Raw genomic sequence first — 72,089 nt, forward strand, 5'->3', positions numbered from 1 at the left:
ACTGATAGGCATGGCTTTGACACTGATAGGCACCGCTTAGAACGGATCTTTGACGTTAATTACCTGTGAAACACCCGTTCGCTTTTCACCACGCGCAATCGAAGTCGCAGAAAAAATGAAAAAAAAAAACCAGCTGCTTTACCCCCCCCCCCCCCCAACTCGCAGTCAAAACAAGCGGCCACGTGACCTGGATCCGATTATATGCCGCTAATGTTGATCATAAGCACGCGCTGGGTTTGGCAAGGCACAGGACAGGCGCTTAGTTCCAGATATTGTTATGGTTCGGCTATTGTCGGTATTGCAGCGATTGGACACGGGCCACTACTTCAATGCTTCTCGTGTTATCGCTTATCACGAACCCAAATTGAGTGCCGGTGCATTGCCCGGGTCCAATCTATGATCTGCATTCAAATAATGTCACTGGGTGGTACTGCGACCGCCCAGCTACGTCATTCCTTTTTGGGAAGGAAATATGGAATGAGACCGCTCGCTTTTGTCCTTGAAATCACATCCCAACAAAGTAGCTTTTCGGCCATTTGCGTTGAGTGCGAGTATCCTTGTATTCAACTATAGTGCCAGTAAGCTGGTGAAAGTGAAAACATTCCAATTGAATATCGCTGCACCGCCCCTTTAAGCCGGAACGAAGTAGAGCAAAATGGGATTTCCAAGTTGTACCGTTCTGCAGTATATATGTCTCGCAACGATTAGCGGCAGCCCGATAAATTGTTAAAGGACGCATAAATGATAACGCACAGAGTTGTAAATTAAGGCCCCAGAAGCGCGCGTAAAATTGAATATAACTTTAGCCTCCCGAGACAGTATTCTGCGAAGTTTCGAGCTTGTGCAAGCCGATGTCCAAATGTGAGAAAAATTAGAAATATATTGTCTCCTCTTCGCGCTATTTAGATGTAAATAGGAACATCACTGTACGCATTTTTATTAGAGAAATGCGGACCATCACCAACCATGTCTAAAACAGTTAGGAGCCCGACGTTTCAAAACCGATTCAGTTTTCCGTTCATCAGGGTCAACTGTTTTTTTCATCAGGGTCAACCTGGAGAGCAGCAGCTTTTTTTTTCCATCTACGGTGTGTCGTTTGCTCCACTCGCTTTCTCTTCTTCAGGTGTCCTACTTTGTTGACATACCCCAGAGCTCAAGTGCCTTTCGACGTATTTAGCCGGACCTATTGAAATGACGCGTAAGCCGTGATGGAGTGCGGGCAGGTTAGTAATGAATCAAAATGGGGGGGAAGGGGGGGGGGGGGGGGGGGCTCTTGAATGTTTAGGATTTGTTTGGTGAAAGTTTGGTGGAGGTTTGTATTCCTCGAATTTTAGGACCAACCAGACGGAGTTCCGTCAAACGTGTTTACGTTTAGAACATGCATTTCAATATATTTATTTTTACAGTCAGGCGTCGTGTATCGGATTATTTAGAAGGAAGCCATTTATTATCACTCTTCCTGCACAATTTGTGTTTTTGCCTTCGGGTCTATAACGTGAGCACACAGTCGTTTCTGGCACGCCCAGCGACCCGGTGTTTCACACTGTCAAACAGCGAAAAAAAAAAAAAAAACATTTCCGCAGACGTAACAGATGATTTATTTTCGAGTATCGACCTTCGGTGTCGGTCTCAAGCGACACGGGAAGACTATAAGCGACACGGGAGGATCTGAACTTGATACAGTAAATTAATAATGACACAAAGAAATAGTCCATTACCGCCTGAAAAGTTGACAACACAAATAAAGGGCCGATCACAATAAAGATATACATCATAAGTAAATACACCCCTAAATTATCCGAAATATGCTTTGCAAATCTTTCCTGGCGTTTTTATCCTCGACAGGCACGTCTATAAGTGAAATGAGAGTTCCTGACCCATATTCAACTTCCCAAACATAAAGAAGTATGTTGCCTCTATTATGTGATGGAAAACAACTTTTAGTGTCTGTGGGCTGGACGAAAACAAAGTACACAGTGGCACGTGGCAAAAATATGACGATTGCGGACGCAGGCCGTCAGAGAGTGACGAGTTAATTTGCTGCGATGTCGAGTAGACTATGATGTAAACTTTGCACTGTCTAACAAAAAAACAACAACAACAACAACAAGACTGACGCTTATTTGCAAATTGAATTAGCCGACATCTTTCCAAGAACAAACTTCAAACGCCAAGCTATGTCGAAAATGTTAATTTCGATACGCTCTACATTAGATCAGATACGATCTGAGCACGAAGGTCACTCTTTTCTGCAGAAGTTTTCGCCTGCATCACGGTGCTGAATGCAAACAATATTGGCCAGAAAAGCAAGCATTGTTATTGCGGCTCAGTGTTTCTATAGAAGGTACACTGAAAGGCTTTGTTCTAAAGCTTTCCTAACACTTCCAAAATATTATTGCTTCTAGCTCAGTTACGTCGTCATCATATGTATTACGAAAGGCATTTTGTAAACCAGATTTCAGAATATATGTGGCGAGGACGTGCCCATTTTATGACCTTATGCATTGTAATTAATTCCTCAGTTCAAGAGCACAACAGGATTCGACCCTTATTAGTGAGACGTAAACTGGAAACAATCACGGGTATTTTAGGCGGCCTAACAGACTAAAAATTTTTCGATTCAGGTAAAATATGTACTACGGTAAAAAAAATAAAACGACTATGTCAAGTCATATACGGTAATCTAGCTTTAATATTACTGTCCATGAAAGTTAAGTACCGCAATTTATTTTTGGTCCTTGAAACTAAAAGTGGATTGTAAGAATGATGAAAAACAATATGGTTACCCGTTTTACTTTAGAAATTGTGCCTATTGCCAAAAAGAACGCAGAAAATATATTCTCAATATAGCGATTCGAACCGGTACAAACCAGTTCAAACCGGTTCGAACCGTCAATTTCACTCCCCGGAATTCAACCGGAGCAGAACCGAAAGCCGTGAACCCCTAACCGGAACCGTACCGAAAAAAATTTCGGTTCGACACTCTGTCCAGTAGTAATGGGCGGGGCCACTGATCTGTGGGCGGGGCTTAGAGCGTGTCATGTGCTCCACCTAAATATCGCCTGACATCAAAAATATTGCGCAATTTTGTTTCTTTTTTTTGTGTGTGAAAAAATTACACAAAAAAAGTATAAATGTCTTATCTAAGTTTTATTCAAGTGTAAGCGCAGCGGATGCTACAAGAGCGAGTTCCGGGCTTTCAGCGTCTCTGCCAAGCTCTCGCGCTCGTGCAGTGCAACCGCTGTTCGGGACAACATGCTCGCGTTTATCTCATCGGCTGCGTCTTGACTTAAGCTGAAAAGCAGTATCGCAAGCCGGCCCCGCTGGAGATGAAAAAAACTAGCCAGTGCGGCACCCGTGCTAGATGAGTTTTTAACGTGCGTCGCGCAGTAGTGGTACGCGGCGGCACGCCGATACGCCGGAAGGTATGGGAATTGAACAAAGCGACGTCAAACCCAACAATACTAAAATTCCTGTGGAATTTTAATATTGTTGGGTTTGACGTCACTTGGGTGCAGCAGCGGAATGCGGACGATGGCGTCGTCAGATTGACGATTCAATAGGCACAACTCCCACTCACTCGATTGTTTGAGTCGTCGCCCAACGTTGGACAATAAAGAGATTGGAGTATCATTTCATAGCACGAAATGCTTTTTAACGAAAACCCCCATTCCCAAATTTGTTTTTTTGCCATCCGTCCATTCTTCCGGACATTTCCCTCTAAATTTAGCGGGAAAGTTCAGTAACGTGGCCAAAACACTAATTCAGTATTCCTGCTAAATTTAGCGGGAAATGTGTTGTTCAAGTGACCTAACGTCAAGAGACCCACAGATCAATTCATTTTCCCCACTAAATTTAGCGGTAAAATTGACGTCACGTTACCTATACACCAATTTAGTTGACCCGCTGAACTCGGCGAGGAAATTGAAAAAAAAAATATTGGTCCCTCTTCATTCTCCGAAATGACGGTTTAATGTGTTCTAAGGAAATATAAATGATCGTCTTTCGAATACCGCATTCCATGCATAATATGACTTTGTAGAAAGAGGTCATTGTCCATTATATTCCAAGCAGAAAGGGAGGTGTGACCTAAACTTTCACAAGAATATGTGGAACGACGATACACCTTTGATAAGATTTCAAGCAAATACCATGTGAGTACTGGCAACTCCCGCGGAGAGCGGGAGAAAAGTGATCGCAGCGCCCCCGGCGAGCTCGGAGTCTCCACTAGAAGACGAATTCTCCACAACGCGTTGGTTTTGCCTAACTCTGTGTGAGGTGACCAATAAAAAAACACTCTCAGCTGTATTCGCTGCTTTCAATTTCAAAAAAATAGGTGCTACCTCATGAGTGAAGGACATTTTCTACGCGTGGGAAAGATGTTAGAGATTTCAGGTTGCAATTTTGGGGCTGTCTTGAAGGAAATTCTTCTTCACAACTTATCTAAGCCAGAAAAAACACGTACCTTCGCGCTGTATATTGAAAATGGGCGATGTTCACAAATTTAAAATTCAGTGTTTGTATCCATCAATTCGTTTGTTTGTTGCAATTCCCATTTCTCATGAATGTCTTCCTTATAACCGTTTTTTCCAATAGGTGAGCTGGCTAACCCCGTTAAGATCGTCTCAGAAAGAAGAAACAAAATGGAATTGCGGACCACGTACGTTACTGCGATGTCAGTATGCTCTAATAGAAGTCAATTGTGCATATGCGAACCTGACGCGATTGCTGAAATTAATAAAAGCGGGGTCACAAGAAAAGCAGACTTCTCCCGCGTGCCAAAGAAAAAACTAGGAGAGCGTCGCAACGCAACTAAAGGTGATTTCAATCACGTTAGTGCCACTAAGTAAGGTACGCTTCTGATTTACGATACTTGGCCAAATTATGGCTTAAAATCATGGTTGCTAGTTATCTGAAGCTTTATCTGAAATCGCCGGAAACAATTTTCTACCCTCCAGGAATGCTTAAACAGTTCGCGACAAAGCAAATCAATATTCCATGAGCTTCCTATCACCGAATGTAATGCTGAGGAAGTCGAACTTTTGAATCATGACGATCGGCAGTTGCGTCTGGTCCGGATACGACCCAAAATGGCGGCACCCACAACAATGTCGGGAAACAGAGTGCCGATACTCTAACCGCAGTTCATTTTTGGCTCTAGGTCACGTTATAGACCGTCTTACTGGAAGAGGGCGAGAGAGAAGAGGGGAAAGGGCTACCACGCTTTCTCCCTTGCTGGCGCGTTAGAAAGAGTGAGAGTACCGGATGAGAGGTTCTGGAAATGCATGCATTTCCAGAACTTCGTTCGCGCTTTCTTCTCTGTTTTAAACTCCCAAACTTAAATGGAACCATGGGCTTCGATGTCGACAGTATCCGGTCATCGAGACACCATTGCTCGGTTATAGGGCGCACAAATAACGAGAGAAAGTGTCGAATACTGTCCGAGGACCTATGCAGCTTGCACGGAATCCGGCTAGGCGAGTGCGGCTGCAATGACTTTAAACTAAATTTTATCGCTTTGCACATGACCCCATCTCCGGCTGCAGTGCGTTGCGTCCGGAAACTGAAAAGACTTTTCCCAAACGCCATCCTCTTGACTGTGCTCGAAACATTTTGTGAATGGAGCGCGCACCCCCCTTAACACTGTACTGTCGATGAACATGGGGTGCGTTTGCAAGGTGCGTGCCTGTTTTATCTTGATAATTGCTCTTTCAGCTTGTAACTTCTTGTAACTGAATTTATCTTAATATCGATATTTTGAAGTGGTGACACTGACTCAATTTTATCATCTACAATACTTAATTGAAGGCTAAGTTCAGCCAACGGCTGTGGCTGGAAATCGTTGATAAGTTAGTTCTATCGGTTTTCCTGAATCGCGATCTCCTTCGCGATACCAGAGAGCCGTGAACCTATGTTGACCCTATCAAAGCAACTAGATTCTTCTTTTTTTAAAAAATGAGTGCATAATGTAGTTGGAACAAAGCCTTAAATTTCTGTTGCTGAAAATTGAAACACGCTAATGGATCAATTTCGAAACGCTGAATTATTGATTGACTCGCTCAGGCAATAGGCCCTTCTCAAGTTTGCTCTTTACAGTTGTCGACAAGAAACACACTCGTCGATGCGGAATCCTGAAATTAAGGGTTTAAAAAGAACCTTCAAGCAGCAAGTGCCCTATTGGATACACTTTATGTTCATACATGTTGTATGGGTTACGGTGCAGAAGCTTTCGGGGAACCGTTAGTGTTAAAGAGCGACAGCAACCAAGACTTCTAGTTGATGAAAAAATGAAAGTTTCGCAATAACGGCCGTAAAATGTTAAAAAAAATTAAAGACGTTTACAATTTTCTTTGACGCCAAATTAGACTGCAGCTCTTAAGGAGCTGCGGTCTGAATCTGTTGTCACGCCGACTACGACGCCCGCGACGCTCTGCTTTCTCTGTTTGCTTTTTGATTTTTGGGCACAAGTTTGCCCAATTAAACGTTTAGTTTCTTTAGTTATTATACCCTCATCACTTGTCATTCATGACATTTTGGTGGAGGTGTGGGGCACTGCATTCTATGCCCGTTAAGCGTACCTCTCCGAAGACATCCCGGCAAAGCGACGTGCTCGGCCCCGGAAGGCTAACCTTCGTCGAAGACGCCGAAGCCCGAAGAACACGTCGTACCAGAGGCCAGTCCCTCGAACACTCTCTCGCCCGTGAAACGGAAGAACAAGATCCCGACATTGACCACCCCGCCCGTCGTCGTCCTGCCCGTCGCTCCGCGTTCACCTGCCCCCTTCCTCGGCGAGATCTACGAACACGTCGAAGATTGGATCAACCAGTACGAACGTGTCACTCGCCACAACGGGTTTAGCGACGAACAGCGCCTGAAAAACCTCTATTTCTCGCTTGAAGGAACTGCCAAGCGCTGGTTCGAAAACCATGAAGCTTCGTTGATCACGTGAGACCTTTGCAAGAACGAGCGCACCCGAACATTCTCCCGTCAACACTGAAGGGAGAGGGCCGAAGACCTGCTGCGATCGAGGACCCAAGGCCCCAATGAAAGCGTCAAGAGCTTTCTGAAAGACGTGCTTCGCCCGGGCTCCCGGCCGACCCTCAGGCCACCGAGGGAAAGAAGCTCCGCATTTTGATGCCTGGCGTGAAGGACGACATTTTTGGTGGACTCGTACGCAACCCACCGACGACCGGTCAAGGATTTGTCACGGACGCGACGAACATCGAGCGTGCTCTGCAGGCCCGAGCCAGCCACTACCAGAAACTTTCCGGCGTCAGCACGGTTCCGCAGTCCCCTTGCCACCCTGCCCACGGCATCCCGGGCATCTGAAAGCTCATTCACGAGGTCGTCCGGGAAGAGCTTAAGAAACTTCTGCCGACTGCTGAGCGCCCGGCCTCAATCTCCATTGCTGAGGTTCTTCGGGACGAGGTTCAGCGATCGTCCCATCCGGATGCTCCTGTCACCGTGGCCGCAGCCGATGAGCCGACGCTGACCTATGCCGCAGTGGCCCGACGACCGCCGCCAACTGCTCAACATTACCCGGTTGAGCCACGACGAGACCCACCAACGCAGGCGTTCCCCCGACGCAACGACGAGGGACGTCAGTTCGACTGCCGAAAACAGCCGGCGCCGAGGAAAACGGACGTGTGGAGAACAGCAGACCGACGACCCATCTGCTACCACTGCGGGGGGGCCCACCATACCTATCGCCGTTGTCTCTACCGGCAAATGGGCCTGCATCGGTTCCACCCGAACTACCCACGCCCGAGGTACGGCGAACGCCCGAGGTACGGCGAACGCCCGAGGTACGGCGAACGCCCGAGGTACGGCGAACGCCCTCACGACATCGAGGAATACCTCCGCCACCAGCGCCAACGGCACCACGAGGTTCCTGTTCTCCATCCCCCAGAAGTTCCGCATCGCCTTTCCGTCGGTTGCGCCGTGACAGCCTGTTGCCCCTGTGTCGTCGGGAAAACTAAGTGCGGCAACGCCTGAAGTGGCGTTGCCGAAGACGACCGAAGTAAAGAGCGTCCAAGAACGTCGGAGCGCTCCCGCTCTCTCGACGCCACGGATCACAACGACGCGCCTGTAAAAGTGTCCAACAACCTAAACGTCGTCATCGACGGCCACGACGCATCGGCGCTTGTGGAAACCGGAGCAGACTACTCAGTCATGAGTGGGAGGCTCTCTCGCCGCCTTTGAAAAGTCGCGACGCCGTGGGAGGGACCTCAAGTACGAACCGCCGGAGGACACCTAATTACACCAGTGAGAAGATGCACTGCTCGGGTCGAGATCCACGGTGAGACGTGCCCTGTGAAGTTTGTCATTCTAGAAGACGGTTCCAGAGACGCCATCCTCGGCCTGGACTTTCTGTGTGAATAAAATGCCGTCATCGACCTTGGTGAGAACACATTGACGCTGCGCAAGCCTGTTCCACCTTCAGAGAAACCCCAAACAACGTCAGCCGCCGCCCGAGTCGCTGCCGACCGCGTGAACCTGCCGCCGCGATCAAGTGTTTTCGTACCCTTCGTGACCGATGAAGCGACCTGCGGGGAAGTTGTTCTGGAAGGGAACCTTCAATTTCTCCTTGGAAGAGGAATAGGCGTCGCAAGAGGAATGGCTGAACATCAGGATGGGCACGCCGTGGTCCTCGTGAAGAACTTCCGACAAGAAATGCAACATCTCACAAAAGGATGCGCTGTGGGCCACGTCGAGGAACTTCGGAACTCTGCCGGAATCGCCGTGATTGCTGAAGAATCAATGCCACCTCAGCAAGACACTACGCCGCCAGCGCAGCTCGACATTGACCGTAAGCTTCGGGGCCCGAAACGGTGGCAGGTTTGTGACCTCCTCGCCGAATACAGCGACTGCTTCGCGACGTCGTCGAGGGTGCGCCAAACCGCCGCCGCGAAACATCGCATCGTTACCAAGGACGACGCACTCCATGTGCACCGATTGCCGTACGGAGTCTTCCTAAAAGAAAGGAAGGTCATCCAAGAGCAAGTGCAGAAAATACTGAATGACGACATAACACAGCCCTCAAGCACTCCGTGGGCCTTTCCAGTCATACTGGTTAAGAAAAAGGACGGAAAGCTTAGGTTCTGCGTCGACTACCGGCAGCTGAACGCCGTAACAAAGAAAGACGTCTATCCACTCCCCCGCATCGATGACACGCTAGACCAGCTACGCCACTCTCGATATTTTTCATCGATGGACTTGAAGAGCGGCTACTGGCAGACCGAAGTCGACAAACGGGACCGGGAGAAGACAGCTTTCGTCACGCCGGAGTGATTGTACGAGTTCAAGGTGACGCCCTTCGGATTATGCACGGCGCCAGCAACTTTCCAGCGTGTCATTTACACTGTACTGGCAGGACTGAATTGGCAGAGCTGTCTCGATCGTCTACCTTGATGACGTCATAGTGTTTTCAAGTGACTTCGAAGAGAACTTGCGACGACTTCGAGCTGTTCTCCAAGCCATAAAGACCGCCAGACTCACCCTCAAGCCGTCAAACTGCCGGTTCGCCTATGTCGAACTGAAATTCAAAGGTCACGTGGTTATAACGAAGGCGTCCGTCCAGACCACGAGAAGACTCGCGCCGTCGCGGCATTTCCAGCGCCCACAGACAAGAAGGCTGTGAGAATATTCCTTGGACTTTGTGCGTACTATCGACTCTCCGTGCGGGATTTCGCAAGGATTGCCGCACCGCTCACTAAACTCACGAAGGACGCCGAGAAGCTCGGATGGGCCGAGGAGCAGCAGCACGCATTCGACGAGCTGAAGCAACGCCTCCAGACTCCCCCTGTTCTTGGACACTTCGATCAAGATGCGGAAACCGAGATTCATACGGACGCAAGTAACGAAGGACATGGCGCGGTACTGGCTCAAGTTCAAGAAGGCACCGAGCGAGTCATCGCCTACGCAAGTCGAACACCGTTCAAAGCGTAGAGAAATTACTCCAAGATTGAGAAGGAATGTCTTGCGGTCGTCTCGGCAATCACGAAGTTTCACCCGTACTTATACGGCAGCCCTTTTCGCGTTGTCACAAACCACCACTCACTCTGCTGGCTTGCGAACTTAAGGGACCCATCAGGACGTCTCGCTCGATGGAGTCTCAGACTGCAGAAGTTCAACATGACTGTGGGCCAGAAGTCAGGCCGCAAGCACAGCGACGCCGATTGCCTGTCCAGAGCTCCTGTTGAGAAATCTCCCGGCAGTAGCGACGACGATTACGACGACTGCTTCCTAGGCGCAGTGAACACCGACGACATGGCGCGACGTGAAAGAGACGATCCTGAGTTGCGTGCCCTGAAAGAGCACCTCGAAGGACGGGGGGGTACTATTCCCCGTGTCTTCTCGGAAGCCCTTCCGACCTTCGTCATTCGACAAGATGTACTCTACAAGGAGAACTTCGGAGTTCTGAAATTCGAAAACAGCGCGCAAAAAGACGAAGACGACGAGAGAAGAGCACAGGACAAGCGCTGACTATCAACTGAAGTTTTATTAAAAGCGGCTCAAACAAGAAAAAACATTTTCTTGAAAGAAAGAAAAAGAAAAGAGAAAAAAGAAAAAGATGCAAGATTTCTCGTCGTCTTCGTCTTTTTGCGCGCTGTTTTCCAATTTCAGAAGTCATGAACCAACTCGCTTGCATCGCCACCTTAAGAACTTCGGAGACAATAGCTCGCCATGGCTGCTGGTAATCCCTCCCGACGTTAGAGAAATCTTCCAAGCCTGCCACGACGACCCAACGGCTGGGCACCTTGGTTACAGCAGGACGCTCGCCAGTATTCAGGAAAAATACAGCTGGACAAGACTACCAAAGACCTATCACCTCTACACTCGATCTTGCTACGAGTGTCAGCGACGCAAGAAACCACCGACGAAGCCGTCAGGACTTGTGCATCCGATTGCTACCCCTTCCACGCCGTTCCAGCAGATCCGAATGGATTTACTTGGCCCTTTTCTACAGTCGACTTCGGGAAACCGATGGATAATCGTCGCCACAGATTATCTCACGCAATACGCCTAAACGAAATCCCTCCCTTCAGGGACTGCTGTAGAGGAGGCCAAGTTTTTCATCAAGTCTATTGTCCTCCGGCACGGCGCCCCTGAAGTCCTCATTACAGAACACGGATCATCGTTCATGGCTCAGCTGACGCAAGAAATTCTTCGTCTCAGTAGCACCAGCCACCATCGAACCGCTGCGTACCATCCACAGACAAATGGACTAACGGAACGACTAAACGAAATTATCGCCGACATGATCTCCATGTATGTCGACGTAGATCACAAGACCTGGGACGAGGTGTTACCCTACGTCACGTTTGCTTACAACACGGCGGTGCAAGAGACCACAGGAGTAACACCGTTCTAGCTGGTGCATGGTAGAAAAGTAACGACCATGCTCCACGTGATGGTGCCCCACGAACCAGCTGACGATGGAAGCCCCGACGCCCAGGTGGTGGCGCAACGAGCTGAAGAAGCTCGCCAGTTGGCCCGACTACGGAGTCAAGATCAACAACGTGTCGACGCCAACCGGCACAACCTTCGTCGGATCGACGTTCGCTTCAAGCCCAGAGACCGTGCGTGGGTCTGGACCCCGATACGACGACGTGGCCTAAGCGAGAAACTCCTGAAACGCTACTTCGGACCCTACAAAGCGCTTCGTCGACTCGGGATCTGAACTATGAGGTTATGCCCGACGGAATACGGACCTCATCACACCGCACTTAACGACCGGAAGTCGTCCACGTCGTGCGCATCAAGCCGTACGACGATCGATAAGACTGTGAATCGAGTTTCGTACTACGGTGGATAGGACTGGGAACGCGACAGAACAGCACACGACAAAACAGCACGCGACAAAACAGCACGGTCAAAACAGCACGCGTCAAAAGAGCACAGCGTCAAAACAGCACGGCGACAAAACAGCACGCGTCAAAATAGCACGCAACAAAACAGCACAGCGTCAAAACGGCACAGCGACATAAAAGCACGTGCCAAAACAGCACGGTGTCAAAACAGCACAGCGGCAAAACAGCACGTGTATAGCAAGTTCGAGCGCGCTTTTCACCTCTCTCTGCGCGAATAATTTCGAACCTCCTTGACCCCTTCATTTAATATCCCTAGGTTGTAAAAGAATTTATTGCCTATTTCAGTGCTTACCAAACTTCGCAACCCGGAGAAACCCCCACGTTTTTCACAAGTCTACAAGAGGCAGTTTTAATGATTCAATGATGATTACTAGTGTCAGTCAACATAATAAAATGTATGCTGAAACTAGCTCAACTGAAATCCATAAAAAAATACTGCGGGCAGCAATTGCTTCGCAACCCCCCACTGGATTTGTCGGACCCAGTTTGGGAGGCAGGGAAGTTGGTAGTGAACCACAATTTCTAGCACAACAGGAGCTGCCGATCGGCATCCATCGTAAAGCATTCCCGTATAGGTGACAGGCGGAAAGCTTTAAACAATTAAATGGAATTGTACGAACCTCCTTTTACAGTGAAGCTGTTGCTGGTACGTTTTTTTAGGATTTTTCCGTGCCTTTGATAGTCAGAAAAAAAAAGGGTAAAATGTCAAATGTACTCATAACACCAATTGCCATTGTGTTCATCAGCTTCGCTTGCCAAACATGTCAGCAAGGATGAGTTTCAATCAAGTTTCGTATCTTAATTCAGATGTAGTAGTGATGAGTGTCTTATTTGGCAAGCACTTAGTTTTACAGCCGCAATGAAGTGTGAACCTCATGGACGATAGCGGAGTCTGCAAAGTGAATGAAGCCATATTTCTGACAGCCCCTTAAAGTTAGAGATTAATCGTACGCTGTTAACCTTTTTATAGTTAGGGCGCTGTCATGAAGGTCTTGCAAATAATGCGTCGTGTAATCCGCAGAATATCAGAAGAATTCCAAAGGTCCTCACTTGGCGAATTGACCATCAGTCCTTCGCTAAAGTGCGCGATATGTCCCTCTTTGGTTCGGCATGTAAATTCCCAGAGGTTACTTTAGCAGGATATTTATACTGCTAAAAGTCTTCTGGCTACCGATTAACATCCACGATAGTAGGAAAAACAAACTTGGAGACAGAGACAAGAGTAAAAAAGGATGTCCTAAAGAATAGATTTTATTTGACCCGCTTTCTCCTTTAACATTCAATTTACATAGTGTAGGAAAAGCGACACCCAAAAAGGGTATCAATGAGGGGCTGAGCGTCATACTGGGATAAGATATTTCGTAGCGTTTGCGAGATCTTTGCATAGGGCTTTGAGCCCGACGGTCTGCATCCCCTTTGGCTGTCTACCAGATTCTGCTGGCTGAGGCTCTGCTCGGTTTTGAGTGCCTCGATTGATCGGTATGGATCTGGATGCTGGAAACCGAGGGAAGACTGCAGACTTCTGTGCTGTTTGTCATATTGTCAATGTCCTGTTTTGGCGCTGTGCTGTTTTGTCGCGGTGCTGTTTTGACGCTGTGCTGTTTTGACGCCGTGCTGTTTTGGCACGTGCTCTGCTGTCGCTCTGCCGTTTTGACGCTGTGCTGTTTCGTCGTGTGCTATTTTGAAGCGTGCTGTTTTGTCGCTGTGCTGTTTTGACGCTGTGGTGTTTTGACGCGTGCTGTTTTGACCGTGCTGTTTTGTCGCGTGCTGTTTTGTCGTGTGCTGTTCTGTCATGGTGCCGGATAGGACTGTATTTCACAAGTTTACGCAGTTTGCCATTATTTTTGTTTGTTGCGTTTTGTTTCCCAGTATGTCGCATCGAGGCGATGCGCTTTTAAAAGGGGGGAAGTAATGCCACACGCGTTGCCGAGCAAGCACGTGCGGGGCCCAGTGGTTAGCGTGCTTGACTGTCGCACGAAGGGTCCGGGTTCGATTCTAGGGAGCGGAATCTTCATTTATTTATTCTTTCTACATGGCGTTCTCGTAAGTTCGAGAACCTTCTCGTTCGATCTAGTTACGAATGTTCCAGAAGCTCACGCGCGTATAGAAGGGGCTCCGCGTGGCATGCCGGAGCCAATTTCGCCCCAGCGTTCGACTCCGCTGTCACGCCGACTTCGACGCCCGCAACGCTCTGCTTTCTTCTGTTCCCTTTTTGATTTTTGGGCACAAGTTCGCTCCATTAAACGTTTACTTTCTTCAGTTACTATCGCCTCATCACTTGTCATTCGTGACAATAAGTAAATTCACCCCCAAAGTATCCGAAATGTGCTTTGCAAATCTTTACTGGCGTTTTTATCCTCGATAGACACGTCTATAAGTGTCTGTGGGCTGGACGGAAACGAAGTACACAGTGGCGCGTGGCAAAAATATGACGATTGCGGGGGCAGGCCGTCAGAGAGTGAGCAGTTAAGTAGCTGCGATATCGAGTAGACTATGAAATACTACTTTGCTCTGTTTAAAAAAAAAACGCAAAAAAACACAAGCGTGGTGCCTATTTGCAGATTGAATTGACCGGCATCTTGTCAAGAACAAGCCTCAAACGCCAAGCTGTGTCGAAAATGTTCATCTGGATTCACGCTATTTTAGATCGGACCCTGAAATGAGTGCGAAGGTCACTCTTTTCTGCAGAAGTTTTCGCCTGCATCACGGTGCTGAGTGCAAACAATTTTGGCCAGAAAAGCAAGCATTGTTATTGCCGCTCAGTGTTTCTATAGAAGGTACACTGAAAGGCTTTGTTCTAAAGCTTTCCTAACACTTCGAAAATATTATTGCTTCTAGCTCAGTCGCGTCGTGGTCATCATATATATTGTGAAATGTACTTTCTAAACCAGATTTCGCAATATATGCGGCGAGGACGTGCCCATTTTATGACCCTATGCACTGTAATTAATCCGTAAGTTCAAGAGCAGAACAGGATTCGACTCTTAATAGTGCGACGCAAAGTAGTAATAATCACGGGCATTTTAGGCGACCTACCAGACTGAGAATGTTTCGATTCAGTTTAAATATATACGACTACGGTAAAAAAGACAAAAAAAAAACAACACAGATTTAGAGTTATATACGGTAATCAAGCTTTTATTTCGGTGTTCCATCGAAATTAAATACCGCAATTTATTTTTGGTCCCTGAAATTAAAAGTGGATTCAACGAACGATGAAAAGCAATGTAGTTACTGGTTTTGCTTTAGAAATTCTGCCTATTGCCGAAAGAACGCAGAAAATATATTCTAAATTCAGCGATTCGAGCCGGTACGAACCAGTTGAAACCGGTTTGAACGTCATTTTTGCTCCCCGGAACTGAACCGGAGCTGAACCGAAAGCCTTGGACCCCTAACCGGAACCGAACCGATAAAAATTTCGGTTCGACACTCTGCCCAGTAGTAATGGGCGGGGCCATTGATCTGTGGGCGGTGCTTAGAGCGTGTCGTGTCCTCCACCTAAATATCGTCTAACAGCGTAAATATTGCGCGATTTTTCTTTTTGTAAAACAATAATTACAAACAAAATGTATAAGTGTTTTATCTAAGCCCTCTAAAGAAAAATGTTTCTTTTCTTTATCCATTTAAACGTTTCTTTAAGTGTGAGCGCAGCGGATGCTACAAGAGCGAGCTCCGCGATTTCACCGTCTGTGCCAAGCAGTCGCGCTCGTGCAGTGCAAGCGCTGTTTAGGACCATATGCTCGCGTTCGTCTCATCGGCTGCGTCTGTACTTAAGCTAAAACGCAGAATCGCAAGCCGGCCCCGCTGGAGATGAAAAAAACTAGCCAGTGCGGTACCCGTGCTAGATGAGTTTTAGCGTGTGTCGCGCAGTAGTGGTACACGACGGTACGCCGATACGCGTACCGCGTACCGCCGCGCCCAATCTTCACTTCCTCACTGCCGCTGGAGATGGAACCCGCGGCACCTTTTACATGCTAACATTTCTAGTGTTTAGGAGCTTCCGTGCGTAAACACAAAGGTCAACTGATTCTGCTGGGATTAAAATTCCTGGGAATTTTAATATTGTTGGGTTTGATGTCACTTGGATGCAGCTGCGGAATGCGGATGATGGCGTCGTCAGATTGACGCGTCTATAGGCAGAATTCCCACTCACTCGATTGTTTGAGTTGTCGCCCAACGTTGAACAATAAAGATATTGGAGTATCATTTTATAGCACTAAATGCTTTTTAACAAAAACCCCCATTCCCAATTATTTTTTTTTTGCCGTCCGTCCGTTTGTTTGGGCATTTCCCATAAATTTAGCGGGGAAAGTTCAGTAACGTGGCCAAAACACTAATTGAGTTTGACAAAAAATTAGTAAACTCCAAAAAGAAAGGGTTAGTACGTTATCAGAGGATTTAAAATATCCTAGAAAAACAAAAATAAATGTATATGGTGCTGAAAGCAGCATTACAGAAGATATGTGAAGCCAATGTAAAACCTCAATTAATAAAAAAAATACGCGTGTGATAAGAGCAAGGCTGCCAGAACTCTGCTAATGCTGCTTCGCATTAGGGGACAGAAAATCACGACGGTGTTTTGTGAAACGCGTACTAAACACGTGTTTCTCTTATTTACGTTTTCAGCTTTTTGCAATAGTCTAAACTATTCCTGGCACAAAACAAAATCCTGCCGCTAACTGAAGTCGAACAACGTGAACTATAAGACGCTTGAGTAAGACGTCATAATAGTCCGATCTCACTAAGCATTCGGCGCATGCCTGAAGCCGCCCTAACTTTAGTTCAAAAGAGGCATATGGCAGTGTACGAGAAGTCTCGTGGGGCTGCTCGTGGTCTACACGTGCAGAGCTCCAGCAAGGTTGTCGCACGTGCAGAAAGACTAAAGTTCCCTCGATATATTGCAGCAGAGGTGGCGTAGTCAAACTGGCTGGTGAGATCAGCCTATTGTCCATTTTCATCAATAAATAAAAGCATAAAATGACAGGAGCTTCGACGCTTTTGACAGGCCTTATGAACAATGTTTAAATGCCTGATGACGCAAAGGCCATAACAAACAATTGCTTGTGGATCTCCTTCGCTCAAAGCAGTGAAAGGTTAAACATATGTAATGTCAAAAATTAATTTTTTCCGACTATAAAAGCTCCGACTTGAAGTTACAAGAGTACTTGTATAGTTGCTGCTTTAAGATGAAGCTGATGCCTTGTTCCTTTTTGTTGTGCTTCTTAGCAATACTTGTCGATGCGAAACCTGGAGAAATACTGCTTGACGAGGAAGACAATTATTGGCAATATCAAGACATGCAAAAGGCAAGTTCGAATTTAATTTGACGTGATGTTTTTGCGATATTTAGTAAGCCATATCACTCAAGTGAGATAGTCAAGTACATTCTGCCACATATCATTCTGAAAAGAGTTTATATGAACTGATGAATTTCAGTATGATTAAAATGGGAAAGAACAAATATAATTACTATATATTAAATTTGTGCTCGTTACTTGAAAATGTTAATGGGTTACAATTACAAATTACCGAGCCTAAAATATAATGGATTACCGTTAAAAATTACTTTCGCCCCAAAAAATAACGGATTACTTCACTTGTTACGTTACAAATTAGTTTCACGTTACGTTTTACGTAAATTAATCCAGAAAATAATAGAAGCAATTTTGCTATTTTGTGAAAAAGGTTCTGCTACACTAATTTTCCTTTCTCATGCGCCCGACTTATGGTGGTCTTTCTAAAAACAAAATCTCAAATTTAAGAGAAACAGTGTAGGTGTACGCCGTTCACCTGCAAGCTGACAAGGCACCGAAAGCTGCAACCACACACTCCATTCCGCTAGCTTATGGCATCCAAAAATGACCCCTCAAATTGTGCAGACAAATTCCTAGCGGTGCGCATCCTCAGTAGCAGTGTCTACCTCTGCTGCGAGATTCGGAGCTAAAGAAGCGATCTACGAAAGCTACCTTTTAACTCGGGTGTTTCGCCTGGTATTCACAAGAAAACAAACACTTGGTTCTAGCGTTACAATGTATAGCCTCTTTAAAAAAAAAAAAACGACTAAATTTGCATATTTTGATCTGCTGTAGTCTCCATACTTAATTCAGTTAGGAAAATAAAAGTGTTTAAACGGATCCCTTAAAGATGGCTACATTTCCCTTGGTCAGAAAAGAGTTAAGGATCACGGGAATTGATGTTGAATTTGCTGTCTTCAAGAAAGCCGTCGATGAGTTTTACTTCTCCCTTTTACGGAAGACTGCTCCCCCGGTGCGTCGATCGATCCCTTTTGCCGTCATGCCCTCGAGCATGGCCGTCCAGGGTGGGTGAAACTGCTCGTCAGAATGGGTGAAGCTGTACGTTGAGTCGTACTGTAACCGTTGGTCAGCGGATGGTACGGGGTGGTTCGTACCGATGGCTACTTTGGCTTAGCCGAAGAATCTCTTCAGTCAGCTGGGCCATCAATGTTGACACCGAGCTAGTTAGGAATTTCGGGAGCACCGTGCCGGAAAAAGATGGCCTACACGAAAAACATTGGCGACTTCTGCAGCAGTACCAGATAATAAATAATAAATAATAATAATAATAATCTCTTTCTTTTCCTTTATGTACAAAAAAGGAAATAGGGGGAAATGCTGCGTGACTTGCAGCTTGGCGAGGCCCTACCCTCTGTGGCAGACAAACAGCTGAAACCTTTTAGACAACACAAGCGTAAAAAACAAGATACTTCACCTTATTACATCGATTAGCTACAAAAAATGTTGTAACCATTGTTTCTAATAACATATCATGTAACATACGTCCCTTGATTTTTTAGTAATGCCAATATTTTCACTTTCGACCTTATTTAAAACAACGCTGGCCTATATCTTAAAGAGGTTATTCTATAATTAGTGCGGTGAGTATTCACACACCAGTTCTGGCTATGTCTTCTTTCATGCGTCCGGTTTGTTCTCACCAAGCCCGACAGCACGGAAAGAAAAAAGTTGTTATTTTGTCTTACTACCGTACTGTAGACTCCCATCAAACGATAGTTGTACAAATGATTAATTATCACAATCTGTTTTCAAAAAAGCTCCTCAGAAGGATTAAAAAAAAAGAAGATTTTCAATTGTGAAAAATACCTTCTGTGTTAGAAGTAGTGATGTTAAATTTTGTTTCGTTGATCTTCCCCAGACCAGTTGACAGTACACGTAATGAGTGAAAATCAAAGAAATAATAAAAGAGGAACTTCACTCGCGCGGGAAACATAAATTGAGTTTTAGATATAATTGCAATTGCTTTGCAAACGTTTGGGGGGATACATTGAAAGTGTTCAGTTCAAGAATGTGATTCAGTAAAATGACACCAAGAATCTTAACGGTTTTTGCAATCTCTAAAGAAGATGAATTCATCGTGATACTTAAAGGCCACGAAATTTTACGATTCCGTGACCTAAACAGTATGCATTTAGTTTTGTCTGTGTTTATTTTTAGTCCATTGACTTGCGTTCATAAGTGTTGTTTTTCGAGAACAAATGCCGCCGTAATTTTGATCTTAGAAGTCGCTTGGCGCTTAAGAAAACGAGAGGTACTGCCCGCATATGAAATATGCCTAACGTTTGGTGCACATTGTTTGATATCTTTTATAAAAATTATAAATAACAGCGACCCAAGTACACTTTTTTGGTTGACTCCAGTCGACTTTTTTTGGTTGCTAAATTATACTTATTTAGGCTAGCTAACTGCGTTCGATATTGCAAATATGATTAAAACAGTTTAAGTCCAGTTCCGAGGATATCATAGTGCTGTAACGTTTTTTATAGTATGTTACGATTAATTAAAACAAAGAGCTAAGAAATGTCAACGTTCACACCTAAAATAAGCTCTTTTTTTCTTATATATTTTAATATTTCTTCTTTTTGCATTATCAACGCTGTTTCAGTTGAACGCTTGTTCCAAAGACCCCGTTGAAAATTAAAGTGTAGGCGTTCTTTTTCTAGATAAGAAGAAAATCTGTGGTGCATTTCCTTTTCCCGACTTTCGAAAAAAATCTATAATAAGAAAATCGGTCTATCATTTTTAATTATCTTCTTATCGCCGCCTTTAAGATAAGCACAACTTTCGCAACCCGCATAGTGTTTGGAAAACAGCCAGTTGAAATGGACACGTTAAATATATACGTCATCTGTCGGATGTAAAGAGAAAGACTGTATAATAACCTTTGATATAACTAAGTGGACCAACCTATTTCCAAACACCGCAGCGTCACCTGCTATGCTAACGAAGTAATTATTAGACGCATTCTACAAAGAACACCCAAAAAGTGTACCTCTTTTGCAAGTTACTTAATCTAAATTATGTTCCTGCGTATATGGATTCGTTACGCTATTACTTTGTTTCCAGAATACTCCTGCTTCCTTGTTATCTTCTTGCTTGAAGAGGTTTATATTATAGGTGGACTTCGCACGTTTCTACATATCAACACGCTTATGTCGATACGTTTTAAAACTCTATAAATCCTCTGGGTTTCTCCTTTTCAAAAAATTCTAAAGCAGACTTTTTTTTCGTCTATTTTGTTCAAAAGCTCACTTTTCATCCGAGGCTTGCGAATTCTTTTCCACTGCTTGGCGGCCCCGTGTGAAAAACTCTCCTCGCACAAATTTTGAAATGCCTGTAGAAAGTCTTCATACCTAACGTCCGCGTTTGTTTGCAAAGAAATTTGGTTCTAGTCAATTACATTTAAAGACGCCCAGAGTATTCTGATGCAGTGTTTGTTATGTTTTGAATTTGAAAAGTACGCTGCGCTGAACCTTTCTTAAGTTTATGAGGTGTGTTTATTAACATAAATATCGGGAGATTATCACTGATATCGGTGCTAATAGCGTTAGGGGTGATGGGGGACGCATCGTGGTTCCTAAGAAAAAATAAATAAGTGTAGCCGTTGTGGATGTAATTCTTGCTGCTGAAATTGCCGTTATTTTAAAACCGTTAACGGCAATGCTTGAATCAAGCGCTTTTTTATAAGTTGTATTTTCCTAGCATGTTATATTGAAGTCTCCGCGAAGAAAAATAATATACTTGTTTTCTACTAAAAAGTTTAGTAAGCCGTTAAAGAAGTTTAACAAATTATTCCCGATTCCAGGTGATGGACGATAAACCACAGCAACGATATATGTGCCACAGCGCAAACACAGAAACTCAAAATTACCCATAACTTGAGTAAATTACAATACTAGTTCGCATTTGTAGTCATTTCGTGCAAGCGATGACGCGTCTCGCCACCACCTCTTTTTTTATTACGGCAGAGTGAGCAATTTTGATATTCTGGCAAAGTAAAAATGCAAAATTAATCTCTATGCCAACTTTCCGAGAACATGATAACCGAGAAAGAAAAACCAAGGCGACCAAACAGTACATACAAACTGTCATCTGTTTCTTTGGCTTACCGAACGTTCAAGCGAACAAAAGATAAACAAACGGGTTCTTTGTGTACAATATATAGCACGGAAAGTCATGCAGAGCGATAGCAACTTGGGACTGAGACAGAAGGCGTCAAGCCTTTGAAGGCGCTTTCCTCTCAGAGTCTTACCTAAAGATGGGAAATATCGATCGGCGTCGTTTTTTATATGAATCACTCGTGCCCCTGCAGTCCTTCGCACAGGAGCTTTTCCGCCTGTGTGCCATGCAAACGCATGTCCTTTTTTTTTTTTGCCTGATTGTTCGCTTATTGTAAAAGATATTTGCCGTCCCTTCTACATTTTCTTGTATAACAATATGTAGCATACTGTTCTTTAGAGTATTCCCTTTCTTTGGCTACGCGTCCGTGCCTTGTTGCCTCGCAAAGTGAACAATATTTCCGGGGACGTTATCTTGCCCCGCGGGCAGCCTGTGAACAGACACGATATTGTTCTGTGCTAGTTCGGGGACCTTGAGGTTGTTAGCAACTTGGTGTAATGAGATCATCAGCTACTCGCCCTGCACCGCAGGGGTCCCGTGAATTTTCGAGGTTCAGTCGCCTACTCAGAAATTCCAGTTCCTTCACTTCCTCCAGGAGTTGATCTTGCATTATTCTGTACGCCTTATCTTTTTCCCCTAGTTCTGTCAGTCTCTTTTTTAGTTCTTTAATATCTCTTTTTTTGGCGTTTGATTTTTTTCTCGAAGTCATCGAACTGCATCGACATGTACCGGAGAGAATGTTCCACGCTCTCTACTTTTGCGTTTAGAAGTGGCAGACATTCCAGATTCAGGTTGATCCACGCTCGAACAAACGCAATACTAAGTTCAGCCTGGTTGTCCTCACCGCAGCTAGCACGCGAGGAACCACTCTCACACGTTGGACCCTGGCAGGTCTTTTTCTGGATCTCTTTTTCCTTTGTACGAATTCTCATTTATGGCCGCACATTTTCCGAAATGGTACGTGCTCGCACACTTCATAGACTCTATGGACCCCTAACCCTCTTCCATGATGGGCGACTGACATGCCTAATATACACTGAACATTTCACAAATCACGGAAACACGGCAATAACAAGGCGGCAGTGGCAGTTGCAGCCTCAGCGGTGGCGGTGGGAACTTGGGTAACGTCAGAAAATAAAGAAAGTAATGTCTACCGACCTTAAACATTGGATGTGCTCAAATTAGCCAGGTTGTTCAGTTCCCGTCGCCGCTGCCAAATGACTTCCGGATGGAAGCACTCTGCTTATATGCTTTCGATGCCCAGAACTGCGCCTGTGCCGGCCGAGTCTAATGCAGTTTCAAGGTTTCCAGAGCAGCAGGGTAGGCCCGCCAACGAAAAAGCAGCAGAACGCTGGCGAGAGCAATCGCCACAGCACCGACAGCTTGGTTCAAAGCACCGAGTATGGCCGAGTCCAGCGCGGATTCAAGAAGACACTAAAACAGTCGAAGTGCTCAGATTAGCTAATGTATCCTGCTGCCGCCGCCACTACCCGAAATAAAAAAAAAATTATGGGCCTTTGTGTAGGCATACCGGATAGGCGACTATCCAACGGTTCCCCGACACCGACGATAGGAATGGTCCTGGTAGGTCCGTTTCGACCTGCTGAAACGGAGCAGTAGGAGTCGCAATCAGTTCTAGGGTCCTGATATCTTCTTTGGAGGTTTCTTGCGGCGTTGGCACTCATGGCACAGTCTTGTGTACTGGCGAACTGTCTTCGGAAGATTAGGCCAGTAGTACTTCTCACGAAATCGGGCCAGGGTCCTACTGTAACCGTGACGTCCGGATGTCAGGTCGTCATGACAGGCTTGGAAGATCTTTTCTTGAAGACCGGAAGAGATCGCCAAGAGCCGCGTCGAGTTGCTGTATCTAAAATTATTCTTGTAGATGACACCTTGTTGAATGGCGAAGGTTGACAATGGTCTTGAGAAGACACGGATAACTGTACACCCTCGTCCTTCCAAGTCCTCTTTCAGAGTCCGCAGTACAGGACCGTCGCGCTGGAGTTTCGCCATGCCATTGACGTTCCTGCTCCCAGAAAGCTCTCGTCGTCGCCGTCGGTGCAGGTAGGAGCTGACTCAACGGGGCTCTGGACAGGCAGTCGGGTTCGCAGTCCTTTCTGCCTGACTCTAAGACGGTCACGTCGGACTCTTGCGACCGTAGGTTTCAATGAGCGAGGCGCCCTGATGGATCTTTAATGTTGTCGAGCCGGCAACATAGTGCCTTTGACCGCTCGAAACGGGTTCCGTACAAATACTGTCGGTATTTAGTTACCGGCCAGACAACGGTATGACATTCCTTATCCGTCGTCGAGTAATTTTGCTCCGCGTCCCAAAGGGTGTGGCTAGCGTAGGCGATCACTCGCTCGGGTTTTTCTTGCCTCGTCTCGACTATTAGTAATGCCGCGTAGCCGTAGCCCTAGTTGCAGGTAGAGACAAAGGCGGTATATGTGATCGGCATCCCCGCAGTGGCAGCACAGCGGCCAACGGGCGGCCGTTCGCTGCACGTCGGCCTTTATCGGTGCAGGAAGTTCAGGTGGGCGTACTGGGCCGGGTCGTCTTGGTGTTGAACATAATGTTGCCTGACCGTGTCCCGTCGAGTCGGCGCCTGGTACTGGCGAGGAACTAGGGGGACCTCCTGGAAATCGCGGGGAACGTTATCGAAGGGGCTTCATCAAGTACTGTTACAGCGTTGATGGTGTCTGCAGTTAAAAGGCTCGCTGGCGTTGCTCGCTTATAGGTCACCTATAAGGAGCTCCTGAGCTCCTTATAGGTGACCTCGCGGAAAGAGGCCGGTGCCAGCATTGAGGCTAGTCAATGCGGGGGCAGCAACGTTGGGCAGTCACTGGTAATGGGTGGCTCGCGCTTAGAGGGCCCGCTCGATGCTTGTGGCCTTTTTCACGAAGGCCTCAATGGTCGCAGGCGGGTTCCGTACGAAGCCCCCAAAGGTGCTTTGTTTTACTCCTCCCATGAGGATGTTAAAATTCTTCGTCTTTTCCTGCGCAAGGGGATCTGCGCGGTCGAACAGTCGGAGGACGTCTTCGACGAACCAGAGGAAGCTTTCATTTGGTCCTTGATCTTTCGCCTGGAGCAGTTCTTCAGCGCGTTTCCGGCGCTGCTGGTTCGCAACGGCGTGGCCTAGCTGCTCTTTGCACGTTCCCTTGGAGGTGATACCCTCTTCATAGATTTCTAAGCAGAGCGGGACCGTTCCATCCAATGAGAAATAGATTTTACGGCCCTCGGCTCTTGTGTCCATCAGTAATGCATATGGACACAAGAGCAGAGCGTCCATAGTAAAGTGCAGTAGATAAAAAGCCCAGCGTGGTCTTGACGACTCACTCTCGGACTCACGCGCTATCCAGCTGTCACGCCGACACCCCAAAGTTCGCTGCTGCTTTCTCGGCGCTCTTTAATATATTTCTTGCACAAGTTCACCGGTTAAACCTTTATTTGGAGTTTTACGTTTGACGATCCTTTTCTATCCGCGACATTTTCGGTGAATGTACGTGCGGGTGGAGAGTAAACACGAATCTCCTAGAAGTATGGAGAAGCGTTCCCTCTCGACCATGCACGCGGCATTAGGTGGTGATATAAATCGTTCTCAAAAGTATATATCATAATCTGTTGACTACACGTATAAGATTGACCTTTTTAAAATTTCAGTTTCTGAATAACCCCGATCGAGAATCTTGGTTGTACTATCGAACATATATAACGGAGCACACTTGTGTGTATGTGAAAGTGAACGAAAATCAACCAAATGGAAGTGATTACGAATTTGTCCAGGAATATAGATTGGGAACACAAGAACATAACACAAAGTAAGCTAGTTAAGCATTTGATATAATATGTGAGGTAATTTTTCAGACATTGACCACTGTGTGCATTCTCTTTAGACAAACGGCGACACTTTATGCGACTCCTTATAAAACAAAGATGTATGCCACCGAACGACAAAATAACAACGCAATGCGTATAAGCCCACATAAAGGTAAGAAAATAGTACAACCCAGTTTTCATCAGATGCTCGCTTACGTAAAATAAGTATTTTTTATGATATTTTAATATTTTATAGTAGCTTCTGATCCTAAGGACTAATCGCATGCCTTAAATTGCGGGCACAACGCCAAAGTAAATTTTTTTATGAAGCATCGAATGATGACTAGCTGATTAGAAGCTTTGCGGCGCCACCGTTGATTTACAAAACTGCTCTTACCCTTGCGGTGGCTAGGATCAAAATTAGTGACAACTGTTAACATCTGTTTGCTCTACTAACTACCAGCTCCTGGCTAGCTCAGTAGATAAAGGGCTCCGCTAGCCTTGGAGAGATTCCGGGGTTTAATCCCGGACCAGGCTAATTTTTTCACCAGCCACCAGACGCCTACAGTGCGCCAGTGGCGCATTATTTCAGGAGGAAGTCAATTTATTTTTAAGTGAAGTTTATCTTCCTCGGGGACTCTTTACAATGATAATTATACCAAATAATATAGAAAAAAATAGTGCGTGCACAGGCAAGACAGGCACACGTAAGTTTAATATCATAGGATTTGGTGTAGAGCCACATTCGACCCCGAGTAACTGAATTACAAGTTGAATTAGTAAAGGCCGAACAGTATTCTGAAGAACGTTAGGGAGCAGCACTAGAAGGCAACAATATAAGTTTTTAGTTTTATGTTTTTCTCAATGTCTCTCCAGACTAAACGTTTTTACCTTGTCGTTCCAAAACCTATCCATGTTTAGAGTTACGTTGGTGTCAGTCACTGCTAGGAGAAGTAGATTGGATCAAATAAGCTGATATTTGGCAGATATTTTGGAAGCAGCATTCCTCGCGTGACAAGGCCTGTGCCTCGTGCCTTTCCCACCGCTCCTTAGTGTCAGCTGTACTGAGCATTTATGACTCTACAGCCCATGTTGAATCACAATTTTTTCTACTATCATAATAGGAGCGAATTAAATCTTGATTAGAAAAATATTTAAGCAATTTGAAAGAGGCCCCAGTAGCTTTAGTTATACTTCAATAGTATTGTGACAGAAGAAGAAGTGATGTTCGGATTAGGAGGATAGAAGACAACAGCAGGGGCGAGATACGCTGAGAATAAAGCGTAGCAACTGGTGTCAGAAGTGGGATCCCGTTCGGGACACCGTCTTCCGGCAAGCATGAACCCTCCTCGACAACCTGCGGATGGGCTTCCGCAACCTGGAGGAGGATCCATCTCCCCCCGATCAGTTCGTGATCCCGTTGAGCCTAACAGTCAAGCCGATGCCTCGACCGCAATTGCAGCTCTGCTGGATGTCCACCACCAGAGGGCTGCCCAAGAGCTCAGGCAACGCGATGCGGCTCTCCTGGAGGCCATTTCAAGCTCCTTCGAGAGAACATCAGTCGCAATCGTCGAAAGCTTTCGAGCGTTGGCACAACCAAGCTCCCTACCAACCGGTGAAAATGAGCTTCCACCCACGGCTCAACCGACCATCGATCCGTCTGCTACGTATCTCAAGCTACGGGCGCCACAATTTGACGGCACCGACACCTGGTCCGCCTACGCGACACAATTTCAGATCCTCGCTGCCGCCAATCGATGGACCGACGAGCAAAAAGCACAGGTACTTGCAGTAAATCTCAGAGGGCCAGCATTACAAGTCCTTCACCACATGTCGCCAGAATCTCGTACGTCGTACACCTCTCTAGTCCAAGCGTTGGAGGAACGCTTCGGTGATGGGCATCAACGCTACCGACACCACACCCAACTGCGCCACCGGCGACAAAATTCGGGTGAGACGTTGTCTCAGCTCGCTGACGACATCGAGCGTCTTACACGCTTGTCGTTCGTGGGTTCGCCTGAAGAGACTGCAGATGCCGCTGGCACTGCGACTTTTTTTGATGCAATTGCGTCAATTGAGATTCAAGATGCCGTTCGCCTTTCTCGTCCTCAAACACTTCGAGCCGCCCACATTCATGCGCTAGAAGTGGAGGCCGCCCGTAATGCGTCACGATTGGCTACGAGGAATCCACCTGCAGCACCCGCCTCAGTCCTACCAAAGATGATCTGCTGGAACTGCCGACAAGAAGGACACAGCAAGATGCAATGTCCCCTTAGACCCCCAGATGCCCGACCGACGGGTGCTCAGGGAGCGTCACGAAAAAAAATTACTTTTACTTCCTCGGTAGCTTCACCCTCATCCATCTACCTCCAAGGTACAATGAATGCCGTCCCTGTGCGTGCACTAATAGACACCGGAGCGACAAACTCAGTCGTCCGACCCACATCCTTCGACCAGTTACACCTCTCAGCCATGTCTGCGGGACCTGATTCCAGTCTTCGAACTGCAACTGGCGCTACCCTTGCAGTTTCAGGACAAGCCAATGTTCCCTTCCAAGTTGGTGGCCTGCAGACGACACTACCTGTGGTCATAGCAGAAGTAACTGAAGATTGCATACTAGGAATGGATTTTTTAAAGACCCACAAATGCGTGCTCGCTTTGCTCAAGGGACCCTTCACGTTGGGGCACAGGCATTTCATCTCGGCTCGGCGACTGTATCAGTGTGCTATGCGAATGGGCTGCCATTAAACTCGCTAACACCGTGTTCTAGTGGTCTGAAAACTCACCTTATACCTCTCTATGCTGCCACGGCCCCTCACCTTCAAGAGAATGACGCTGTTCAACTGCAGAGTTTACTTTCACCTTTTTCGGCTGTATTCAGCAGTAGCGACACTGACTTAGGAAATACCAGTTTGGCTACGCACCGTATCATAATCGGTGATGCAGACCCCATTCGGCAAGCGCCTCGCAGACTACCACTGGCGAAGCGTTCACATGTGAATTACCTCGTTGAACAAATGCTCAGAAAAGGTGTTATTTAGCCAGCCTATGAACCTTGGACCTCGCCGGTCACCCTTGTAAAAAAAGGATGGATCCACTCGATTTTGCGTCGATTATAGGAAGCTAAATAACATCACAAAGAAAGATTATTTTCCACTACCACGGACAGATGATATCCTAGACGCGCTCGCGGGATCTACTTGGTTCTCCACCCTTGATTTCAAGAGCGGCTACTGACAAGTTCCCGTACATTCATCAGACCGCGAACAAACAGCCTTCAACACCGGCAACGCCCTCTATCAACTCACAGTCATGCCCTTTGGGCTATGCAACGCTCCCGCAACATTCCAACGTCTAATGAAAGAAGTCCTTGAGGGACTAAGCTGGCCCGCTTGCCTTGTGTATTTAGAAGACATTGTTGTCCTTGGAAAGACCTTCACCGAACACCTGACTAATCTCGATTTGGTGCTCAAGAGACTTCAAGACGCAAACCTGAAGTTGACCCCTAAAAAATGCACCCTTTTTGCTCTGGAAGCCCGATATCTAGGACACGTTATTGCAACCAGTGGCGTCTCTCCTGATCCACTGAAGTTATCAGCAATCACCGACTGGTCAACTCCAGCATCAGGTGCTGACGTGCTGAGCTTCCTTGGCCTGGCGACGTACTACCGGCGCTTCGTCCCTGGTTTTTCACGAGTCGCCAAGCCTCTATATGCCCTGACCGAGAAGTCCAAGGTATTCAAATGGTCTACTGAATGCCAAGACTCCTTTGACGCACTAAAGTGTGCGCTAACGTCGCCCCAGCGCTGGCTTATTAAAGAGACAACGCGCTGTTCATTCTGGACACAGATGCGAGCAATACCGCGGCAGGTGCAATACTGTCTCAACAACAGGAAGGCCATGAACGAGTAATTGGCTACTACAGCAAAGCCTTCACAAGGCCAGAACGAAACTATTGCACCACAAGACGTGAACGTCTCGCTATTGTCAAGGCTCTTTCCCATTTCAATCACTATTTGTGTGGCAGAAAGTTTATAATCCGCACAGACAACGCAGCGTTGACATGGCTTCTTGGTTTTAAAGAACGAGAAGGTCAGTTTGCCCGCTGGATATAACATCTCCAGCAGTACGACTTCGAGATTAAACATCGTGCGGGATCACACCATAGCAACGCCGACGCCCTCTCTAGGCGTCCATGTAGTGAGGGTTCCTGTCGACAGTGCATGAGCATGATTCGCCGTAATTCGGGCCTGAGTCACACCCTCTGCCCTTTCACCATCTACAACAGCATGTGGTCACCGCAAGAAATACAAGAGGCCCAGTCACGTGACCCTGATGTCAGCCTGTGCATCCAGTGGAAACGAAACGGCCGTCGGCCACAACGTACTGAGATATCCCACCTATCTCCAGCAGCATTAAGCTATTGGGCCCAGTGGGACACACTAGAGTTACGTGACGGGCTTCTGTACCGACGCTGGGAAACACCCACTGGTGACCGTGTCGTGTGGCAACTAGTTGCATCACCCGAATTCCGCGCCCAGATATTTCGACAGCTTCACAGCAGTCCCGAAGGAGGCCATTTTGGCGTCAACCGTACCCTTCAGAAGACACGTGAGCGTTTCTACTGGTTGCAGTGCCACAACGATGTCAAGTTGTGGTGCCGTCAGTGCGACCTGTGCGCTTCGCGTAAGGGCCCACACAAAAAAAAGTACAGGCGGTGTTGCAAGAACGCGTCAGTGGAGCACCATTTGAACGGGTCGCCATAGACGCTCTCTGTCCTCTACCACGAACACAAACTGGCAACAGGTTTCTCCTTGTCATAGTAGACTATTTCTCAAAATGGCCAGAGGCCATCGCTATTCCTGACCAAGCCGCCCCTGTCGTGGCAGACGCTTTGGTAGCCCACTGGATATCCCGGTACGGCGCACCCTTATCATTACATTCAGACCAAGGACGAAATTTCGAGTCACAGGTCTTTCAAGATGTCTGTCGACTGTTCAACATCACCAAAACAAGAACGACGCCGCTGCATCCACAGTCCAATGGCCTCGTGGAGAGTTTTAATCGCACCATAGTGCAGACTTTGGCGATGTTTGTCAACAACCATCAAGACGACTGGGACTGCTTTGTCCTTCTGCTCCTCTACTCCTATCGAACCGCAGTTCACGAAGTCACCGGGTACACACCCGCCATGATTCTTTTCGGACGGGAAATTCGCATGCCGTGCGACCTCGCTTTCTCAAGAACACCAGACCGTTCCTCTGACCCCGGGTCTTATGTTGGTGACCAGATGATGCGTCTCGAGCGGACATACGACTTTGTTCAAGGGCGCCTGTCTATCGCTTTCCAGCGAATGAATGCACGATACGACGAGCACACTACGCAAGAAATGTTTCAACCGGGACACAAAGTGTGGCTTTACAACCCTCTGCGAAGACGGGGGCTTTCGCCCAAACTACAGAGTAACTGGCAAGGACCATTCATTGTCGTCACGCGCTTGAACGATGTGGTACACCGCGTGCAACGCAATGCTTGTTCGCGCATGCTCGTGGCACACAGAAACCGCCTTGCTCGGTACGAGGTCTGCTCAGCTTGAACTGAACTTACTGCCCTTAATTTTTGAGAGCGTATAGTGTGACAGGAGAAGAAGTGATGTTCGGATTAGAAGGATAAAAGAGAACAGCAGGGGCGAGATACGCTGAGAATAAAGCGTAACAATATTATTACTAAGCACTTTTCACTGTTTTTAATGGAGGCGTGCATACCTCAACAAGCCGCACGCAAAACGCCGATCGGCTGAAAGAGTTAAAAAGACAAATTAGCAGAAACCTCATTTCAGACAAGGGAGGTCACGACTAAAGTGTTCGTGACAGATATTTTAATTTGATGCTTGTATATAAGCTTTTTTAAATATAAAAAGTAGCACGACTAAACCAGATTCTTCACTGATAACACGATATGTTGTAACATACGATTTGTTCCTTTATGGGCATGAAATCATTTGAGCTGCACAAATTTTCAAGGAACGTAAAAATATGCGGTTTTCAATGACGTTTCTCAAAGATTGTATTCCGGGAGCACCTAATTTTCCAATTCGCCAGAGCCTATCATGCCACGCCAAATAATTACAAAAAAGTGTCAACGTTCTCTTTGGAAGAGTGTCGAGTTGCGTTAAGACTGTCAAGTATTATAAAAAGTGAAATAAAGTTATTATCAATAAATGTCTAGACCAGATGGAAAGTGCCCATTTGAGAGGGACTAAATAAATAGCTTATTGCAAAAGAAAAAATATAAACGAATATATTTTTTTATAGTTACAAGCGATATATTCCGTCCCTGAGTGGTATCATCATGCTTCCCGAAGAATTTCACAGGCGTAGTAAATTGGAAATCTTTTTTTGTTTTAAGATGCCACAAGTGGAAAAAGATTCCAGTTGATTTACACTGACTCTGACAAATGCGATATTCTAAGAGTTCTGGATGTAAACAATGGTAAGTGGGAATGGTTTCTTTTCCTTAGTTTCCTCAGCTTTAAAAAATATATACGTAAATCGAAAAAAAAACTAGAGACATTATGGTGCGTTCGGCATCTTAAGCGCCCTAAAACATCCAAATTGGTCGCTCCATCAATGCTATTTATTTATTTATTAAATATTTTTGTTCTTTATTTATATATTACCTAGATCGCCCAGGAGACATTAATACTGGCGGTCTTTAAAATAACAGTTTTTCCCACATATATTAGAAACGGTGTTCCAAAGCACAAGTATTTCACAAAAGTATAATATACATAAAATAATGTTGCAAAACGAGAAGTACATCATAAAATAAGAGATAATAACACTAAAAAAATGTAGCAGTTTTATTGAAATGGGTAGAGCGTTGAATCAGAAGTTTTTGTGACGACGTATTCTGGTAGACACCTGAGCACCACACACATGAACGGCCAACCGACGGCTGATTAATGTATGATCAGGCACATCTCGACGCCCGATGCCTGGTCAAAGAGCTCTGCAGGACGTCCAATGTGGTCCTTGCAGTCATGGACTGATCTTGGAAATAAGTTTTTGAATATTCGCACTCAACATCTAAACTTTTATTTTCAATGGATAATCCACACTTGATGAAATGTTATCTTGGATATAAAAATATTTGTCCTTCTTAACGCCTGAAGGCTTCAAGGAGATTTCGCAGCTGAATTAAAACTAAAATATGGATATCTTACAATTCCAGGCGGCACTGCGGGTGCTGCTTCTTAACGGTTCGGACTGGGCTAGTCACGAAAGAGTCCTTTCTTCATCAAAAAATTAAAGGACACATTCCCGCATTTTTCTCAGATTATTTTTGGACGCTTGTCTGGAAGATTATTTTATTAGTTTAGGATTAGGCGGAAACAAACGACGAAGACTATTAGAGCTTGGAGGCATTGTACGCCTTCGTCTGTTCCGTCTGCGTTCCGCGAGCTCAGGCTGCATGCGGGGAAACAAAAATGTTGTCGTAATAGTAACACAAGTTAGGTTGCCATGCTCCCCAAATCTCAGCGAAACGTATATCTTTCTCGCAAAAATCATGCATCCAACTCAAATAAAATAAAATTTGATTTTATATTGGCCAAGTTACTTGATGTTCGAAAAAACAAAAAGCCCCCAAAAATGTGGCTTGACTCGGCCCATGCCCCGACAAATTCGTATGGCAGTGTTACGGTTTACCATTGAAACAAAAGAATGATGTCTTAGTTGCCCCTTTCGAATTAATTTCTAGAGCAACAAAATTTTATTGTATTTCCACGTTCGACCACGGATCGGATGATACCGCAACGTGGTCCTCAGCTAATCGCTCCTTCATTAATAAAAGTGACATCGAGCGCTGATTAAGGTTTTCTCTTCTCCTATGGCACCATGGTGCGTAAACAAATAATATATTCATCCGCGCGCAACCATAACTGAAGCCCAATACCAATGAAAAAATGCAGAACTCACTGGCAGACAAACTCGAAAAAAAATATTAAACAGACTAAATAAAAAATCCTAAAGCTGTCTAAGAAGTCATTCAACAATGAAATAATTTTAGCATCTCTTTTCGGTTTGAAAGTGATGCGGAGCGATTCCCAGTTTTGGGTGTTTCAGTCCAATAAAATACTCAAGCGCAACGAGTGTGCGCCTGAATTTGTGATAGTATTCAAACTTAAAGCTCAAGTACATGCAGAATGCAACCAGGACTGCCTTACCAGGCGACGCGACTTCGAAGTGACTTGCAATCCCACGTTGCTGGTCACCACACGACCAAGTAGGCTTGAGCTGACAGCCACCGGGTAGATTGCACTGCCTGCCTGGAACCGAAAAAATCCGAAAATCATATGATATAAAATTGAAGCCCATTATCCCCAATTTAAAGAAAACTTGAAGAAATCTTTGTTTTTCTCAGGCGCATTTGGAGCATTTGATGGGCCACTGATGCCATCGTTGAACAGCATTTGCGTTAGTCAACTGCCACTTTAGCTGTTGACGAACTACTTGTGAAGCAACACTATAAAAAAAATTAAACATTGAAAATATCGTTAGGTTTTTCAAAACTATCTATTGTGTCAAAAAATATCGATAGTGGACTATCGATATTACTAGCAATGGGGCAATTCGATAGTACTATTGATTCTACTATCAATAGTTGGCTTTTAGTCGAGTGTAGGAACTATCGAAAGTAAATTTTCAAAAATCTGTCGAGGTTAGATATAATTCAAGCACTACCCAAAAAGGTAATGACGACGGATATGTGTGGACAGACAAGGCATGGTTTGGAAAAACATGAAATTGAAGGGAGAGAAAACATAGACTTTCATTCTCGTGCAATTAATGTAGAAATAAAACAGAAATGGCTGTTTGCTAGTTTTCCTGCGCAGATATTTTGTGTATTCATGGGGTTCAAATATAAGGTTTCACACTGAAGTATGTCCGTCTTTGTAAAACTCTTCAGTATATTCAGTATATTTTTTTGTCCTGCAGAGCACTCGCTGCGGAGATTTAGCATCAGGGTTTTCACAAATCGGTTTCAGGCTGATGCTTTTTTTTTACTATGCAATTGACACACATTTCTTTTCATAGCCCTAACCAACGACAGGTTAAGACGAACACTCTGCTTGGGATTTTGTTCTCTACTAATGACTATTTACAAGGAATTCCCGAAAATCTAAAATTAGCCGTTGATGAAAGCATTTAGGCTTGTGTTTCATGATATATTGTCACTTGTTTTTCGGTTATATTTTGGCAGAGTTTAATAACGATGGCTGGGAAAATGTTTACCTAGCTGTTGGTATAAAAAAAAATTAAAATACAGAGGCCGTCCCCTAACCTCTAAATTAATATATCTGTTTAAATTAATGTAACAGAACTTTTGTGGCACTGAATTCAATTTGAACATGCCAGAGAAAATGCTTATACCAAGAAAACATTGTAATTGATGCTTTTATTTTCTCGAATTCTTAAATACTGTATGTTTGGGAACACGACGTTAACTGAATCAAAACTAAATTATAAAAACGAAATTTATTTTTGTGATTCAAGTAACAATATTGTTGTAAATGAGGCATTATTTCAGTTCAATGAATATTGTAAATCCGAAAGAAAATAATGCTTTTTTCGTTCTTGAAACTTCGTTGTTTCAAAAGAAACGCCATACTTTTCTTTTCATGCGGGTAAAGTTATGACCCTGCACTGTACATTTGATCCCCATCGTTAGCTTTATATTCAAGCAGGTTTCGGGATTTATACAACACATACATAGTTTACGCATCAGAGGCTACATAAATATTCATTTTTCTGATTGAGCTCATAAAAAGCACAGGGAACACCCCGGATAGCACTCTAAACAGCAAAAAACAAACTTCTCCAACAGCCTATCAAGTTGATATTTTTTATTCATAATTTTTCAATAGTATAGAATTTCTAATCTAATAAAATATTGTAAATAGTTTCTAAAAAGAGTTACTACCATTTTGTGATTGTTTTCAATAGGTTAATATCGTTCCTCGATAATTATGATGAAGTCCCTATTGCAGTTGCATTTTCTCCGAGCTACACGACATTTCCCGGACATTTTTCGTCCGTCATCGAATAAAAACCCATCAATAGCATTACGTTAGTTGGGTATCGCTATTTTATTGATATTCGACGATAAACAATTTCGCGATAGCCAACTATCGATAGTATGCTATCGATTTTCATGATAGCCGACTATCGATAGCACTATCGATAATAGACTATCAATAGTCGACTATGGAGAGTGCTATCGATAGTCGAATGAGCTATCGATAGTGAAGAAACTATCGATAACACTATCGATAGTAAATTTACATCACTGCTAACTACAATCAAATTATCCCGTGGGTTTGTTTTGGGTCCATTATTGTTTCTAATAGTTTTAATGATAATAATGACGGTGCAAATTCCCAGGTACGATTGTTTGCAGATGATTGTGTTGTTTATACACGATCTGATCTTAGTCGAATAGAGCAATGGTGTAAAAAGTGGAATTTAAACGTTAAAAATGTGCCCATGTTAGTTTTACCCGCAAAACCAAAAGTTGAAGCATGTTACCAACTGAATAATTAAACCGTAACAAAAAGCAAACAGTTAAATATCTTGGCGTCACTCTGTCAGCTGACTGCACCTGGAACGCACACATTAACGACGTTGTTATGAGGGCCCGCAGAGCGCTTTGATTTTAAAAAAAGCAAAATTTAAGGGAATCAAAGAGCTGGCCTATCTGTCTTATGTACGCCCAGTGCTTGAGTACGCCTGCACCGTTTGGGATCCTTCTCAGCAGAACCACATTGCTGCTTTAGAAAGAATTCAGAGTTGTGCCGCTCGTTTTGTTTTGGTGCGGTACGGCCGTTTTCAGAGTGTAACCGACATGAAAAAAGAACTGGGATGGTCAACATTGGCATTAAGACGAAGAAATTTGCGCTTGAAGTTTTTATACAACATCCATAACAATAAAACTGGCATTAATAGCTCATTTTACATGTTACCACCAAATTATATCTAAAAAAGGAAAGACCACATTCTTAAGGTTAGAGAATACCGCACCAGGGCGGAATTGGGCAAAAGTTGCTTTTTGTTAAAACAATTAAGGAGTGGAATGCCTTGCCCAGTGTTATTCTGTGTGCAGCGAATTCAGAAATGTTTTTTTTTTGAAGTTTATTCGGCCATTTCGATAATGCCTGATGGCGCTGCAAGACAATGATAAATGAAGAATAAATAAAGAATTACTTCTCAGAAATTAAATGCTTAATTAATAATTTTAAAGGTGTGGTTATAATCAGAAACGTGGTGCGAAGCATCCAGAACCACTAAATTCACCCACATTACAATAATATAAGACACGCACAGTATCATTTATGGCATTCCGAAATAATGCTCAATTTGGACGCGTTTCTAGGTTTTGGTTTTCTATCGGAGCACATCTCCGCGCCAGCATTCCGCTCCCCTTAGTCAAAACGCACAACGTTCTTGCGCTGCCACGCGTCTCACGCAGCGGTGAGTCGACACACTGGCACCGACGTCAAACAGGCAAACCAAATCTGACCGTCTGGAGGCTTTCTTATCTATACTCTTGTACGTGCGATGCGTGACGGCGCACGTACGTTGCGCGTTTTGGGCACAGGGAGCGGGATTGCTGGCGCCGGAAATGCACTTCGATAAAATATATCAATTTTGAAATGCGACCATATGAATAATTTTTTGGAACACCGTTAAATGCCGCGCGTACCTTATATAATTATAATGTTGGTGGATTTAGTAGTTTTCAATGCTGTGCATTAAGATTCTAATTGGAACCATAGCTTTAAAGTTAATGATTGAGAATTAGGATACTAAAAGGTAAATTATTACGTAATTATACTGAACGCTAGTAATATTGCTTAATCGGCTTTTTGGCCCAATCTAGAACAGACCACTACGACATTCACCTTTTTCTGCGCGATGCGCAGTTTTAGCAGGAGCGATTTCGCCTGCGTTTCCAAAAACACCTGTATATTTGCGCCGAGTTAAGACTCTGGGTTTTAAAATAAAATTTCTTGAATGTCAGGCGCTAAACTAAACCTCTAGCGTCAAGGTAAGCGATACAAATTCAACTGTGGGATAATAAAATACTAAAAATCTTAACGCATTTTTAAAGACTAGTTTAATTATGTTATCTCCTCCCTTCAATTATGCACTGTTTCCACCTTGGCGGCAATACCTTCTCCTTCTTGAAAACGTAAAGTTGCAGTGTATACATTAAAGACTTCCATGTGTTAAACCAGTGTAATTTTATAGGCATGCTGTAAAGAACAACTTAATGCTTGTCCACTCATAAATGGCAAGTTCCTTTCCAGCGGTGTTGTTAGTAAGCATAACAGTACTAATTTTCTTTATAGGGCGCGCCTGTGAGCTCTATCTTCACAACAACGCAGTTGATGCTGGTGTCCCTGAAAACTGCAAGAAAATATATGGTAATGCATGCGGGAAAGGTGATTCATCCTACACGCAGCAAGTGTATCACCCGTGGTGCAAGAAGAACGTTAAGGCCCAATAGAAAGAAGTTCAGGAGAGTCGTCCCAGTGAGAACCGACGGAAGAAGTTACAACCACAACATTACCTCCTGGCTGCTGACACTCTTTTTCTTTTAAGAATAATTATGGGCGATAAAATAAAGTGCTTACACATACGCTAATAAAACAGTCGTTATGAATCGTTATTTGATCCAATATAATTCTGTGTTTAAAGGGGCCGTGTTATAATACCGATTCGTCTGTCTTGTGTGAGAACCAGTTGTTCTGGGTTCAGGTCTGGTCCCTTGGGGCTTTCGTTGCCATTGTTCTTTTAAGGTCACTTGAACGTCCTATCGAGGTGTGTTTGGGCTCTGTGGGCGGTTTTGTGTAGGAATAGTATAACGGTTGGCCATGGGACGTGCGCAGTTGTCCGGATATCTGTTCGGGAAAAGACATATATAAGCGATGTTCTCAGTAAAAGTTGTTAGCTGAGTATGAGATGTATGTCCTGTACTGTCCCCATTCATTCCGCTCGTCTCGGTCTTAACAATGTTCAACCTAAACCAGCTCGCCTGGTTACAAGCTTTATCATGTGTCTTATAGTTCCTTTAAAATATCTTAACGCGATAGCATTCTTTAGCTACCACCCCCCCCCCCCCCTATCCGTTTTCGTGGACCTTTCTAGCCTCCTCATGCGCAGAAGTTATGCACAGTAGACCATTTCTGCTCTCTGTGCTTGTACCCCATTGCGCCGCGCATATGCTGAGCGAGTGGCAGTAGGTAATTCCTTCACCTCCGCACCCTCTTCGAAGGACCTGACGACTTTGACGTCAACCTCGACGTCATTCTAGAGGTCCTTCTAGAGGTCGTCCCAGACGCTGTCCTCGACGTCGCCGTAAACGTCATTCTTGAGGTCGTCCTAGAAATCGTCCTTGAGATCACCCTAGAGGGTCTCTTCGAGCTTATCCTAGACATATTCTTTGACGTCGTCCCTTAGGACGTAGCACTCGAGGTCGTCATTCAGGTCTTCCTTAAGGTCGTCCTAGAGGTTGTCCTTGAGGTCGCACTAGAGGTCGTCTTGGAGGTCGTTCTAGACGCTTTTGAAGTCGTCCTCTAAGACGTCGCCATCGACGTCGTCCTAGACGTCATCCTTGAGGTGTCCTCTAGGCGGACCTCAAGAGCGACCTGCAAGGTGACCTTTAAAAAAAATATTGAAATATTTAAATATGTTTGTACCTTTTTGCATATGTATCTTTGGCCACCCGTGGCGTAGACAACTAGATCTTAAGTTTAATGTTGAGTTGAAGGAAATATTGATGTTCAAATCCTATACTATAGTCAGTGACAGGTTACGAGTTTAGGGGAAGCTCCTCTTACCAATTTCTACTTGAGCAGAGGGAACGCTGGAGGGGAGGTGACCTCGTCTCCAGCGTTTGATTTGTTAAGGTATAAATAAATGGGAGTAGCTTCCCCTAAAGTCTTTACCTGCCACGAAATATTTGCGGAGAGATGTTTTAATGGCGCCCTCCATTGGTTCCCTCTGCTGACATCATTACCTTGCGACCGACAAGATCTTCGGTGTTTGTAATTAGCATAGTGGAAGCTTGAAATGATGGCACTCTTAAACCAACACTGCTAAAAGAGTCACAATTTAGTCCTTGCATTACTCTTATTTCCGACGATGAGAAATCCTTTGGCGACGTCATAATTCGGCCAATCGTGGAAGGCCGGCCACTGTGACGCTTTCAATCGTTCACGTTGCAAATAGCTATTTACAAAGAAAAATATCTGCTCGCGTGCCTTACGATAATTGTCACTGGGGACACCACCTGGGTAACTCTCTCGGGCTCATTTTTATGAAATAAATATTTTAACAAATGCTCAAGTGTGCAAGTAAATAAATCAGTGATTTAGCAGGCTCGAAGTATAAGTTTGGAGCACACTCCAAATACCATACCAATAGAATCTGCAGTAACTCTATCAGTAACTAACTTAAATTTGAAAACAAAAAATTCTACAGGAAAGGGACTTGCCTGCTATACCTTCCTTTCGAACACCACATTTAAAAATGTGTGTAAATGTATAGTGGCTGCTGTAAAACTACCGCACTACTACAGTAATTATAAAAACAATACCAGTTCGAAATAACCGCCGATGATTTCTAAAACCAGCTTGCAGTTCCTAATCGTCCAGTCTGCTGTACTTCTCACCCAACAAGTGAAGTGAACTTTACAGAGGCAAATACCTTCGTAATATAGACAAGCCCTAAATATTCGACTTAGCGAATGCTCTGTTACGAGTTCCTGCATAATCCAGGTAGGTGCTCGTCAAGATTTTTTGACGAATAAATCTCCACATGTTCAGGTGAAAGGCAATTCAATCACAGTCTAAATTCATATTAATGTACAAGCCGACTGGCCTTAATGCAAATATGCATTAAAAAGTGAAACAACGTACCCTATGGCGGCCGGTGGCGTTGTCGACAATCACGCCGGAAAACAATGTGGGTGAATGTGTCACTATCACATCAGACGCTTCCACGGGAGAAATTTGCTCGCTATGGTTTTCTGCCCGATAGCGCCCAATATCTACAACACACTCCAGAGAAGTTCGATTATAAGAACGTGAAACACAAACGCAACCTTTTTAGGGGCGAAGGTCCTTAGGGTCTAGCCTTCTCCGTTCGGCGTCCGTCCTCACATCGATTGCCATCCCATCTGTCTTCTTAAAAAAGAAAAAAAAATGTTTGCGCAGTCGACAGGATTTGAACCTGTGCTTGGAGACGCCAATGGATTTCTAGTTCATCACCTTAACCACTCGGCCACGACTGCGGGACGAGTACGGGCTCTGAGATGTGGTAGGACCTCAAGAGCTGGGGATGTCATGGATGAAACACTGCATGTAGCCGCTCAACGTCTATACAAGAAAGGCGGCTGCGGTCAAATGCGTATATAATCACGTTAAACTTTGCATGCATTGGCTCAACGTTTATAGACGAGAGGGCGAAACGGTCAAATGCTCAAATGCGTATATTACCACGATCCATACCAACGCTACCCGGAACTCAGCACTACCTATGAGCAATAAAAAAAAAAAAAAATCAGCACCATCTACACTACCTATGAACAAAATCAGTATCATCAGCACCGCCAGAGCTTTCCTCCAATCATCATCATTCACCACGTGGAGATGCGGCCATTTTTTATATTTGGATGACATTGCATCAATTCACATGGTCACAAAAATGTCCTGGACATTGCATCAATTCACATGGCCATAAAAATGTCCTGGTTGCAATAAAAAAATTAAAATAAATGTATCTTATATTGATACAATAAAAAAAATGTTAGCTTTTAAAGGTGGAAAGCGATAGCGTTATCGGGCCCGTGTACATGTATGCAGGTTCAGAGAAAGCGAAGCTGGATCAACCGTTCCAGCTGCACATCCTGAAGGCGACCCTGACTAAAATGAAACGAGGAACGGCACGGGCCGGGACATGATGACCGTGAAACCGCTTGCCAATCTTCCCGACCCCGCCTATCAAACCTCCTCGCTTTTATCAAATCGATATGGCTTGGTGAGGCACCCCTACCACTCGAATGGAAGCCCGCTCTAATAACTTTCAGTCCAAACGCCGGAAAGACATAAACACAGACAACCTCCGCTCCATCTCTCTCACGCCTTGTGCGGGGAAGCTGATGGACACGTTGGTGCAGGACAAGCTGTCTGAGTTTCTGAAAAACCAAAATTCATTCGCAGAAACCATGTTCGGTTTTCGCCAGCACCGGTCCGCGCAGGATATTTTGCTTCAACTCGACCGAGGAATTCTCAACCCTGTCGAACACCCTCAACGATAAGGCAGTACTCGCCCTAGACTTGAAGGGGGCTTTCGACAACGTCACACACGAAATCACCCTGCAACATCTCTCCCAGACCAACTGTGGACATAACAGCTTTTAGTATATCAAGTAATTTCTCCCGGATCGACAATCTCTAATCGGAATACAAGACGAAAAACACGGCCCCTTTCAACTGGGAACGAGGGGAACCCCGCAGGGCACGGTCCTATCGCCGTTACTTTTCAAACTGGCCATGATGAAACTTCCGGCTCAGCTGGGGAAGCTCGAAGACGTCCAGCATATGCTCTACGCCGACGGCATAACCATCTGGGCCAAACACGTTTCGGCTGGAGACATGGAGGCCAACTTGGGGCAAGCTGCGGAGATCATGGACGCCTACGCCTGCCGCTGCGGACTTTAGTGCTCGACGTCCAAATCCGAATTTGTGCACATTCGCCCGTCACCTAGGTGCACCACCAAAAATGAACCTATCCCTGGCCAGCGGCCTGATACCCGAACATGATGAGATTAGAGTGCTTGGTCTCTTGATCCACAAACATTGACGAGATGACACAGCACTAGCCAAGCTGCGCAAGGTGGGGGAGCAGGTGGGCCCGAATGGTCCTCCGGGTTTCCAACAAACGCAGGGGGTTACGATGCAAAGACGCCTAGCGGCTGGCACATTCATTCGTTCCCAGTCGAGCCCTCTTCTCGACTCCTTACCTCCACCTGCGCAAATTTGACGAGACCGCCCTTGAGGCGCTTCTCAGAAAAATGTACAAGCGTGCCCTTGATCTTCCGATGAACACGTCCAACCTGCGCCTTATGGGCCTGGGGATGGTAAACACTCCGGGAGGGCCACTTGAGCAATCAATATGCAACACTTTCAGAGACGCCGTCGGGACGCCGTCTACTACCCCGACTGCACATTCACCCCCCAAACACTGACGGAAGAGCGCGTACGCATTCCGGTGTAGACATACGCCCCTGCACGTGCACACTCTTCTAGCAAACATCACACGTGACGACCATAGTGGCAGGCGCCATGCGCGGGAGGCGCCACTGGCCCGCCACTATGGGACCAAACCCGGAATCATCTGCGTTGACGCCTCCGGCCCTCACCATGAAGGGGGTGGGATGGTACACGGCCGCAGTCGTCCACCAAAACGTCGCGGTGAACGGCCTAACGTTTAAGACATAACACATGCGGAAGAGATCGCCGTCGCTCTAGCCGCCGCAGCCCAGGACCTCGCGAGTCATCATCACCGACTCGAAAGGGGCCTGCAGAAATATTGAACATGCGTACATTCCTCTCTTTGCCTACCGCAACCTTAAAGATAGCGACTACTTCGGGGCCCCCGCGTCTCAAACGATCGTCTGGGCTCCTGCTCACAAGGGCCTCGAAGGCAATGAAACCGACAGACGCCGCCGCCCGTGCGCTCACTCTCCGGGCAACGCCTTCAGACCCTTCCGAAACGGATCCCGAACCTAATCCGGCCTTCACTTTTTCGAGAAATTAATCAATTAAACTGATTCGGTCCCGCAATTTATCCTATGTGCCGTGAGGCCTTACAAAGGCGGAAGAACGCACACTCCTCCGTCTCTACACCAAAACCGTGCTGTGCCCGACAGTTTTAAAACAATTTGATTCTGCTTATGCAGAAAAATGCCCGCACTGTGCGAAGTTGTACAGGGTGATTCAGGGAGACGCCAGGCTCTTTAAATCGACCGCCAAATTCGGTTTCTTAACCTATCGCGCTACGACTTTGAGCAGCGTTGCCCACAGATGGTGCTTTTTTTGTTTTGTTTTTTTTTTGTAAAATTTGCAAAGAGCGAATTTACGTAAGGAAAAAGTAAAGAAAGACAAAGGCTTAGCTCCTATGGAAACGCAGCGACGCCACCGGTCTTCAAACAACACGGCGCCGTTTCGCACGGGAGACAAGAGATGTCGCAACGAACGCCGTCAACGAACGAGCATGCGGCGCCGTGAGCCAGTGTCTTGAGCAGGCTATCTTTTCGACTCAAAAGCGGCGCGCGTTCCGCAGGTGGCGACAGTCGCAGAAACAAAAACAGGCGCGGTAAAAACAAGGAACTGCAATTCCTTGTCTGTTAAATACGCCGGCTCTCGTAGTCGTATGCTTGTACGTTGGCGGAAATTGGCGTCGCGACCGCTTGCGCCATCTCTTGTCTCCCTTGCGAAACAGTGCCGTGTTGTTTGAAGGCCGGTGGCGTTGCTGCGTTTTCATAGGAGCTAAGCCTTTTTCTTTCTTTAGTTTTTCCTCAGGTAAATTCGCTCTTTGCAAATTTTGCAAAAAAAAAAAAAAGCACCATCTGTGGGCAACGCTGCACAAAGTCGTAGCGCTATAGGTTAAGAAACCGAATTTGCGGTAGATTTAAAGAGCCTAGCGTCTCCTTGAATCACCCTGTAAAACTCAAGTCCGAACACTCCACCATCCCCACACCATCCCGAGTTCGGCACGGCGCCGATGGCGCTTGCGCCGGGGCGGGGCGAGTCTTATGAGAGGACGCCGTCGGGCTGAAGCGGCTTGAGGATTGCCTCAGTTTTTCATTGCATCTGTCAGATGGCGCCACTTCCTGTATGATCCTCACGACCGGCGCCAAACTTCGAACACCTTATAAAAATATCCTGCTTTTTTCCGCCTTTAATTTACACAAAATAATGGAAGCCACTTTTAGCTGCTCACGTCTTTAAAACATGGTTTGCAGTGTTTAGGGAGCGATCGTTCAAATATTTTTAGACGACATTGAACCGTTCTATCGAGAAGTAAAACGCAAAAAAAAATGCACAAGAAGTGAATTAACTAAAATTGTGTCTTTCACTTGATGTCACGTGACGTGACGTCATTTCGTCAAGTTATGGTTCCACGTGACATCGGGATGTCCCTTGACCTGATCTGACGTCACGGGCCATCACATTGTCACGTCGTAGTGTCACGTGAAGGCACATCACATGACACACGTCACGTGTTATGACGACAAGGTACGTGACAACATGGTGTGTCACAGGGCGTACAAAGTGCCACATCAAGGGACGTCGCATGCCATTACGACTTGACACTATGACACGGTGCTACCAGACGGGAAGTTACAGTCTTAATTCGTGGTGTCACTTGGCCCATCATTGGTTTATATACATATATTGAACTCTCTGCCGCCACGGCACTGTGGTGTCTCTGCTCCCGCAGTGTGCATGTGCGCACGCGTCACTTCAATAGAATCTGATTTCTGCGCGCGAGCAGTGGCCACACCTGTTGTGGGCAAACAGTGACCTGTTGGTGAACAATGTTTAGGTATATCCACAAAGAAAAATTTTCTGTTAAATTTAGTAGGAATATGCTTCCCACACTTCCAGTAACGTACGACAGGACCTTGATTGGTGTATAAAAACTAAAGTAAATTTCGACTCTAAATTTAGCCGCTAAGCCACAGCCAGAGGGACGGACGGCCGACAGGCCTACCTCTCGAAATTGGAAGTTCTGTTAGAAGGCATTCTATGCTTTAAAGAAAAAAGTGAAATATTGTAAACTGTTACATTTTAGCTACAAGAGTTGCCAATAAAAGGAGACGTTTCGTGACTAAAGCAGTAATAATCTTTGCTGAAACCAATAAAACTACCAAGAGTTAAAAGTCGTTCTTCAATATTTTCTAGTATAACTTATTTTTGTCACAATCAAGCTGATTCTTCGAATTTACCTCTTCGAATAAACTAATTTGAAAATTTGTTAGTAGATAAAGTTTTACAAGAAATCTTCAAGACGTATCAAAATATCTTTCCGAGCCCTGTAGGCAAAAATAAGGAAGAAAAGATATATGTCTGCAATAGTTCAGAATATTTTTTTCACGTTCTCCGAAAATAACACATTATAAAGCTGGTTTCACATTTTGGGGTAACAAGTCACAGCTTAAAAATAAGTTGATATGTTATGAGTTTTGTGCAATATTATCGATAACGGTCCTAATGAGTTTAACGCAGAATGGATTAATGTCGCAGCTCTTGCTATTTTAGCGCCATAAAAATAATGAAAACCTCTTGGTCATTTTAAGGTCCGAGAAACATAGTTCCATGGGTATGACGAACAACAGCGACATTCGTGGCATATGTCGTGAAAGTTGCTGTGCGCGCGTCCGTTTTCAGTTGGGACGTCAACCACGCAAACAGCACGGTTGTCCTCCTCGGCTCTTTGCTGTCGCCTCTTTCCTTTGCTGTTTTCGGGAGATTGGGGGACTGACGACAACGGCACCGCCCATTAAGTAGTCGAGGTGCGTATGAGTCGATGTCCGGGCCTACGTGATGAGCACGCTCTAGGCGTCTATGCAAAAACGAAAATGGTGGGAAACTTTGCTTCTAAATAATAAGCGTATTCGTACGCTATGTCTTTAACCACTGCTCCCACCGTAAACATTCGATATACCTTGTTACTGTATGGTTGTCTACATTTTGTTTATTATCGCCAATCTCAGCTAATGTTATATTTATCATAAAATGACTGATAAAAATTATATTGACTAGTAAAGAATGCTATAAAAGGTTCTTTTGGAGCTTCTATAACATTCTTGTGTGTGTGTCGATTTTACTTCCGGCAGTCTCAGGCGTCGAGTTAGTTAGTGATCTCGTACAGCTCGCTTGCGGCGTCACATTTTGTTCATCAATTTTCCAAGACCAAACTATTGTCACATTTCGGTTGTTTCTCCCGAATCACTCCCCTTTCAACATGTGTACTCACTCTCGCTGTGGGTTCTCTGCAACCTGGGACAACAGATAGACCGAATCGAAGTCCAAGTATAGTACATCGGTATGTCCCTCAGACACAAGTACATCAATGCAACTAAGCTTGGGCAACTAGCATGAAAACGAGTAGCCTGGCATCGTAAGAAGGAATTCTAAACGACTACCGGACCTGCACAAGAAAACAGCTACAGATCGCTGCAGACCTTCCCTGCCGTCTGATATGGACCGCTCTTTTAGGCGAGAACTCTCGCTTTGTGACACACAGTGGCAACCATTACAATAGACACTCTGTGTGTGGCAGTGCTCTTTTTGCTTCCTGCAGTCTCGGGGGTTGAGTTATGAAGCTCCGACTCCAGCACGCGCTCGTCGGCATCGTACCTGTTTTGGTTGCGCAAGCCGGAGCATTACCGAAAGTTGAAATCCCGCGTTGAAGTTGGAGCTTTAATTGCATTCTTAACCTGTGAACGACCATACAATTTCTCCAGCGCTCATCACCCAGGCGAAAAATGCCGAGTTAGTGGGCTCTGAACGCAAGGGCTCCGCCTAATATTCGGTAGAAGAGGGTGACCACTTGCTGAGAACGCGCTACACAAAGCAATAGTCAAATGCGGCAGTGCGCAGAAGCGAATACTGGTTTTGTCCTGTAATATGTAGTTTCGATTGAAACCTTTGAATGGCACCATTATAAAACATAAATTTCTTATGGTCATTTAAGATTAGAATGAGTCAAGAAGGTAAGACTTAATAAACTTTTATACATATAGCGGCCATGAGAAAGGCAGCGCAGCTCTAACCAGACAAATATGTTTTGCCCTGCAGGGCATCAAACGTTAATAAGAGATATGGACAGTGATTATAGGTATAACAATAAAAATAAGACAGAAAAATGAAACAGCATTATGCGATCCATTATCTGAAATGGCCTGGTAGGCCATTTTTTGTAGAAATTCACCGATTATATATATAAAATATAAAATCGACAAGACAAAACATGGACATATCTTGTCTTCCATTTTTCATATTGTGCATGGACCACTTGGACGGCGTTTATTTGTTTTATTTTGTGTACAACTGCGAGACCGCTAGTAAACAGAACTGATAAAATAAATGAATGGATTAGTTTGTATCATTGCAATTATTAATTGCCTCGTTGTTCTGTGTCTACGCTTCCTGTTATATTCTTACTTTTATATCCTTTTTTTTTGCGTGAATCAGAAAATTATAGTTACCGCCAACCGCTAGGTACCGCTCTCTTAGTGTCCGAATGAAATACTTCTCGGTGGGTGGTTCATCGGAACAGCGTCACCAACATCTATGCGGTTGTGAGTAGCGCCCTTGCGTCCATTTTGAAAGGGAAAGAAGAGATAACGTTTATGTTAGGGGTGGCCAGACAGACATATGCAGAGAGCCATTTCAACTGAAGAGCTGCAATAAAAAAGGAGACGCGGCATTTTTTTTTTTATAATTTCAAATATTTCAGTTGGCGGCCACGTTGATTTCCACTCTTAAAGCTGCTGCTTATTATGTCACTGACCCCAATGCCATTTATCCGTTGGATCCGATCTGTGCAGGTAGGCACAAGGCCGCCAAAACACAAGCTATATGTTTTCATATATATTTCCTTCTGATCTAGCACTGCATCAAATAGGGAGTGTAGTGGTTGAGGCAACCTTACCAGGGAGCCGCGAGCAGCAGTTGAACCCGCGAAGAGCCGCGTGCGGCTCGCGACTCACAGTTTGGCCACCCCAGGTCTATGTAGTCGTTGATTAAACCAAAAAATGACTCTTCTTGAAGTAGATCGAGGTGTTGCTTGGAGCGGTTTGCCGGTTTCAGCAAAAATATTGCCAACTCAATTCGCTTCCCCTGAGTTGTATCCGCTCACAAGGTTCTGAGGTTCACAAAACATAAGACCACATTGCCGGTCGACAGCCTTTTCTGATGTGTACAGCTTCATCGGTTAGGTTGACAATGCGGACGGGTACGCATTCAATACAAAAATCTACGAGTTTTATTCGAACAGTAACGCCTGGAAATATGGGAACGTGTTACATGTTTTTGTTTTTTTCGGTGACCGCGTTACCTTGTGCACTAATTACGATCAGTCGTATAAAAAATGGCTTCGCTTCGTGGGGAAGCCAGAGTTGAAGAGCAGATGACAAGTTGACAAGAGCAATGTTTCCCAGAAGCGCTCGTCAGATGCCCAGAATAATGCTTTACTCACTCGAACTCAAGGTTTGAAACTTTGGATTCATTGAGGAACCACGTGCTCTGAAAAAAATCGAGCAACGTAATACATTCTTCAAATATATATGCGACATAGATGATATGCCATAATTCTTACATGCCGAAGCAGAGCGTAAGTTCAGATGATGCCGTGACTGGTGCTACGTGGCCTCTTGCCGTACACAGTGAACATCCTGTAAACGTCTGTACGACGTTCGAGATCCCTTTATTTGCTTTAAGACAACATGCCTCACTAAATCGACTTTTTACCAGTGTTCACGAGCATGGTACTGCATGTAACACCTTGCATTCCCCATCAAAAACGTCCGTCCTTGTCAGCTCGCGACTTATGCACTTGTAGATCAATGATCGGCCCCTTGTCTTCTAGCTCTGCCGAGTTCTTACGTGAGGTTGGCCGTCAGTAGATTGCCCGGAAAACATTCATCGTTTCCTCTCAGCCGTGCCTCAATGCCAGTCCGGTTACAATAACGCCTGAGAACGAAATTCCTGCTACAGCTTCAGCATGTGGGCGGGGATATCTGGCACAAAAGGTTCCTGCATTCTTGTGCATTGGTTGGAAAACTGCATCCACTTGCCTTTCACTCTTACCACAAACCAAGCTTACGTGATGCCGGTCGAAAACTTTCCAACAGGAGCCAGATGGGTAGCCCTGACAGATCTCTTGGCCACTTCCTCCTCCATGGCTCGAGCAACAACATCGCCCATGCAGCCAGGCAACGAAAGACGCTCGAACTGCTGTATACTCCTTGGTTGGTGAAGGTTTGTATTTCTCGAATTTTTGGCCCAACCAGATCGAGTTCCGCCAAACGTGTTTAAGTTTAGAACATGCATCTCAATATATTTCTTTTTACAGTAGGGCTTCGTGTATCGGATTATTTAGAAGAATACCATTTATTATCTCTCTTCTTGTACATTTCGTGTATTTGCCTTCAGGTCTATAACGTGAGCACACAGTCCTTTCTAGCATACCCAGCGCACGGTGTTTCACACTGTCAAACAGCGGGAAAAAAAAAAAAAAAACATTTCCGCAGACGCAACAGATGGCTTATTTTCGAGTATCGCCCTCCCCTGTCGGTCTCAAGCGACACGGGAGGATCTGAACTTCGTAGAGTCAAATTTATTAAGGATAAAAAGAAATAGTCTATTACTGCCTGAAGACTTGACAACACAAATAAAGGACCGATCACACTAAAGATATACATCATAAGTACGTGCACCCCCAAATTATTCGAAACATACTCTGCAAATCTTTACTGGCGTTTTTATCCTCGATAGGCACGTCTATAAGTGATTTGAAAGTTCCTGACCCATATTCAACTTCCCAAACATATAGAAGTATGTGGCCTCTCTTTTTTATATGGAAAACAATTTTAAGTGTCTGCGGTCTGGATGAAAACAAAGTACACATTGGCGCGTGGCAAAACTATGACGATTGCAGACGCAGGCCGTTAGAGAGTGAGCCGTTAAGTATGCTGCGATGTCGAGTAGACTATGGAGTACTACTTTGCCCTGTTTAACAGAAAAAAAGAACACAAAAGAACAAGGATGACGCTTATTTGCAAATTGAATTGACCGGCTTCTTGCCAAGAACAAACCTCAAACGCTAAGCTATGTCGAAAATGTTCATTTCGATACGCGCTATTTTATATCAGATCCTGAAATGAGTGATAAGGTCACTCTTTTCTGCAGAAGTATTCTCCTGCATCACGGTGCTGAATGCAAACGATATGGGTCAGCAAAGCAAGCGTTGTTATTGCCGCTCAGTGTTTCTGTAGAAGGTACACTGAAAGGGTTTGTTCTAAAGCTTTCCTAGCATTTCGAAAATATTATTGCTTCTAGTTCAGTTGTGTCGCCATCATATATATTGTGAAAGGCATTGTGCAAACGAGATTTCAGAATATATGTGTCGAGGACGTGCCCATTTTTATGACCTAATGCACTGTAATTAATTCTTAAGTTCAAGAGCACAACGAGATTCGACTTTTAATAGTGCGACGTAAAGTTGTAACCGTCACGGGTGCTTTAGGCGACCTACCAGACTGAAAATTTTTCGATTCAGGTAAAATATATACAACTACGGGAAAAAAACGAAACGAATATTTCAAGTCATATACGGTAATCTAGCTTTAATTTTACTGTCCCTGGAAGTTAAGTACCGGAATTAATTTTTGCTCCTTGAAATTAAAAGTGGATTCTACAAACGATGAAATTCAATATAGTTCCTCGTTTTACTTTAGAAATTGTACCCATTGCCAAAAAGAACGCAGAAAATATATTTTCAATTTCGCGGTTGGAACCGGTACGAACCAGTTCAAACCGGTTCGAACCGTCATTTTCACTCCCCGGAATTCAACCGGAGCAGAACCGAAAGCCGTGAACCCCTAACCGGAACCGAACCGACAAAAATTTCGGTTCGACACTCTGCCCAGTAGTAATGGGCGGGGCCATTGATCTGTGGGCGGTGCTTAGAGCGTGTCGTGTCCTCCACCTAAATATCGTCTAACAGCGTAAATATTGCGCGATTTTTCTTTTTGTAAAACAATAATTACAAACAAAATGTATAAGTGTTTTATCTAAGCCCTCTAAAGAAAAATGTTTCTTTTCTTTATCCATTTAAACGTTTCTTTAAGTGTGAGCGCAGCGGATGCTACAAGAGCGAGCTCCGGGCTTTCAGCGTCTCTCCCAAGAACTCGCGCTCGTGCAGTGCAAGCGCTGTTCAGGACCACATGCTCGCCCTTTTCTCATGAGCTGCGGGGTCCATATCACATGAGCAAATGACGTTTTAGCGAACAGCGACATTTGAGCGAATTGACGTTTTAGCGAATAAGGGGGGCGCGCGTTAACCCATCCGCCACGCTGCGCTTACGCCGCTTCGCGGCGACAGTCTGCGGCGGCTCATTACGAAAATGTGAACTCATTTGGCCCACCCGAAAACGCCGCTTCGCGGCGTCCGACTATCCGCTCAACTGTCATTCGGTGAAACGTGGGCGTTCGCTAAAACGTCATTCGATTAAGTGAGCGCCTCCCTCAGCTGCGTCTGGACTTAAAGGGACCCTCCGGAGCTTTTTGAGATCGTCTGTTTATGTTTTTATATTGCGTAGTAGGTGCAAGTTAATATGTATACAATGTTTTATATTACAAAACCGTTTATTAAGCAGATGGCACTAGAAATACATCGGGGCTATTTTCTCTTAGAAGACAATTCTACATTGCCTGCCAACCGCTGAAACTTGACCAACGGAAGCGCTGCATCTCGCGGTGAATGCGAACGTTATTATTGCAACACTTTTTAAACTTGTTGTAAACTGAATGTGGTGCGGGAAAAATAGTTCGCAATTATCGTTCCAAAACCAGCGAACTATATTTTCTCCTCGCAAGTTTGTTGCTAGGGGGTGATGCGTCGGGGCGTCGGCTCGTCTGCTTCCCGGGGCGTGTGCAGGCGTGCGTTTGCGGGACACGCGTGTCGGGGTCGAATCACATGAAATGGCTCTCATGTCCGCTGTCCTTTTCAGGATTTCAAGCTCCAGAGACGTCAGGTCTGAAAGGTCCACTGCGCGACGGTGCCGCGAGACGAACGACGACTGCCGAGCACAAAGTCCGGGCCCCTTGACGACGGTGCGCGCGTGTTGGAGATTCCTCCGCGGGTCGGCGGTCGACCGCCTTGGTGACGCGCAGTGACGCCGGAATCCTTCGCTTGCTATTGGCTGGCGCGTAAAGAGATGCCCCTCCCGGTTTCCGGGGTCATCTCAGAAAGGGGGGGGGGGGGCGTGCCGGGGACTTTGATAGCAATTTTAATAGGAAAATCCGCCGCGCATGACCGTAATTTTATGATTTTTAGGATCATTGGGACCTGTAGATTGAGTTACCGCCATAAATAGAACATCGCAGAAGGCTCCGGAGGGCCCCTTTAAGGTCAGACGCAGTATCGCAAGCCGGCCCCGCTGGAGATAAAAAAACTAGCCAGTGCGGTGCCCGTGCTGGATGAGTTTTTAACGTGTGTCGCGCAGTAGTGGTACGCGGCGGCACGCCGATACGCCGGAAGGTATGGGAATTGAGCAAAGGGACGTGAAGCCCAACAATTCTAAAATTCCTGTGGAATTTCAGTATTGTTAGGTTTGACGTCACTTGGGTGCAGCAGCGGAATGTGGATGTGGCGTCGTCAGATTGACGGTTCAATAGGCACAACTCCGACTCATTCGATTGTTTGCGTCGTCGCCCAACGTTGCAACGAAAACCTCCATTCCTAAATTATTTTTGTTTTGCCGTTTCTCCGTTCGTCCGGGATATCACCGCTAAATTTAGGGGGGAAAGTTCAGTAACGTGGCCTAAACACCAATTCTGTTTAATTTAGCGGGAAATGTAATGTTTAAGTGACATGATGTCAAGAGACCCACAGATCAAACCATTTTCCCCACTAAATTTAGCGGGAAAATTGACGTCACGTTACCTATACACCAATTCAGTTGACCCGCGAAACTCGGCGAGGAAATTTAAAAAAAATAAATATTGGTCCCTCTTCAATTCTCCGAAATGACGGTTTAATGTGTTCTAAGGAAATATAAATGATCGTCTTTCGAATACCTCATTCCATGCATAATATGACTTTGTAGAAAGAGGTCATTGTCCATTATATTACAAGCAGAAAGGGAGGTATGACAAACTTTCACAAGAATATGTGGAACGACCAAACATACACCTTTGATAAGATTTCAAGCAAATACCATGTGAGTACTGGCAATTCCCGCGGAGAGAGGGCAAAAAGTGATCGCAGCGCCCCTGGCGAGCTCGGAGTCTCCACAAGCAGACGAATTCTCCACAACGCATTGGTTTTGCCTAACTCTGTGCGAGGTGACCACTAAAAAAACAAACTCTCTGGTGTATTCGTTGCTTTCAATGTCAAAAAATAGGTGCTACCTCATGAGTGAAGGACATTTTCTTCGCGTGGGAAACATGTTAGAGATTTCAGCTTGCAATTTTGGGGCTCTCTTGAAGGAAACTCTTTTTCACAACTTATCTAAGCTGTATATTGATAAAGGGCAATGTACAAAAATCTCAACTTCACTGTTTGTATCAATCAATTCGTTTGTTTGTTGCAATTCCCATTTCTCATGATAGTCTGGCTTATAACTGTTTTGTCCAATAGGTGAGCTGGCTAACCCCGTTAAGATCGTCTCAGAATGAAGAAACAATATGCCATTTCAAACCACCTACGTTACTGCGATGTCAGTAGGCTCTAAAAGAAGTCAACTGCGCACATGTGAACCTGACGCTATTGCTGAAATTAATAAAAGCGGGTCACAAGAAAAGCAGACTTCTCGCGCGTGCAAAAGAAAAAATAGGAGAGCGTGCAACGCAAATAACGGTGATTTCAATCACGTTAGTGCCACTAAATAAGGTAAGCTTCAGAGTTACGACACTTGGCCAAATTATGGCTTAAAATCATGGTTGCCAGTTATCTGAAGCTTTATCTGAAATCGCAGAAAACAATTTTCCACCTTCCAGGAATGCTTAAACAGTTCGCGACAGAGCAAATCAATATTCCATGAGCTTCCTAGCACCGAATCTAATGCTGAGGAAGTCGAACTTTTGAATCATGACGATCGGCAGTTGCGTCTGCTCCGCATACGACCCAAAATAATAGCACCCACAACAATGCCGGGGAATAGAGTGCCGATACTCTACGCGCATTTCATTTTGTTGCTCTAGGAGACGTTATAGAACGTCTTACTGAAAGAGGGCAAAAGAGACAAGGAAAAAGGGCTATCACGCTTTCCCCCTTGCTTGGGCCTTAGAAAGAGGGGAAGGCCCGGATGAGAGGCTTCGCCGGTGTTGGGTGCATGCATTTCCAGAACTTCGTTCGCGCTTTCTTCTCTGTTTTCAACTCCCAAACTTAATTAAAGCCATGTTCTTGGACGTCGACAGCCTCCGGTCATCGAGACACCATTGCTCCGTTATAGGGTGTGCAAATAACAAGATAACTGTCGAATACTGTCCGAGGACCTATGTAGCTCGCACGGAATCCGGCAAGGCGAGTGCGGCTGCAATATCTTTAAACTTTATCGCTTTGTACATGACCCCGATCTCCGGCTGCAGTGCGTTGCGTCCGGAAACCGATAAGACTTTTCCCCAACGCCATGCTCTTGAGTGTACATGGTTGAAAAAACCCCGAGACTGCGGGTAAACGACACAACACTAAAAAGTCTCTAACACAGCTCTGCTGTGTTAGAGACTTTTTAGTGTTGTGTCGTTTACCCGCAGTCTCGGGGTTTTTTCAACCATGTGCAATGTACACCAGCTCGTTCGCGCCCTTACTTTTTGCTCTTGAGTGTGTTCGGACCATTTCGTGAATGGAACACGCACCCCCTTAACGCTGTACTGTCGATGAACATGGGGTACGTTTGCAAGGTGCGTGCCAGTTTTCTCTTGATAATTGCTCTTTTAGCTTGTAACTTCTTGTGACGGAATTTATCTTAATACTGATATTTTTAAAGTGGGGACACTGACTCAATTTCATCATCTACAACACTTAATTGAAGGCTAATTTCAGTGCAAGTTGAAGCCACCCACTACCATCGAGGTCCTTTTACATCGCTGCACCCACGCCGTCCAGCTGCGCCCTCAGCCACAACATCACGGGGATCGGCGAAATCATCCGGGACATTGTCCGCGAAGAACGGAAGAAGCTGGTACCTGTCGCCGAACGTAGAGCTTCAGCCTTGATCGCCGAGATTCTTCGAGAGGAGGTCCAGCAAGCGCTCCAGCCAAACGTTCTCGCCGACGACGCACGCGAACCACCAGCTTTAACCTACGACGTTTAGGTTATTCTTTACCGTTGCATTAGCATCGTTTCGGTCTATGGTGGCGTTCGAGTGGGGGCCCTCCGACGTTCGTGGAGGATCTTGGCGTCGGTTTGTCTTCGGCAACTCCACCTCCAGGGGTGTCCTCGCCTAGTTTCCCCGGCGAGGAATGAGGGGCGACAGGCTTTTACGTCGGGGTCGATGCATTGGTAAAAGTGGACATCGTGGCGACGGCGACCGGAACTTTCGGGGGCACAGGGGGGGGGGGGGGGGGGGACTGAGGTCGTCCCACACTGTAAAAAATTTCCGTAATTTTACAAACAATTTGTCGTAATTCTGACGGACAATGTGTCCGTTTCTTACTTAACGGACATAAAACCCGTTTTTCGTTAGGTTGAATAAAATAGTACAGTTGTGTGCCAAAGAGTACCATAGTAGAGGATAAAAGCGTTAGAAGTGCTTTTATCGTCTAATCCTGCTAAGAGCAATTCGTTATAGTAAAGAGGCCAAAGACTATACCAAGAAACCCGCAGTACCCTGCAAAAGGAACAAATAAAAGTGGGGGGAAACACAAAATAGAAATCAAGTAAAAGTCTGCAATTCACGTTAAAGCACATAGGCACTGCTCTACCTCAGTGGGAGTGAAGGTAGCGAGTTTCCTGTCTACAGATGTTTTCGAGCTTGTGATGATTGTTAGGGGGGTTCTGCGGGAGTGCAAATAAAGGGATTGCCAGAACAGTGAAGACCACACCAAGAAGGAAGGCTGTTGCTCTACAGTACGAAACGGTTGAAAGGCACCAGCCCAATGCTTGCAAACAACTCCCTTCAGTGCTGTCTCATGAACTTGCAGTTCCACAACGCTGTTTAGGAGGCATACTAAGACAACCCGCTGGAGGGCCACACTTGAGATCAACTCTGGTCGTCCAATGAAGGGCCAGAATTCTAGCCAATGTCAAAGCAGTGAGTGATCCGGAGTGAGCTTGGCTGTCGAAGAATAGTGTATAGTTGCCCTTCGATGAACACTTTCAACTGATCTTACAAGATCAACCTCACAGGAGTCTCATATGGAGCTGCAATACTTTAGGTGTGGCAGGACCAGGGCTGTGAAAGGCATGCGCGTACCAACCGGGTGGTCAAGGGGGGCGCTTGTCCCCCAGTTCTTAGAGTGGGGGGGGGGGGCAAGTCATGTGTTTTGCCCCCCCCCCCCCCCTAAAACAGCCACCACTGGGCAGGGCAAACACTGGCTGGCAGCGCCCAAGGGATACCAAGGGCACCGCTCCTCGGTCCCGGGGGGGGGAGGAGGGGAGGGGAAGGGGGTTTAGTTTGCCCCCCCCCCCCCCACTCAAAACCAAGTTGGTACACCACTGGTGAAAGGCACGAAAGTCTGTTATGGCCTGGTCTACTGGACACGCTAAGTACAAAACCCAGTGTTCCACACGTTTTGAACAAAACTTTCGTCAGGCTGTGCGAAGAAGCATAGCTGGCTGCTTATAGTAGACCTTGTCGATGTTGTTCTGCAAACCCTGGTGGTTTCTTGGGCCACCTGATAAGCGGCACCAGTATCAGGTCGTTCGTAACAGCAGTGGAGTTGATTGCAGGGATCACAATTAATAAACATGTTGAGAACAAGTGGACTGAGCACACTGTACCGTCGAACTGTCGAGTATTTGGGGCCACTGGAAATGGTTCCATGGTATACACTGCACTCCGAGCGACTCAACTTGAAGACGTCTAGTATGCACACATTTAATTAAATCGTGTTAATGAGCACCAGTGGCTCGCTGGGCAGGTCATAGGACTCAGCTTTCACGGAAGCCAGGTAGCATGCACAGTATAGCAGCCCCTTGCCATGCTTGTGAGAGGTTCCAGCTCCAGGTCGTGGCGTCGCCAAAAGAGTAGTAGAAAAGGTACCACGACCAGCACACCCCTACAGTTCTTAGCACGATCCTTTCTGTAAGCAGTGTGCTCCACTGCAGCAATTGTCAAGGTGACTGCCATAAACCGAATCCTGCATCCACGCTTTACATGCCGCTAGAACTGTTCAGGGATGCGTCTCATGGAGTGAGTGAAGGTGCAGCAGCTTATTCGGGACCAAGTGCCCTGCTTGAGAACCACACTGCGAGTTGAAGCAACGCAAACCAGGGAGTACAGGGTTGGGGTTCGTCTGGGCGGGCCAGGGTGGTGGAACACGGGGGGCAGCGTCGCTGGTTGCCCGGGCAGGCCAGAGTGCGGTGTCCGTACTCGACACAGCTGTTGCAATGATGGGCTCGAGGTTTGGGGGGACGGCAGCGAAATTCAAGGCGGCGGAAGTACACTGTGTAAGGGACATGGGTTCCGATGAAGGTGACGATGGCTGAACCTGTTGTGCCTACTCGCCTTGCGTGAAGGATGTCACCTTGATAAGACTTCAGATCATTGATGATCTCGTCGGGGGTAGGTAGGAGTGGACGGGAGGGGAAATGTTTTGTAAGGTGATATTGGTGATGCGAAGTAGCCAGTTGACGATCGCTTCGTGATGGGTGCGGAGGACGGTTATTTTGCCGGAGGTGGAGCGACACGTCGGCACATGTATGAGCAAGGAGCTGTGCGGCTTGCAAGAACGCCGGCAAACTGTCAAGAGGCAGCGCAGCTGCGCCAGCAGGACGGACTGGGAGATGCACTATAACTACGTGAAGTTCGGGGTCAAAGTCGGCCGGAAGACGAGATTTGCGGGGCTTTCCAGGGGTGATCCATTTCCCACCTTGGTCGTCTCGCTCTAGAGAGATTTTCATGTCCTCTCTCAGGATGGACGCAGAGATATTGGTGAGCTGCGAAGCGGCGAAGTCGGCTGTAGCCATATTCGAAGCAGAAACGGGCGTGCCGCTCGCAGAACGAGACTCGAGCGAACCGATCTCTCGGCGGACGTGCTGCGGCGGGCCGACGGAGCGCGGCGATGTTTATACCAGGATCACGTACAGTCGCGTACAATTCTCTGGGCTTTGCGGAGCCCGGAGAAGACGTCCGCTCTCGTCGGAGGTTTGCAGCAGTCTCCGGACACTGAAGGTAAGGGCGCTCACATCGCAGAGTTCACTATTGAAGGGGGGCTACTGAGGTTTTAAGAGCCACTGATCGTAGCAATCGCATTCCAAAGACACCGCGTTGTCGTAGATTGTTTTTCACAGGCTACGTCCTGTAGGGCTGAGGCCAGGGCTGGGGGATCCATCGCCGGAAACGCGGAGGAACCAAGCAACGACGTGAGGCTTGCCGAGTTGGTTCGTGGGTGCCGACGACATTCGAGCAACGCTTCCAAGAAGACTGGATATTCTTTCCGGCGAGGACACAATACTTAGACAGCATGCTTGGGGCTGATGAAGATCGCAAGAGGTGGATAACAGGACAACCAATGCACAGCAAATAGGTCGAGCACGGTACACGGCACAATAGTGGTCGCCGCCATGTCAAATTGAAACGAAGCTGACGAAGCCAAGCTCCAGTTTAGTACACATTGCGCTTCGACATGCTTTATTACAAATAATTTTATAAATCTTAAAACAATTTTTTTATATCTTAAAGTTTTAATTTAAGTCGAATAAAACAAGCAAATTCACGTTGCGTCAAATAAACTTGGTCGGAACTCGAAACCAACGAGCATCGCCGCATCGCCATCGCCATCGTAACAAAACGCAAAAACTTTCAAAAACGAAGCGAGTTTCAAAACTTTCGCAACTTTCGGGTGCTTTCAGACTTTAGGAACAAACATCGAAGAACGTTCTTGGAAAAAGAAAGTGTCCTAGGTGCCGGCGTGCCCATATACCAGCTGTGGATATGAGTCTAATTGGTGAGTGCTCGCTCACTCGTTTTACTTTTTGAGTCCTTTCTGTTCGGAGCGTTTATAACGTGATCCTTTTGTGTGCAGTCGGCGTGAAAGCGAACGTGTGCGGTTCCTTGTCGCACAGGTGCTTTCCGCATTGGATGACCCTCGAGGTTTTGCCAACCGGCGGACACATCGAGCGCCTTCCGGTTTGCTATTTCAGCGCCATCTCTTATCCGTTGGTATTCATTAAGTCTTTCCGGTTTACGCCGGAAAGTTTATTTAATAAGATGAGATACATATTATTGTTGCTACTTACAAATTTCAAAAATTATCCTGGTAAGATGAAACAAATATCTTGGTTAGCTAAAGTTTCGCCCTCATACTTTGCTCTCATTGGCCGGTTGTTTTTTGTATTTTGACCGTTGAGAACAGTTGCGCGTCGGCTGCCGCGCTCGCGGATGCGTCGGCTGCTCGGCGGCGCCTGTGTCAGCGGTGCGGTGGTGGTTTTCGTTTGCGGCAGCGGGCAGTAGCGTTGACCTATTGGTTATCGGTCTCTTTCTGCTACCAGTACACAGAGCAAACGAAACCTTGTTCATTGCTCGACTCAGTGGTGCTCTAATTCCAGTGGCAACAGCTCTGCCAAGTTCTTTGGGTTGCCGATCGAGTGACGAAAGGTAAAGACGGGCTGCTATACTTTTGGTTATACAGTTTCGGATTGCCGAAAACTTGCTGGTGCATGTTTCTTTATGGAAGAGTTATTGTAAAAGGTCACAAGGGACAGTGCATGTATCTTAAAATGGGCGGTGTGGGCGGTATCGGTGTTAGAGCACCGCAGCTCGGTAGCTCGTGCGTGGAGCAGCTCGCTGCAGAAGGAACCTGCGAGAAACCCCGGCGATCGAATCACTGTCGCTAACTACCGCAAAGTTAAATGTGTGATTGCAGGTCTGTGAATACTTGAATAGTAGTTTCGTGTAGATTTTGTTACTTTGTTGTGCTGTGCAGTGAACGTTTTTTGTTTTTTTTTTCTTTGTATAACGAGCGTGCCTAATAAAAAGAGAACTTGCAAAAGAAGTTTGGACTTGTGCTCAGACTGGCGATGTGCGCCCATCTTAAGCCGCTAAACAGCAGCGGCTGGGCGTGCTTTGCATTCATTCATTCACGATTTTATGAGAACTGGCTGTCACTGAACATGCACTGTTGCTAAGCCGATCTCAATCGAGCGAGGCAAAGTCAAGTGCAATTGTTTCGGAAGCGTCGGACATTCGCAAAAAAAGGTAAACACTTTTTTTGTTGTAAAAAAGATTACATTGTATTGTAGAAGAACGAGACGGCGGCAATGGGAGCAGTTCCCTCTTCTCTCAACATCAGCGACAATAAGATGCAAATTCGTTCGGAGTTCGGAGGCTGCTCCGAACTCCGAACGAACTCGCATCTTTTTGTCGCCGAGGGTGAGAGAGAGGGAGAGGAGGGAACACACTTCTCTCGCCCTCTCCCATAACCAAGCGGTTGCCATGACGACGGTGCGCGTATTGTTTTGTCTATTTCTTATTTCTTTTGGAGAAACCCAACGCCCGTTAGGGGAGATTTGGCGCTGCCGTCTGCAATTGGAGTCCCAATGGGAGGTATAGGAAGAGTCCGCCGGTTGGTTTTGCCAAGGAAGCCACGGAACCGACCTGTCACTGCACGGGCACTCAGATTGCGGGAACGCAACCAAAGGCAAAGGTCCCACCGGAGGCAAGGGGGGCCAAGCGAGACACTTGGTGGGTGTATCAGGGAGCTTGATTTCTGCAAATCGGGTGGCGGCTTGGTACCAGACAGCTAGGCGGTGTGTTTTGCGGAACCCATGACTGCTAAAGGTACCCGTTAGTGTGATGGCGCTTGTATTCGCTTCCACTGTGCGAGGTTAGATTCAAGTTCGATTTTCGTCCTCGGGAACTACTCGAAACATTGCGTGACGTGCGCCTTTAGAAGTAAGGTCTGTATTGATGATGTTGCTTGCGAAGAGTATAAACGAGTTCTCTCTCGACTGGGGCACTGACTTCTTATAAAAAAATTCTGTGTATGGTGCACTTATTTACTAACCCTCTGGCAGTACTTCACTGTAAAGATTAGGAGAGAAAAAAAAAAAAACGCGCATTGACTAGTGTCAAAAGTGTTTTAAACTACTTCCTCCTCAGCTCATAAGCAAAGGGAGAAATCACGTGGTCGTATTTCACTGGAACCCAAAGTTATCCCAGCAGTCTGAGAGTCAGCAAGGGCAAAGCCCTGAATAAAATGCATGCTTCACATTTTGGCAAGTGCCAACAACTATAAAGCATAAAACGCATGTAAGCAATTTAGCGAGCAACAAGAAAAGTGATGGCGACCCTTTTTGCTATCGCTCGATCAGCTGCACGACGAGGCAAGCCACATGAAAGCGACGGGAGCAAGCGACCGAGGCGATGAGCAAAGCTTTCTAGAAATCCAAAAACCGAGCAATGAGAGCTCTCCATCGCTCATTGCCGTCGCTCGCTAAATCGCATACATACGGTTCAGCTTGAATTGTATGAACGCGAGAGACACATGCAACTCACTTCCAAATGCCTTTCATTTCAGGGCTACACTTCCATTTGCGTCCAAGTGCTGCACGGGCCTCGTGCACTGGCACTTTGACACCACTTAAGAAACTAATGTCACATTCAATTGGGGCGCACCGCACCGCACTGCACCGACGGACGCGTCGCGTTCACATGGTCGTGTCGGTGCGGCTGCACTACGTTCATTTGGGACTTGGTGCGGCGCACGACACCGGCGCGTTGCTGCACCAGCTGCACCGTCGGAAGGAGACCGTGCAGCTTCGCGCACTGCGGGCCGGCGCGGCCTTGAGCTACAGCTCTCCGCCTCCTTCGGCCCCTTCTTTCCCTCGCTTAGTCTTCCTCGTCTCGGTAAACATGGCGGCTCGGGAGACTCTCGCTAGATGGCGCGCGCCGCCGCCCCACTCGCGGCGGATTTCGTTCAGTGGTCCACCCGTTTATGTTTTGCCCTTGAATTGACCGCGCCAAGCGCGTTGCACGGCGCAATGCTTCGCGTTCACTTGGTAGTGCTTCATACGCTGCACCCGCGTGGTGGCGCGGCCTTGGGGGCAGCACTTTCTCGGTGCTGCGTGCGCCCCAATTGAATGTGACATTACACAAACATATCCAGGGGTTTTAGGTTGGGTTAGCCATCCTACAGAAAGGTGCTGCTCAGTTAATAGACGATTCGCTATTTTCCCGAGCGCCCCGGCCCGCCCGCGAGGAATTGTGGGAGAGATTGTCCTCGCCTGGCCGCTCTGCCTTGAGATCGCATTGCCTTGTCGCTTGCCTTCTCTTAATCCTGTTTTTCGATTCCATTACATATTTTTATCTATTCCAGTGTATTTTTTATCGCTTCCAAGGGTTTCTATTCTCTTCTGTGCCCAATATTTCTTGTATATATATAGTATTTGTGTCTTTATTTTGCCTTTTTCGATGGGAGTGCCGACGGACAACACGCCGCTTCGCGCGTCGTTTCCCGGTATGAGTACTACCATTGCTACAGATTCCTATCGCACTGTTAGCTGTTTGTGTTGGTTCAATTAGAACCGCGTACAGTCGAGAGGAGCCGTTTATGAACAGCCGCGCACATGTCACAGGGATAGGCACAGCTCTGAATCAACTATCGTGATGCGAGAGCCGAGCGCGCTGTGATTTGGCCACCCACGCTCGCTCCATTTACTCGCACTGTAGCGTATGCCTTCGACTGCCGCTTACTTAACTAAGATACAGCACACCGCTGTATCTTAGGGGGGCAGGGCAGGGCCCGAGGGTAAGGCCCTGCCCTGCCCCCCTCTCCCCCCCGCGGATCTCACCAGGGGGGGCACGAGCCTCGATGCCCCCCCGAAGTCTACGCCTATGCTTAGAAGCAATAAAATATACATTGGAATAGATAAGGACAGGTAATGGAATCGAAAAACAGAGGATTAAGAGGAGGCAAGCGACAAGGCAATGCAATTCAAGGCAGAGCGGCTAGGCGAGGGACAGTCTGGCACAAATCTTCGTGCTTGGGGGATTTTGCAAAAGGGCTATTTATATCAAGTTCAAAATGAACAGCACTCTTCATTTATGGCTGATTCACACGACGAACTGATCCACAGACGGATTGATCATGTCCGCGGTTCGTCCGTCTCCCAAGCGCATCCACACGAAGGAGCAGACACGCAAATGACAGCCAGGACGAGCCGAACATGTTTGTGACCACACTGTGGCACTGTTGTCCAAGATCGAAATCGACATTTGCTGCTTTGAACAAGAACTGTGTGCCACTGTTACGTGCGGAGTGAGACATAACACCATGATAGGCTGAGTGCGAAGCGCCACTAGCCTTACTAAACCAAACCATGGCAGAGAGAGAAGCATGGTTCTGCTCGAGGAGACTTTGGCGTGGAGGCGGTGAAGTCCTGGGCCCGCTAAGTGGCATTTGGAGATGCCTTCACTCACTTTGCACTTGCGCTTTCAGTACACCACAGCCACAAGAAAGGGCTTGCTGGGTGAAAGCTTGATTGGAGATTCAAAGTGATTGCGGCGTGGTAGACGCGTCTTTACTGAAGCTTTTCGACGCAGATGAGTACCAGATTCTGCGTCGTGTCAGTTGGGCAAAGTTCCTCATGCCAACCTTTTTGGTATGAGAAATGAAAGAATATTTTGTTGCAATAGTTTGGGTCATTTTTCTTTAAAAGTCTTACTTGCAACTTTCAGGAAAGCACAAACATTACAGACCAGCTGCCCTCACAATCATGACCCCCCCCCCCCCCCCTTTCTCTTCCTGGTAATTGCTGTCGGTGAGTAACCTGATAGCCCTGGGCTTTTCCGCTTTTCTAATAGAAATTAGCGGTTCTTGTACATGTGCAAAAGTGAAAAGTATGCTACTGCCATGTTTGTCAGTTTTGTAACTCTTTATTCCCTCACACCGCAAATTTGCCTTCAGCTTGGTTCACATGCACAGCACATTCATGGCATCTTGTATCCAAAAATATCTATTGTGGGTTGGATGTGTGTTGGGGGGGGGGCATTACTTTGCTGGTTGAGTTGGTAGGCAGGAGATTGCGAGAAACAAAAGGGTAGATAAAATACAACCGTCACTTTTACTATGAAAACCTTTTAATACAGGACTGGCGAAAAAATGAGAACATGAAAAGGTATGACGTCCCGTCCTCCTCTTACTCTTTACTTTCTGTAACCTAGTCTGGTAATTTAGGATCATATACTACTACATAAGATTCAACAACGTGGAAGATGTTGGTGCACCTTAACCCATTTTGGACGAGCCTCGCTCGTCCACCTAGGGTTGTTCCTAAACCGTTTAGGATAGGTGTAGCTCATCCGTGCACTATACCTCGCCCCTTGGCTCTTTTTGGACGTCCCAGGCTTGTTCCGAGCATAGTTTGCGGTGCTGCTCAGAGATGGCAGCATGTATTTTTTTTATTGTACACATTTTTAAGGATGGCGACTGATTGTGGAGACATGTGCAGCTTGGGCTGTACGTGCAATAAATATAGAAAAAACAACTTAGAATCAAAAACTGAAGAAAAAAGAAACGGTTAAGGTAAACAGTGTGCGACATTATTATGCAGTTTCCTCGTTCCTTCGACAATGTCTAATTGGATACGAGACACACTTTTATGACGTGCAGGCAACGTCAACAAAAATGTTTGCCGTGAAATGACACGCCAAAAATACAATATAAGATAGCTATACTGCTAGGACCCATTGTATGTTCCTGTAACCCTGCTAGATTTGTTTTAAAAATGGCGCAATAGCTTCGTGGATAAATCCACTTAAATGTGAATCCCTTGGAGGGGCGGATCCAAGCAGAACTGGAGGCTGGCTTTGTAGCCAGCCTCCAGCGCGATGTCTCCTTGCACGCACTGACAGATTTGGCTATTTTGGCGTCTCGAGTTTCAGTTTTCTCGTTTACCTTCCACGTTTCGAGCATGCGGTTTGTGATGATTACGTCTACGACATCGCTCGCCTTGTCAGAGTGTTCGACATTGATTGCAGCAGCGATGAGCATAATTGCTATCAAGAGATGTTGAAAGCTGTTCATTTTGACTGCGACCCGCTGGCGACAAACTCCAGTGACGGCGAGTTACGGACGAACTCGTTGTGGTCACTGTCGCCCGGGAATATCTCGCAGGCGCATGCAGGGTGGAAGGTCAACGGGCCGGCGGCGAGAGCGAGAAAAGCATTTGGGTTACCGAGTTGCGCGAGCGGTTTTGATCGTACCGCGGCGAGGAGAGCTTGGGCGATCATGGGGGCCCCTAGAATGAAAGAGCGTTCATGGTCACATGCTTTATGGGCACCATGATGTGACTAACTTGGGCAGTGTTGCCTGGTCGCCAGATGAAAATGATACAAATTCGTAAATTGAATAGTGCAATTACCAGAGCTCTAAAATTGCGTAACTTGGTGTATATACTACGTAGTCTATGAGCAATCCATTTCAAGAATAATAGATCCGTTTAATTTTCGTGCTATAACCCTTTTAAGTCACCGCAGACTCCTCTGTCCACTTATTGCCGATTCACATGAACTTATCCGCAGATAAATTGATCAAGTGACAAGACGTCCACGGAACATCAGTCCCCCAAGCACATTCATACGGAGGAGACGAGCAGATGACATCGAGGACAAACTGAACCTGTTCCCGGCCCTGCATTTCCGCAAAATGCCAACATCGGACTGTGGCACAGTTTTCCAAGGTCAGAAGTGATGTTTGCGACTACGATCACTGTGCTATTATGAAAAAGTATTGTGTGCTGCTGTTACATACAGAGCGAGACAAAGCATCATGACAGGCTTAGCGTGAAGCGTTACTAGCTTTACTAACCACGTGACACAAGTATCGTCCTGCTCCAGGAGGCTTCAGCGTCTAAGTGATGAAGTCCTGGTGTTGCGGAGGGGCATTTGGAAATGCCTTCACGCACTGCTTGCTTGTGCACCACTCTTCAGCACACTACAGCCGTAAGAAAGGTCTTGGCTGGGTTGAAAACTGGGTGGACATGCAGGGAAGCTTGCAGCTTGCTAGGCAAGTTTTCACTGAAGCTTCTTGACACCAACCCGGAGGAGTACCAGAACTTGCGGCTTGTCGGCTGGGCAAAGTTCTTGCAGCTTCTTTCACAAGTCGAAAATAAGAATGGTTCGACAAAATGAAACAGCGAATGGACAAAGTACAGTGCACTATCTTTGTTTGGCTCATTCGAAAACCAAAAATATTGCTCTGCTGTTGGTGCTCTACCGTAAACGCTTTTACTGTTAAGGCCCGTTCACACTCTTGCGACTGACTTCGACCGAGAGAGACCAGACCGGTTTTTTAGCCTTTTGCTACTTCTTAGGACCGGATGCGATGCAGCGGAGTTGGACCTAAGAAGTCGCAAGAGGCTTAAAAACGTGTCTGGTCTCTCTCGGTCTAACTCGGTCGCAAGAGTGTGAACGGGCCTTTACTCACCCGCTAAAAATCTGGGCATGGAAGGGCACTTTGCCCTTAAGTCTGGGCGTCTGCTGACGAGGTGCAAATCGGAGGAATAGCCGACATGATGGTAACGTGACAAACGGTCCACGGATGAAAATTGCGATTCAATCCATCGCGTGAATCTGCCATTATTTGACAATTGTCCTAATATGATTAATTGATCCCTATTAAAAAAATAACAATTGTTCTCTGAAACAATGTAATGAAGCGAAGTTTTTATGAACAATGCCTGCTCCTTTGACAACGGAATAGTACGAGCCTTGGTATAACAGGAACTTTCCGTAGATCAGGCATACATTTATTCCATGCTCAAAGTAAAGACATGAGTTTGTCTTGGCAATGCCAACCTCCTCTGTATGATCTGTAAAAAGTCCTTAATGACCGTGGTCAAGGGAGAGGATTTTCTGCTTTCAAGAACAGGATGGGGTGAAAGAAAAAGTGTCTCAATGAACAATGAACGCTCCAGCTTATCCACTCAGCCAAGTTTCTGCAACATGAACTAGGCTCTAAGAGAAAGACGTAGGATAAGCACTTCGAAATCTTTAGGATTTGCCAAGGGATGAAATTAATTAGATGCACAAAAAAGTAGACGGAGGAGGATGGCAAGAAAATTTTGGGGCTTGTGTTCTTACACTTGAATTGTTTGTGCAGGAACCATTACTGAAGCAGCACTTCATTCCTGAGGCAATAATTTATTGCTAGTCAAAGCCTGTTTCCAGAAATGCACATCAGGTGAGCGGCTTTTTTTTTTTTTCTCTTAAACATGAGGTGCTCTTTAACATTGCCCTCCAATCCCAAACCACGGCTAGGAGATTCTTTTCGGCTTCTAGTTGGCCAAGAGATCTTGTCAAGCCCTCTATTTGCATCCCGGTGTTAGGCATCTGCATTGCCCTAACTTCGTTTGCGCTTTCTTCTCTGTTCTAAACTCCCAAACTTAATTCAAGCAACAAGCATCGATGGCGACAGTCCCTCGGTCATCGGGACACCATTGCTCGGTTTTAGGGTACACGAATAACGACAGAAAGCGTTGAATACAGTCTGAGGACCGATGTATCTTGCACGGAATCCGGCAAGGTGAGTGCGGCTGTTTCTACATGACCCCAATCTCCGGTGGCAGTGGTTTGCTTCTGTAAACTGAAAAGACTTTTCTCCAACGCTATCCTCTCGACCGTGCTCGTAACATTTTGTGAATGGAGCGCACACCGAACTTAACGCCGTACCGTCGATGAACATGGGGTACGCTCGCAAGGTGCGTGCAAGTTTTCTCGAGATAATGGCTGTTTCAGGTTGTAACATTTTCTAACTGAATTTATCTTAATATTGATATTTCAAAGTGTTGACAATGACTCAATTTTATCAACAACGGTGAGTTGAAGGCTCATTTCTGCCGCCAGGTGTGGCTGAAAATTGTCGAAAAGCTTGTTCTATTGGTCTTCCTGAATCACGATCACCTGAGCAATACCAGAGAGCCATGAACCTATGTTGACCGTCACAATGCGACTAGATACTTATTCTAAAAATTAGTACATAATGTAGCCGGGAAGAAGCCTTCAATTTCTGTTGCTGAAGGTTGAAATATGCTCATGCATCAATTTCGAATCGTTGAATCATTGACCGCCTCGCTCCGGCAAAAGGCCCATCTCGACTTTGCTGTTTTCAGTTCTCGACAAAAGACACACTCGTTGGCACGGGATCCTCAAATAAAATGTTTATAAACACCGATGCATGAGCATGTTTCTATGTTTATAAACAGTGATGCATGAGCATGTTTCAACTTTAAGCAACAGAAATTGAAGGTTTCTTTCCAGCTACATTATGTACTAATTTTGAAAATAAGAAGAATCTAGTCGCATTGTGACGGTCAGCATGGGCTCATGGCTCTCTGGTGTTGCGCAGGAGATTGGGATTCAGGCAAAGCAATAGAACTAACTTTTTGACAATCGACAGCCACACCTGGCGACGAAAATCAGCCTTCAACTAAGTGCTGTAGATAATAAAATTGAGTCAATGTCACCACTTCAAAATATCTATTTTAAAATAAATTCAGTTCCAAAATGTTACAAGCTGAAAGCAAATATCAGGAGAAAACTTGCACACACCTTCGAGCGCACCCCGTGTTCATCGACGGTACAGCGTTAAATGTGATGCCCACTCCATTCACAAAATGTTCCGAGCACAGTCGAGAGGATGGCGTAGGGGAAAAGTCTTTTCGATTTAGGGACGCAAGCCACTACTGCCGGAAATCGGGGTCATGTGAAAAGCGATGGAGCTTAAAGACACTGCAGCCGCACTCGCCTTGCCGGATTTCGTGCAAGCTACACAGGCTCTCGGACAGTATTCGACGCTTTCTGCCGTTATTCGTGCACCGTATAACTGAGCAATGGTGTCTTGATCACCGGGGGACTGTTGCCATCCAAGCCCGTGGCTCTAATTAAGTTTGGGAGTTTAAAACAGAGAACAAAACACGAACGAAGTTCGGGCAATGCTTACACCGAACACTGGCAAAGCCTCTCATCTGGGGCTTTCACTGTCTTTAACGCTCCAGCAAGGGGGAAAGCGCCGGTAGCCCTTTCCCCTTTTATCTCTAACACTCTTTTTGTAAAACAGTTTATACACGGTTCTGCTCTGCTTTAGCCCCGTTAAACAAACTTCTTACCAAGCACCGGTGCACTGCGGAAAAGCAACACCAGCGGAAGCAAGCTCCACGGGTGTTGCTTCTCCGCAGCGCACCGGTGCTCCGAAAGAAGTGCGCTCAATGGTGCTGCGAGAACAAAAAGTATGAATTACACGAAAACATTGTTCGAGTTAAGCGGCTTATAAATACATTGAAAACGTAGCGGGTCAACCAAAGTTTTGAAATTTGTTTGACTTAACCAGAAGTATTAAATATCCGAGTTTGAATTATCGCGAGCCTACTGTATATACTAAGGGAGATCTGGCTCAATCCAATGTGCTTATATCGCGAGCCTACTGTATATACTAAGGGAGATCTGGCTCAATCCAATGTGCTTATATCGCGAGCCTACTGTATATACTAAGGGAGATCTGGCTCAATCCAATATGCTTAACATCACTGAATAGTTGTGTAATTTTAATTGGCTAGTTCTATTTCTCAAGCACTTGATATGTTTGGTATTCAAATCATTGCAAATTTTTACTTTGGTTCAATTTATGGGGGGTTTATTTTATATGTCATGTTTAGTAGGAGCTAGGCTAGTTGGTAAGCACGTTGCTTACTTACTTTAACCATGCATGTCATATACAATTTGTTGCGATTGTGTTTGAATGCAAATTCTCTTCTGCTCTTTATTTCAAGCTGCCCTTATATGCACCATGAAGATACCGAGGAGGTCTTCAATTGAATGACAACTTCAAGCACAAACATGGAGGGGCATCTAAATGGCCAGCACAAGGACAACTATAATGTAAATTTTCTCCAAAGCTAAAGCAAGGCATGCCTTCTTCCAATAAAGGTATTGTGGCGAAACTTCTTAATTGGTTCGTTTGTTGATCTGTCATCTATAGGAACAGCTGAGCTCACACAAACAAAATCCTGGCAGTGAGAACTACAGGTTGTGTGCTCTTTCTCTTTTGCAAAACATGAACTTTTTGGCTGAGGATGAAAGATTATTCAAGTTCATATCTACAATGACGGAGCTATGAACTCTCCATACCAATCTACCCCAAAAGCTTCATGTGACTTAGGCTTGCTTGAATATGGAAGCTTTTTGCACTAAATAATGAAACACTTGACATTTACGTCTTTTTGAACTGGACTCTCCGCAAAAACAAGGCATATAATTTTGTAGAATGGCGAAATTTCTGTAGCCCACATTACGGACAGCTATCCATAGGAAATGTGAAAGCTGTCCGCACTAAATACCGAAGGACTATACCTTTCCGAATTATATAAGGCCAAAGCTACGAGTCATCCGCGCCAGTCCTGCACCTCTGATAAGTCAGGTGACACCCCTGGCAGATCTAGAGCTCTGCCAGGTGAGTCGCCTGATGTATCGGAGGTGCAGGTGGTACGGATGGCTCGAGGCTTTGGCCTTATAAGGCGGAAAGGTATAGTCCTTCGGTATTTAGTGCAGACAGCTTTCACATTTCCTACGGATAGCTGTCCGTAATGTGGGCTACAGACGTTCCGTCATTCTACGAAATTATATGCCTTGTTTTTACGGACGTTTCCGTTTCTAGATTACGGCAAACCATACCGGCAATATTGAACCGGCAACTTTTACCCGTAAAATGGAAAACGGATAACTGTCTGTAAAGTGAACTACGGACGTTTCGTCATTTTACGGAATTATATGCCTTGGTTTTACAGACAGTCCCGTTTCTAGATTACGGCAAACCATACCGGCAATATTGAACCGGCAACTTTTGCCCGTAAAATGGGGTGAAAATTTTTTACAGTGCAGGTACTCGTCGATCTCCCGAGGGCGTTCACCATAACGGGGGCGCGGGTCGTTCGTGTGAAACCCGCGCAGCCCGAGTCGTCGGTATGGGCATCGGCGGGAGATGTAGTCTGTTTCCCCGCAGTAAAAGCGCAGAGGGCGTCAGGTAGGCGTCCTTCAAACGTCGACCTTCCTCGCACCACGCTGCTCTGGGCTTGGGGCATACCGCGGCGCCGGTGCCTCGCGTCGGGGAGTTGGTTGGTAGTGTCCTGTGAAAGGGAAGTGCTCTCTTGACGGCCGCATCGGCGTAGGTCGGGGCCGGCTGTTTGGGAGCCACTGCGACGGAAACCTCTGTCAAGTGCGCCCGGTGTACCTCCTCGCGAACAGCCTGCAGGATCGAGAAAGCGGCTGGTCGTTCTAGAGAAGGAAGCATCCATTTCAGTTTTTCTCGAATCACCTCGTCAATGACCTCCCGAAGGTTCTCGATGCCAAAGCTGCCTATTACAGGGAGGGAAGATTGAAGGGATGAGGTGGGAGCTACGCCGGAAAGTCTATGATATTGACCCGCCCTGGCCGACAGTGCTCGTTTAATGTGTGTTGTCTCAGCAAGGAATTAATCCACGGTCGTCGAGGAATCGTGAAAAAGGCCTCCAAAAATCTCGCTCTTCACGCCTCTGATCAGGACGCGCAGCATTTGGTCTTCAGTGGCCCCAGGGTCGGCACAAACGCACAGGCGCAGGACATCTTCAATAAAGCTTGTCACGCTCTTGTTCAGACCTTGGCACCTTGTCTCAAGGATGTCCTAGGCTCGCTGTCGTCGGTGTTGGTTTGTGAAGGTTCGCTCTATCCCCTCCATGCACGTGTCCCACGTTGTAAGGAACTCCTCGTGGTTCTCGAATGTTGCCTTGCCGTTCCCTCCAGCACGAAATAAATACTTTGGCGGCGCTGCTCTGCCGTCCACGCGTTGTAGCGGGCCACACGTTCGTAGTGCTGCGGCCAGTCTTCTACTTCCTCATATATTTCATCGCGAAATCGCGTCGGCACACGGGGAACCACAGGCAAGAAGACGTATAGATGACGCTGTTCGGGG

At 46.0% G+C, this 72,089-nt stretch overlaps 1 protein-coding gene and 1 pseudogene across 1 annotated transcript; both read left to right on the plus strand.

Annotated features, from left to right (window-relative positions):
* Window positions 1–17,059: 17,059 nt before the first annotated feature.
* On the plus strand, window positions 17,060–37,693 carry LOC120842733. Its single transcript, XM_040213906.1, has 5 exons — window positions 17,060–17,179; window positions 24,968–25,125; window positions 25,201–25,295; window positions 31,532–31,615; window positions 37,536–37,693. The coding sequence occupies exons 1-5, from the start codon at window positions 17,060–17,062 to the stop codon at window positions 37,691–37,693; spliced, it is 615 nt and encodes a 204-aa protein (XP_040069840.1).
* A 3,396-nt stretch (window positions 37,694–41,089) lies between these two features.
* LOC120842704 lies at window positions 41,090–45,084 on the plus strand (annotated as a pseudogene).
* The last annotated feature ends 27,005 nt before the right edge of the window (window positions 45,085–72,089 follow it).

Source organism: Ixodes scapularis, unplaced genomic scaffold (genome assembly GCF_016920785.2).
Source record: "Ixodes scapularis isolate PalLabHiFi unplaced genomic scaffold, ASM1692078v2 PGA_scaffold5__190_contigs__length_132052651, whole genome shotgun sequence".
NCBI classification, from domain to species: Eukaryota; Metazoa; Arthropoda; class Arachnida; order Ixodida; family Ixodidae; genus Ixodes; species Ixodes scapularis.

Coding starts and splice junctions, on each gene's coding strand:
- LOC120842733 (XM_040213906.1), top strand. CDS start 17,060: ATGAAGCTGATGCCTTGTTCCTTTTTGTTGTGCTTCTTAGCAATACTT. Junction 25,296..31,531: donor GCGTATAAGCCCACATAAAG/GTAAGAAAATAG, acceptor TTTTGTTTTAAG/ATGCCACAAGTGGAAAAAGA. Junction 31,616..37,535: donor AGTTCTGGATGTAAACAATG/GTAAGTGGGAAT, acceptor TTTTCTTTATAG/GGCGCGCCTGTGAGCTCTAT.